At 36.0% G+C, this 72,089-nt stretch overlaps 3 protein-coding genes across 7 annotated transcripts; all 3 read right to left on the bottom strand.

Annotated features, from left to right (window-relative positions):
• Nucleotides 1-4,651: 4,651 nt before the first annotated feature.
• Nucleotides 4,652-27,280, bottom strand: LOC101892045 (syntaxin-4). 3 transcript variants are annotated; one of them, XM_059121707.1, is made up of 9 exons: nucleotides 27,134-27,280; nucleotides 17,570-18,039; nucleotides 17,300-17,416; nucleotides 9,668-9,755; nucleotides 9,363-9,608; nucleotides 9,218-9,291; nucleotides 8,978-9,115; nucleotides 5,013-5,123; nucleotides 4,652-4,936 (listed from the first exon to the last, which is right to left on the bottom strand). In XM_059121707.1, the coding sequence occupies exons 2-9, from the start codon at nucleotides 17,600-17,602 to the stop codon at nucleotides 4,865-4,867; spliced, it is 879 nt and encodes a 292-aa protein (XP_058977690.1). In that variant the 5' UTR covers nucleotides 17,603-18,039; nucleotides 27,134-27,280; the 3' UTR covers nucleotides 4,652-4,864. The 3 variants fall into 3 exon arrangements, with proteins under 3 accessions (XP_058977690.1, XP_058977691.1, XP_058977689.1); XM_059121708.1 differs by lacking the exon at nucleotides 27,134-27,280 and adding an exon at nucleotides 26,785-26,908; XM_059121706.1 differs by lacking the exon at nucleotides 27,134-27,280 and adding an exon at nucleotides 26,663-26,893.
• A 5,946-nt stretch (nucleotides 27,281-33,226) lies between these two features.
• Nucleotides 33,227-46,959, bottom strand: LOC101891751 (transmembrane protein 120 homolog). Of its 3 annotated transcripts, none has more exons than XM_059121704.1 (9): nucleotides 46,861-46,959; nucleotides 45,190-45,554; nucleotides 45,011-45,129; nucleotides 38,237-38,366; nucleotides 38,020-38,159; nucleotides 36,126-36,343; nucleotides 35,835-36,061; nucleotides 35,612-35,764; nucleotides 33,227-34,208 (listed from the first exon to the last, which is right to left on the bottom strand). In XM_059121704.1, exons 2-9 carry the CDS (start codon nucleotides 45,259-45,261, stop codon nucleotides 34,098-34,100), a joined length of 1,170 nt encoding a protein of 389 aa, XP_058977687.1. In that variant the 5' UTR covers nucleotides 45,262-45,554; nucleotides 46,861-46,959; the 3' UTR covers nucleotides 33,227-34,097. The 3 variants fall into 3 exon arrangements, with proteins under 3 accessions (XP_058977687.1, XP_058977688.1, XP_058977686.1); XM_059121705.1 differs by lacking the exon at nucleotides 46,861-46,959 and adding an exon at nucleotides 46,819-46,841; XM_059121703.1 differs by lacking the exon at nucleotides 46,861-46,959 and adding an exon at nucleotides 45,903-46,094.
• Nucleotides 46,960-48,934: 1,975 nt separating this feature from the next.
• LOC101891578 (protein white) lies at nucleotides 48,935-68,168 on the bottom strand. The gene is made up of 7 exons (XM_005181669.4): nucleotides 67,516-68,168; nucleotides 52,348-52,582; nucleotides 51,634-52,288; nucleotides 51,441-51,572; nucleotides 51,188-51,377; nucleotides 49,719-49,850; nucleotides 48,935-49,654 (listed from the first exon to the last, which is right to left on the bottom strand). Exons 1-7 carry the CDS (start codon nucleotides 67,594-67,596, stop codon nucleotides 49,040-49,042), a joined length of 2,040 nt encoding a protein of 679 aa, XP_005181726.1. The 5' UTR covers nucleotides 67,597-68,168; the 3' UTR covers nucleotides 48,935-49,039.
• Between the last annotated feature and the right edge of the window lie 3,921 nt (nucleotides 68,169-72,089).

Here is a 72,089-nt window from a genome sequence, read left to right as displayed (position 1 = left end):
TATTTTTCAGGCAGTACTCGCGATTTTTTTGAAAGAATTTTTAAGGAAAAATTCATGGACTGTTTTATAATATTTTCTAGCAATAGTTTTGGATATTTTCATTTATTTTTAAAAAATCATAATATTTTTTTTTTTAAATTAAGCAATAATCATGTTTTAAAAAAAGTTTCAGAAAGTAATTTTAAATTTTTCAATTAAATTGGGCCAACAATTATGTACCACCTCGAAATATTGGTCCTGCACATAGGATATTCCTATGTCGCCGCGATGAGTTGATCTAGGTATACGGGATGAGATGAAAAAACTGTAACCAATTTCAGACTGCTGTCATTTCTAAGCCACTCATCCGACAGCTGTAAAAATTATTCCAGTGACAGCTCTTTATATTGTTTGCGAGCATAAAAAAGCATTTTGGTGAAAATTTTCAAGAAAAAAAGTTATTCGTGATGGAATTCAAGCGTGATAGTGTGATTTCTTTATATTTGGCTGGAAAACCACAAGTGGCTATCGTTAGAGCACTCCAGCATTTAAATGTGAATAAATCTTTTGTGTCTCGTACCATCGCTCGTTACCGTAATACTGGCAGCGTAGCCCGAAGTCTAGTAAGTAGACGGAAGATAACAGCAACATCAGCTGTAATGATTCGAAAAGTAAGGAAGCGACTTGATCGAAACCCGCGTCGCAGTGGTCGAAAAATGACTCGTGAGCTGAACATATCGCAATATTGCATTCGGCAAATATTGAAAAATGAGCTCGGGGTAAAGCCATTGAAATTCCAAAAAGTGGTAGAACTAACACCGCAACAATGGCCACCAAAATCTCTGGATACCAATCCGTTGGATTATTGTGTATGGAGTATTTTGGAAAGCAAGGTTGGCACTAAAAAATATCAATGTGTCGATCACCTCAAGCAAGCGCTTTGCCGGGAATGGGCCAAAATACCGCAGAGCAACATTCGGGCAGCGTGTGACGGTTTCATTAGCCGTTCGAAGGCAATAATTCGTGCAAAGGTTACCAATTCGAACAAATCTAAACTCATTGTAAAATTTGATGCTATTTCCGACAGTTTTTGCTTAATTAAAAAAATTAAAAAATTAAAGCGTTTGACTTTGTTGCAGTTTTTTATCTCACCCTGTATATCAACATTTTTACAATCTCATATATCAAAGAAGAGGATGTTAGTTAAACCGCTTATAATTAAAATATTTTTTAAAATAACTCATTGAGTTTTTTTTTTTTATTTTACAAAAATATTTTTTTTTTTTTTTGGAAAAATACGTTGTTTTTTTATATCCATCCGACGTACAAATGTTGATCTTTTAAGAATATTTGTATATATGGGACTAATAGTTATTGATTTTTAAGAATATTTTTTATTTTGCTGACAGATTTATACCCTCAGCCATATATGATCTTAATTTAATTAAAACATTTTCGTATGTTTGCAATTTGAAGAGAACAGGATGATTCTCTCGCATTTTAGTTTATTCAAAATTTTAACCCTGTGTGGGGGAGGTACTTTATGGAATGGGCCGATATTGAATATTTTCGTATCTGACCTAGTTTTGATACAAATATTAGGATTTCCAAAGCTTGGATAAAATTGGATAATTCCTTCTTGTTCTATAAGTAAATAACGTTCTGTGAAAATCGTGACCTTTGGTCAATTTCTTAATTTTTCTAGAGGCGGTTTAAATTCAGAATATAGAAAGCATTTAACCGTAACTTATATTGCCTTCCGAACACTGTGTCCATTGTTTGAGCAAATAATGTTGTTAGTATCTAAGTCTTCGTTTGGCAAGGCAGCTCTCTTTAATCGTTGTTGCTGCTACCCTCTGCCGCTATTGTTTACTCAATCAAATTGTCACCGCATCTATTTTTATTTGCAAGATATAATTCTCAAACTATTTAATTATTTTCTTTTTTTCTTGTTTGTTTCGTTTTCTTCTCAAAATGATAAGAGGCAAACAACTTTAGTCGCATCAAACTCGGTTATTTATTCGCCTCCATGTGAGTTTTGTAGTTGATCTCATTGAAAACAGCGAAGGAAGCAACAATGAATGTCGTGATGTGATGAATTCACATAACGTTGAGATAACGATGTAAGGGGATAGCTCGCTTCAGATGCGAATCCGTCGTAATCCGTAATGATACTGATAGACAGGGAGGCCGGCAGGCAAGCTTTTTCTCTAGTTGAGGGTTAGTGGATGTGTGAACTTGAATGGGGCGAAAATGAATTGTTGTTTTTTTTCACTGAGGATTAGTAATTTGTTTTGGGGTAGCAAAAAAAAAAAAAAAAAAACGGGGAATATTTCTGAGATTAGTAATAGACTAAATACGGAGGCCGGTCAATTGAGGCTGAACTTAGTAATGGAAAAACAATAAATAAAAAATGATAAAGTCGGCTGAACGCAGAGTGTAAATATTTAGCTACACAAGTACACGTGCAGTGATAAAGAGCTGGATTACATGAAAAATATAAAAAATACATTAATTTTTACTTTCTTTCTATTCTAATCATAATTAAAGGGATTTTTCCGTATGATATTTTTTAATAGTCGTTAGCATATAGCTAATAATCCTAGCTTTTTCAGAATGTTTTTTAAAGAATCTTTAAATTAAAAATGGAACTTTTCTGGAACATTTTTATTTTTTTTTTTTTTGTTTTTATCAAACACTACCATTTTTTATATCCTCAGCCATATGACTAGAGAGGGTATATATCATTTGAAACGGCCAAAACGTGCCTCACCGATATAAGGTTAGACCCTAGGTCGCCTTGGACCAAATTTGTTTCAAGACATTTGGAGTCAATCTAGTGCGCACGATAACTCTCGAAGGAAGTTTCCGATTTGGTCCAAACTTGATACATCGTATTATTATTATTATCAAACTTAGATTGAGTTCAGATATAGGCGATATCGGTCCATTCCTTCTGATCAAAGAACATTTTTTACTGCACAGAAAGAGATCATCCGATTTTCAAATCCAAATAAATCCGACAACTTTGCAAATCCTAATATTTCCATCACTGCTATGTCATATGAGAAAGTGGACAATGTCGGTCTACTCCATCCAGTACCTCCCCCAAAAAGAGTTAACATTTTGAAAAATGTAACGCTTACAAAATATGATGTAAGAGTCCGATTGTCTTAAAATTTCACATATCACGATGTTTTTATCAACCCACGGTCTGGTGTGAAGATGAAATATATGGGTACACTCCTTCTGGTACCTCTCCCACAAAGGGTCAAAATTGTTTGGTTAACTTTGGCACGAATTTTAGCCCATTTCCGACGAAGCGCTTGCTTGAGGTGATCGACACTTTAGTATTTTTTAGTGCCAACCTTGCTTTCCAAAATACACCCGACACAATAGCACAATGGATTGGCATCCGGAGATTTTGGTGGCCATTGTGCGCTGGAAATGAAGCATCTCATTTTGTAACCATTCCTGGGTGGCGCGTGCTGAATGTGATGGTGCTGAGCCCTGTTGGAAAGTCCAAGGTCTTCGGCCAAAATGTTTGCGTGCCCAAGACTTTAATACACTCTCCAGAATATTTTCGCGATAATATTCGGTATTTAATCTGATGCCACGGTCGATTAATACTAGCGGAGAGTGACCCACAGCTGCTGTTATGGCGGTCCACACCATCACCATGGCCGGCGCTTGAGTTCTGGTGGCCAACCGAAGGTACACATTTTCAGCTGAGCACGATAATTTTATTTGCGTACAAACTGAAAACTAACGTTTTCTCATCGGAGGAAACCAAATTCGGCAGTTCACCACTTTCGGCCAAGCGAAGCAACTCTTTAGCTCTTCTAAGTTCTTGAAGTTTTTGGAATTTCACTGGCTTTACCCCGAGCTCATTTTTTAATATTTGCCGAATGGAATACTGCGATATGTTCAGCTCACGAGCCTTGACGTCGGGCTACGCTGCCAGTATAACGGTAACGAGCGATGGTACGAGACACAAAAGATTTATTCACATTTAAATGCTGCAGTGCTCTAACCATAGCCACTTGTGATTTTCCAGCCAAACATAAATAAATTTCATTATAACGCTTGAATTCCATCACCAATAACTTTTTTTCTGTTAAATTCTCACCTAAATTCTTTTGTACGCTTGTAAACAATATAATGAGCTGTCACTTAAATAATTTTAACAGCTGTCGGACTAGTGCCTAAGAAATGACAGCAGTCTGAAGTTAGTTGCAGTATTTCATATTACTCTGTATTAGATAATTTTAATATTTCAAAATTAGTTTTTGTCAACTATCAGACCAACTCTAAATTATTTTAGGAACACTTCAGAGAACCCTTCAATGATCCAGAATATTTCATACCTTAGATGATTTATTGTGATTTTAAAACTAATTTCTGACAATCACATCACCGACATAGCCAGAAACGCCTTTCGAACTCAAGCAGACAAATGGGAACTTTTTAAAGCAAAATGTTCTGAATAAGTTCAAAAAGTAACATTCCATAGGAGCCTTGGCCGTAGTCAATAAAAAAAATAATTTTCATTTTTTAAATTACCAAAAGACCACTTAGCTGGTATCTTAAATAATATTTCCTCGTATCCATTTCAAATACTTCATTCCATTAATTATCTATTCGATCAAATAAAATCTCATTTCTCCTTGGCCATATTCTTTTTTTGGTAGTATATTCTTTGGATTTTAATACTTATTTTGTTTTTGTTGTTGTTTTTTTTTTCAGTTGTAGCTTAAAATAACTTAAAAACCTTAACAGCAGATGACAGCACACATTTTGTTCTAACTTAAACTTAAACATTAAATTTGGATTCCCGGAATGCGTCCGAAATTGGGGAGAGGTGGGGGAGAGTGACTCGTGTTTATCACAGGAAGACACCAATTAAAATTAGCACCAGTAAAACAATTATTGCTATTAAAATTAGAATAATTTTTTTCTGCAAAATAGGAAGAGAAGAAAGAAAATAAGGGACTTGATCTTACTCCGATATCTAATAAACGACGGAGACATACCTTTCTAGCCTTTTTGTGTAATTTATCAGCCTTATCCAGCTCTTCGGCACCTTTGTCCACATATAAAGTGGCCTGTTGCGCATGGAACTCCACACGTTGTATGACCTCACTCTGTAATGGGAGAATCAAAAAACAAATATTATTATTGGAAGTGTACTATGCAAAGGCGGAGGAGGATAAGGGAGATATTCTCTATATGCAGTAGAAATGTACATTCAACTAGAGATCTTTTATCTTGAACCCCAAATGACACTAATCTCTTATACAAAGAAAAATGGGCCAATAATCATACATTTTTGAAAATAGTTTTAATACCCTCCATCATAGTAAAGAGGGTATATTCAATTTGTCATTCCGTTTTTAACACCTTGAAATAGACATTTTAGACCCCACAAAGTATATATATACTTGATCAGCATAAAAATTCACTCAAATGTGAATTATGTCCGCATGGGCCATGTAGGTCCACGTCTTCGTATAGCCTCCATACAACGGTACCTCCCGATATTCGGTATTTCGATGATTTTAGCGACATTGTTTACCGGAATTGTTTAAAATTCCTCATTTGAAGTTCGTAATGGATATTACAACCTATGACAGAAAATTGTCTGTACAGGTCCATGTCCTCGTATAGCCACCATATAACGGTACCCCCGATATTCGATATTTTGATGATTTTAGCGACATTATTTACTGGAATTATTTCAAATTTTGTATTTGAAGTTCGTAATGGATACTACAGCCTATGGCAGAAAATTTTCTGTGCAGGTCCACATTTTATAACCCCCATGGTACCTCCCTATATTCGTTATTTTTATGATTTTAGCTACATTAAAACATAATTTTTTCAAGTATCGCATTTGAATATTGTAATGGCTTATGACAAAAGTAGCTTATGCAGGTCCACGTCGTCGTATAGACTCTAATATACGGCTACTTTCGGTACTTTTAAGATTTTAACAGAATTTTTAACGGATTTTATTTTTTTGAAAATTGCCAAATTTGTACCAAATGGTGGAGGGTATTCAAAGTTCGGTCCGGCCGAACTTACAGCTTTTTCACTTTTTTAAAGATCCATTCTACCAATAAACGTGAATTTTTTAAAAATATTTTTGAAAGGTCCATTAGACTTGTAAACCTAGATCTGCAAATGATATTTTTCAAAGGTAAATTTGAGGTTCATTATACCTATAAATCTGGATAAATTTACAATATTTTTTGAAGGCCCATTTGACATAAAAGCCTGGATGATGTAAAAATATTTTTCAAAGGTCCATTAGACTTGTAAAAATCAAATTTTTAAGAATATTAATTCAAAAACTGTAAAAATGAATTTTTATAATTATTTTGTAATGGTAAATTAGACTTGTAAACGTGGATTTTTCAAAGGTCCATTAGACATATACACATGCATTTTTAAAAAATAGTTTTTCAATATTAACTTGACTTTTAAACATTTATTTAAGTATATTTATTTATTTAAGTATATTTTTTTTAGTCCCATTCAACCTACAAAGCACATTAGACCAAAACTCATGAGTTTTAATACGAACTCGAATATAGTAGATAGAAAATGGTGGTTCTGAACAAAATGCTTTAAAACAGTAGCTGGGGTTGCCGATTTGTTGGAGTCTGCATTTTCGTGTACCCTTTGGTAGTGAGTACACAAACCCAATGCTGATAGTTGTGGTGGCGGATTGGTCATTCAACACCATATCATAAAAGTTTGAAAGATGTTGAAGGGAAGGAATTTAGATTTTAGGCTATGTTCGTCAGTGCTGCCAATGCTCACAAACCTAATTTTAAATAATTAACCACGCGAAAAAATGATGGTGGCGGATTGGTTCTTCAACACCGTATGATAAATGTTTAAAGGGAAAGAATTTCGATTTTAGCCTATGTTCGTCAGTGTCAACTTGTTTCGTCAGTGAAAACTTGTTTCGTGAAATTGATTATCGTCAAAATCTCTAAAATTGGAAGGGGCATTAAATGTGAAATTGCTATATGGAAATTAAAACTCAATACTTTGAATATTTTTGCGAGGAGTTAAACTACCTTCTAAACTAAAAAAAGTAGGTATAAAATGATGGTTCTGACAAAAATTTTTTAAACGCGTTGCCGAACCTTTTATTGCAAGTGTTGCAAAACGTTGGTAGTGTATACACAAACCGGATGCGAATATTGATGGTGGCGGATTTAAAATTTAACACCCTGTTATTAAGGACACATAACTAGTACAGTGAGTGTTCCTAAACCTTACTTTTTTGCGCCTGACTTATGGTGAAATCGGCTAACCTTAACCTCTGTAAGTTACATTATTTGGATGCTATACCTATATCGATTTTTTTTATTGAGAATCAAGATCCCGTAATACCGAAAATTGTTATATCAAAAAATAAACCAAAGTAAATAACGGAAACAAAATATAAAATTGAAGTTGAAATTGGGTCCAAAAATTTAAAAATACCAAATCAGAACATATCAAATGGGCTTATACCTAAACACGAGAATTATACCTACAATAGGAAGAAAATGGTGGCTCATATATCAGCCTATGTTCGTTATTACAAACACAAACCTAGTGCTGCCAATATCCCTGAAACCAGCGAAACCTGAAATTACAGTTGATCGGAAATTAGATCCGAAACATTGGAAAACTTAATAGGGTCTACTGTCAATAGATGTCCTCCAGAAGGTTTTCACTTTATAGAATCCCCTCAGGTGTCTCCTGCCAATAGAAGACTGTTAAGAGGTCTTGTATCTATAAAATAATTTTGAAGGACTTCTTCTGTCAATAGAATCTTAAAGAAGGTCTCCAAGACTCTTCAGCCTGTTTAAAGAATTCGATCCCTATGTAAGAATTAGACAATTTTCAAAAAAAAAAAAAAAAATAGTACCTCCCTATATTGATGATTTTAGCTACATTATGCACCGTTTTTTCAAGTTTCGCATTGGAATATTGTAATGGCTTATGACAAAAGTTGCTATGCAGGTCCCCTTCGTCTTTTAGACTCTACAATGACGGCTAAATTTGGTATTTATAAGATTTTAACAGAATTTTTAACGGATTTTTTTTTTTGAAAATTGCCAAATTCTATATGGGAGCTATACCAAAATGTGGACCTGCACAGACACTTTTCTGTCATAGGCTGTAGTATCCATTACGAACCTCAAATACCAAATTTGAAACAATTCCGGTGAATAATGTCGCTAAAATCATCAAAATACTGAATATCGGGAGGTACCGTTATATGGGGCCTATACCAAAACATGGACCTACATGGCCTATTTTCAATACCAAAAGTCCTGCAGACATAATATACATTTGAGTAAAATTTTATCATTCTACTTCATTTTGTTCGGAAGCTAGAGTGAGTTCCACAGACGGATAGACGAACGGACATCGCTAAACCGACATAGACTTTTATGCTGATCAAGAATATATATGCTTTGTGGGGTCTAAAATGTATATTTGGAGGTGTTACAAACGGAATGACAAACTCAATATACCCTCCATACTGTGGTGGACAGTATAAAAAAAGATTGCTAGACTTGGATTTCCTGGAGTTACGACGTTTTTATTGTCTTTGTTTGACTTTTATACTATTTTCTTTGTCTACACATGTTAAATTCTTTGTTTCACCGGCTGCTGTTCTTAAGTACCCGGTTTCCAAAGTCTATTAATCCCCTATATTCCCTCCTTACGCTTCCCTACGTTATAAGAAGACGGGAAAATGAGACGTTGGGAACTAATGAAGTTTTCTGCCTTAAGAAGACATTCTAATATCATCTATCTCAAAAAGGCCCCTAAGGGTATTCTGTCTAAAGAACACCTTTAGGGTTTCATAAGTCTATAGAAGATATTAAGGGGGCATTGTGCAACCCTAGACTTCTAATAGTGTTCATCCTTAAAACCACTTTTAATTACAAATGGGAATTCCAAACAATATACGTGACCCACTTACCTGTTCTAGGACCAAATACTGTATTCGCAGAAAAAGCGCGTGAACTTCCTCGATTGACTTTTCCAGTTTCTTCAGTTCACTAAAACGATCTATCAGATCTCTCAGCTTTTTACGCTCCTTTTCAGTTTCTTCCAGAATCTAGAGGTAAAACACACAACGATAAAAGACAAGAACTAAATTAAAAGCAAATAGCCAATAGTTGCTGCAATAGCGTACAATTAAATCAATTCAGACGCTTACATTGCCCACAAATAGACTCGTTGTTTTATTGCTAATCAGCTCTTCGATTTCCTCCTCTGTGGCATTGCAATTGACTGGAAAATAGAATCAATAAATTTCGTATCATCATCGTAACGTGTGTTGGTCAAAGACCAGCACCACTCACTTATTTTCGATTGCAGCTGCAAATGCTGCTTCAGCTTAGTCTCATAGTTGTGTAGGAATTGTTCATTCTTTCGCCAGATGTCGATGTAGTTCTGATGCAGGCCATAGAACAGGGTACGCTTCATGCGCGACTCCAGGCTATAGTCGTTCTCGGGCGGTAGATTGGCACGAAATTCTTGGAATTTGGTCATCAGAATGTTACCCAGGCGGATGTTTTGTTTGCGCAGCTCTTCCATTTCATTGTCAGCTGAAAGGGGAGAATAGAAGTTGAAAGGCGGATTTATTTGACTGTTGACTTATACATACCATTTTTAATGGCCGTAGGTTGTACCATACGCGTCATCGTCTCTAAATTCGCTGCTAATTGAGCCAGAAGTGTGCGTATCTCTCCATACTGAAAATATAACGAATATATATATATTTAGAACAAGGGAAATTCAATTAACACATTTTATTTATTAATTCAGTTTTTTTTTGTGAAGATTAGTAAAAATGAATAAGAAAGGCAATCTCTTAGAAAAAATCAAGATTGACAATAAGAGGAAATTTGGCAATGTGAGTTTAAAATGTTGGATGTTACACTAAAGTAGGTAGTATATGGGGGTTCAGACAAAAAAATATTAAAAGAGTTCATTGAATTGTTGTCGATGTTTGAACTTTGTGTATTCCTGCAACTTAGACATATACTTAACGTTCTGCGTTCTCTGAATGTCTGAAATCTCAAAGGGTGAACTCTCTGACCAACTTATTTCATGGGCAAAAAATTAAAATAGTAGGGATTTAATACCGCACGTTTATAGTATTTAAAATACAGAGTCCATATCTTTGGCGATATACGAAATTGAAAAGTTATATCCACAGTAGTTAGGATATGGTGTTTCAGACTTACCAGTAGGTTCAAGTCTGTAGCTAATGTGCAGTGTTGCCAACCTGCTTAGTGTGTGCACAAACCTAATATTGTCTGTTGTAAAGGCACATAACGCAATAAGATGTAACATTTTTGATTCAATAGAGGGCGTTAGTAGTGAAAACGTATGTTACATCAGCATATCATGACATAGCATTATGTTATAATCTAACAGAGCTGACACTTTTATGTTGGTTTTTGCCGATTTTTATCGATTCAATGTACAAGGGCCTTTTTCGCGGGTTTCCATTATTTGTTGGGTATTTCGGAATAAAATATTTCTGTAACCTTTCTTTATGCTAGGAACACAATTGGAGCGAACGACGAATTTCGCCCTACGCGGCGACAAAATGAGCCGCGAAAATTCGTCGTATGGAACACAATACCGACCAAATTATAAAACAACTGATGAAGTTGTTTACTTTTTGCTCATTTGTTGACTACAATGAATTATACAAGAACACATAATTCTTTACGTTCTCTATTATAATTTCACTTATGTCCATCTTCACTCAGGCGCAAGTACACAAATAAATAAACAAATTAATTATGTTTTTTTTATACGAGTAACAGATAGTAGAGTGACCAAAACAAATTTTAAAGTAAAAAGTAACTTTATTTACTAAAACACATAAAATTCGTACAAGTATGGCCACCTTGTACTGTTTTGTTCGCCGGTCGCCGGCGTATGAAATAGAAATAAAGCTAATTGAGTTCGCGGCGACCGACGAAATTTTCGCCGGTGCCGTGATTGTGTGCACTTCCATATACACATATGTGTTTTATTTTTGACGACGAACATACGCCGCGAAAAAATTCGTCGTTCGCTCCAATTGTGTTCCTAGCATTACGCATTTTGTCAAGTCGACGCCCTAATCGAAACATTAAACAGCAATATGCATTTTGTCCAACCTTTAAAGATATGCAAAGACATATAATATCATAAGATGGGACATTTCATTGTTGCTTTGATTCAATAGGTGGCATTAGTAGTGGATGATTCTATGCTACCATAACAAGGTGACATTTTTGAATACATATCTTTCATTTCTTATGTTTTTTTGTGGGTTTCAGTTTTTTTGCGACTTTAGAATAACATATTTCTGCAATTTTTCTAATACATTTTGCAAACTGAACGAAATAATTTTAAAATGAAAAGTTAAGATGAATAGTTTCTATAGTAGGTACAATATGGGGGTTCAAAAAAAACTGAGTAAAATAGTTCCAGAAATCGGCGCTTGGTGGAAGTATCTGTATTGTCTAGATTCATACCTAATGTGTGGTATTGACAACATACTATTTTTCCAACGTAGCCTATTAAGTAGAATTTTTTGAGATCATAGTTAAAAAATATTATCATATTGGCTGGAACTGATAGCTCTGTTATAACTTCCTTGATAGGTTTGAACAATATAATGAAACTTTTGAATATTTACAAATACAAGCTTTTATATATTTGATTTCGATTCTCTCCTTTCCACGCTAAACCAAGATCCCTTTACAAAATAAGTGGGATGTCAAGCAAGAAGGCATGAATATACACAACGGTGGCAATGCAGAAACACTTTTAGTGAAACCCCATATCCTACCTACTACCATCCGACTAGAAACAATCGAAATTCTTGGCAATTGAATTTTATCTGATTTGGAAGATAACGAACATAATTAAAAGATGCATTCAGTTATTGAAAAGAGATGAATTCTTTTTATATACCCCTTTTTTGTATACCCTCCACCTTGAACAGGAGGGTAAACCTTCGTCTTGACACTATGTACTTTATTCATAATAAATAAAGCATATATTCATAATCAGCATAAAATTGATCGATTGATCGATTTAACGAAGTCCGTCTGTCTGTTGAAATCACGATACAGCCAACATTATTTGAGCTTCAAAATTTGGCAGAACAATTTGTATTGTGTCTAGGATGTTTGGTATTGAAAATGAGATATATCGTTCAATGTTTTAGCATAGCTGTAGCCATATGACTGTACCTCCCGATATTCGGTCATTTGATGATTTTTAAAACTTTTTTCACGAATTCGTCTAAAAATTTGTATTTTTAGTTCGCAATGGGTTTTAGCTCTAGTGGGGAAACTTTGTATGTACAAGTTCAAGTTTTTGTATAGCCCCCATATAACGGTACCTCCCGATATTCGGTATTTTGATGATTTTTGACACAATTTTCAACTGATGTGTCCAAAAATTAGTATTTATAGTTCGCAATGTGTTTCTGCTCTGGTGGCGGAACATATACCACGGAACGTTACCACATTTTTCCACGGATTTGTCCAAAAATTATTATTTGTAGTTCATAATGGGTTCTAGCTCAGGCGGCAGGACACTGAATATTTATTGAGGTCCACGTTTTTCTATAGTGCACATATAATGATACGCACCGATATTTGGTATTTGGATAATCCTAGTCACATTTACCCATGATATTGTTTCAAATTTGGTATATAAGAAGATTTGATAGATGACAACACTTGAAGTATAAAATTATCCATTGAGGTTCCCGTTTTGATATGCCCACAATACAACGGCATCATCCACTTTATGATTTTTTGAAAAGTTTAACAACATTATCCCAACGGACTTACTGGTATTTGTAATTTAAAATGGAACGTTTGAATTCAGATAATTTTATATAAAAATGCTTTCTTCACCCAAAGGACCGACCGAACTTAATGTTTTTACTTGTTAAATCTTTCTTTATTAGACAATAGGTATATTCGTTTTTTTAATTTTATTTTTCATTTTCTACTCTTTGAAGTTTGATGGAGATCCCTAAAAATATATATATTTTCTTGAAGTTCTTAATTTCAGTACATACAACCAGAATTTACATGGAATATTCTTATCCCCTAATGGATTGACCCGTCTAGAACGTAGGGCATTTTTTAAAAATGTTGTGCAATGGTCATAAATATTTGTCAAGGCCGTCCTTGTTTTAGTGATTAATTTTCGTTAATGAACTGTCATAATACGATTGAATACCATTTCGTTTTTTTTAATTAATTTATAACCGCTGACATATGATGCAATAGCGATTATAATACAACTTGTTAGCATTTTCATTATAAATGAAATAAATATAATTTTTCTTTGTTTTAGATGGGCGAACACATTTGAACAAGCACGTGGTAAGTTATGTTGTTATTCATATCTATTTTTAAACGTTTGTTGTATTTTAATTATCAAATTGACAGGCTTATGATAACTAATCTTCTTTTCTTTTTAAATGTCTTTTGTTTATAAAGTTATTGGTCAAGTTCAGTCACATTACATAGATAAGTTCGAAGGTTTTTTTAGAAGGAGCAAAACAGTTTTTAAATTCGATATTCGCTTGGTTGAGGTGGAATAGTTTGATCTTCAATTACTTATTATACAACTTTTAAAATATTGGGAGTAAAACAAACTTAAAATAAAACAAGTAAAAAAACATTAAGTTCGGCCGGGCCAAACTTTTAATACCCTCCACCTTAGGGTAAAGAAACAGTAGAGTCCATTATGACCCACATATACCAACTTTTAGAAAAATTCATTGAAAAATGTGCCAAAAATCATTAAAATACCGAATATCGGGAAACACGGCTATAGCGGGCTATAAAAAACGTGGACCTATACATACAGTGTATCGCCAAAGGAGCTAGAACCCATTATGACCTGCAACTACCAATTTTCAGAGAATTCGTAAAAAATGTGTCAAAAATCATCAAAATACCGAATATTGTGGGGTACCGTTATATGGGGACTATACCAAAGCCTGGACCAATACATACAATGTTTTGCCACACGAACTAGGGCCCATTATGACCTACAAATATCAATTTTTAGACAAATTAGTGAAAAAATATGCAAAAAACCATCAAAATACCGAATATCGGGAGGTACCGTTATATGGGGGCTATACCAAATAGTGGCACCTATACATGCAAAGTTTCGCCACCGGAGCTGGAACCCATTGTGACAAACAAATACCATTTTTTTAGACAAATCCGTCAAAAAATGTGGCAAAAATAATCAAAATACCGAATATCGGGAGGTACCTTTATATGGGGACTATACCAAAGCGTGGACCTATACATACAATGTCTCGCCACACGAACTGGGACCCGTTATGAACTACAAATACCAATTTTCAGACAAATCAGTGAAAAAATGTGGCATAAATCATCAAAATACCGAATATCGGGAGGTACCGTTATATGGACTCTATACCAAAACGTGGACCGATATATGTCAATTTCCATACAAACCATCCTAGACACAATACACATTGCTCTACTAAATTTTGGCGCTCTACGTCAAATAATGTAATAATCAATCAAATAAAAGACGGACATCGTTAAATCGACTTAGAATTTTATGACCAAGTTAATATACCCTCCTTTCCAATGTGGAGGGTATAAAAAAACAAGTAAAATAGTAGGAGTCGGTTTTGCCGACAGATGTATACGCCAGCCTTGAGCTACGATTATTCAAACTGATCCCATTTATGGGGAGTTCGAAGCCGTTGCCGTTGAGATATATGAACATTTTTGGAAAATGTGGAAATATGCGTGAGGTAAGACATATATAGCGGATCGAAGTATTGCATTTTCATACTTCATCTAATACAAACAGAAATATTGGTATGTGCAAAGAAATCGAACATTTATATGCAATTTTATGCGAAATCATAAATTCCCATAAATTACATATTTACCTCAGATTTCTGGTTAAGAGAAACATTTACAAAACATTTTTGTCTGTGGGAAATTTGAGGAGATGGATGGATTTGAATGATAATTTCGCTTTCTTTGAGCGTTTTGTTTTTTTCAAAATCTTGAACCCTATTTGAGGCAGGTACCAGAAGAAATGGTCCGATCTCTACCATCTTTATAAGAGATCTTGTGTTGATGGAAATATTGAGATGTATCAAGTCTGTCTGGAATCGAATGTTAATTTCACGTTTCATGATCTTCATGGAAATACAGAATGTTGACCCTTTTTGGAGGAGGTACCAGAAGGAGTGAAACGACATACCTCATCTTCACAGCATATCTTGAGTTAGTAGAAGTAATGGGATGTGTGAAATATAAAGAGAATCTGATGCTTATTCCATATTTTATAAACGTTTTGGTTATTCAAAACTTTGACCCTTTGTGTGGGAGATATCAGAAGGAAGAGTCTGATCTCTACTATCTTTATAACAGATTCTGTGTTGAAAGAAATATTGAAATGTACCAAGTCTGAATGAAATAGGATGTTAATTTCGTGTTTTATGAGCTTCATGAATATTCAAAATTTTAAAAATTTGTGGGGGAGGTACCTGAAGCAGTAAACCGATATATTCCATCTTAACAGCAAACCTTGGGTTAATTTATTATGTGTGAAATTTGAAGACAATCGGACTATTACGTGATGGAGTGGACTGATATTGTCCATTTTCACACCTGACCTTGCACTGACATAAATATTAGGATTTGCAAAGTTTAAGCAAAGTCAGATTATCGTTTTTCTTTCTGTGCAGAAAATATATTTTTTTGAAAATTTCGACCTTTTGGACTGTACCGTTATATTCCATCTTAACACCAGACCTTGGGTTAATAAAAATATTGTGATGTGCGTAATCAATCAGACTCTTACATCACATTTTATATGAGTTATAATTATTCAAAATGTTGACTCTTTGTGGGGAGGTACTTGATGGAGTGGACCGACCTGGTCTATTTTCGCACCCGACCTAGCACTGATGTAAATATTAGGATTTGCAAAGCTGGAGGAAAATCGGATTTTCTTAGAAAATTTTGACATTTTGTGGGGGAGGTACCAGAAGGAGTGCACCCATATTGGCCATCTCCGAACTCGATCTAAGTTTGATAATTATGTTACGATGTACCAAGTTTGGACTAAATCGGATACTCCCTGCGAAAGTTATCTTGCGCACCAGCCAGACGAACGAAGGACGGACGGACATCGCTATATCGCCTCCAAATATCCTGAAACGGGTTTGGTCCAACGAGACCTGGGGTCTAAAACCGTTATTTCGATCAGGCAAGTTTTTGGCGTATCAAATTAAATATACACTCTCTAGCCATATATCTGAGGATATAAAAATCGGCGAAAAACACCGTTTAAATGAAAACGGTTAAGGTATAGCCCCCATATACGAAGGCGAGGACCTGCATAAGTTACTTCATACGCTGTAATACCGATTCCGAACTTCAAATACGAAATATTAAACAATTCAAAATGTTTAGCTTCTTCCCACTTTGTTCGAAAGATAGCATTATTATGTCGACAGAAGGACATCGCTAAATCAACTTAGAAATTTACACTGATCGCGAATATATACACTTTTTTGGATCAGACATGAATAGTTCGTGGAGGGTACAAAAATGGTGCCCAAATGTTACCTTGAAACTAGCAAATTGTTTCATTTAGAAAAAAAATAGTACCTCTGAATGCCCCAAATTTCTCTACCATCTTTTTAATTGACGCATTGTTTTCGTCACGTGACGAACAACGGAAAGCGCCCCTTAAAATGTTGCAGCTCCCGCTTGCCTCAGCCAGGTCTCAGAGTAGAACATTAAGTGTTTGCCACTCTCAAAGATCACTTGTAGTGGCTACCCTGTGTCGTTGTTTACCAACATTGTGATATGGCTAATTGTGTGTGTGTCAGTTTTTTCTTCTAAAGTTTAAAATAACAACAAATAAAATAATTTTTAATTGTTTTGTTTTTTTTTTTTTTCTTGTTCGCAGAGAAATAAAAAACTGGAATTTTTTAGCTGTAAAAAAATGCACGTCTGTATTTCGAGTGCGAAGCTGTGTGTCTCCGTACACGATTTAGCTTAGCGCGGAGCGGGGTGGTGGTGTGACAGGTTATTTTGGAGCAAAGAAATGTGAAATCTGGTCTTTTATTATAACTTTTATTAAAGTGCTCCAAATGCCATTAAACCAAATGCTCAAGAATGAGGCTAATTTAATTTCGTGTTCTGTTCGTCTGTCCAACTGTCTGTCTGTCAGAAGGTTAATAACTTACCGGATTCAAGATGTCATCGACGTGTGTATTCTGTTGCATTGTTATGGCAGCTTCCAGGCTTTTGCTCTGTTGTTCCGAGGCACCATTGGATTGATTACTGTTGCAGCTTTTGGAACGCTGTGGCAGTGAGCGATCAGCAGGAGCGTGTGCGAGAAGAAAAAAGATGAAAAGAACGAAATTTAACGGAATTTCAATTTCGGAACTAGGCTGTGCATTCGTTGTTTGTGCGCCGTCTGCTGGGCCAGCACTCTTCTATGACTCTAAGCTCACCTGTATTAATTCTGGCAATCGATCTCTTGCCATTTTTCGGCCGTATGTGTGTGTGTCTGTTCAGTTCATGCGGGAGGGAGTATTTTGCTGTTGTTGCTGTTGTTCTTGCTTTCCGAGTGTTTGTTGGGAGCAGAAGGCCCCTTTTACGCTGGCGTTGGCAGCAGCAATTCCACTACACCCAACCACCAATGATTTGCTGTTGTTAATTATTTTTGTTGCTATTTCTGCTCCAGTATTAATTATTATTATTTTTCGTTTTGTTTGTTTTGCTACGATGAACGAAGGTGTTTGTGTTTTTGAGTTGGTTGTTGGCCGTTGCGATTGCGGCCGCTCACATGAAATACGTGAAAATAAGTTTCTTAAAATCAACTAATTACTGTTCGTTTTTTTTTCTCCCGTTCTTTACATTTGTTTTGCCTTGACGGCTGGGTATTTGTTGTTAGTTATATATGTTATCAGCAGGTTGGGGGCTGGAAAACACAGAACAATTGATAAGAATTCGCTTTTTTTTGGATACTTATTTGGCAGATTCTGTCTGGCGTTTCCGTTTGTCCGCTTTAAATCTCCACGGCTTTAGATACCCGCTTTTGTCTGTCTGTGTACCTACTACGTTAACGCAAAGGAAAAATGAAAATGAATCAAAGAAGATTGTTTATTCAGAGGGTCCGAAGACGTTACACTCTAAGTGTAGCCGGAGCAGTGTCACCACACAAAAAATGAAAACATTACTCGCGAGAGTATCTGAAACTGGCGACATTCATTTGCTGTTACATGTGTGTGTGAGTATATTGCCGTGTATCTTTCCTTTCAATGAATGTAGAACGCTTAAATTTACACTAGTTATCGCCTCAGCTACCCGTATTCTTTTCTAGTGTTTGAACAGTCAGCGTCTCCACAGCTCTGCGTCTGGCTGTCTGCCCAGTCATCGCACCACCTAATTGCAAATTTTTTCGTACACATTTGTTTGGCTTTTCATATGAAAAAGTTTACTAGACAAAACCCTTTTGACATCATCATTGCCATTGTCGTCAGAGATACAGGATGTTCTCGATACAAAGAATAGAAGCCAAAAAATCATAAATCAAAAGATATTTGGTTACATTCCTAAATTTGAAGAAGTTTCCATTTGAAATCGGATGGAACTAATGTATGGGAAATACATCTCAATCTTAACCAACTACTTTGCAGGATGTATTTTATACTGACTTTCAGCACAAACTATGATTTCTTTAGAATGCATAACAGGGTCACCACGTCCCACGTTTGTCAAAATCTCTGTATTTAAGGGATATCCATATAAAAGTAAAAAAGCAGCTGAGTTCGGTCGGGCCGAACTTTTAATACCCTCCACCATTTGGAAAGAACTTGAAAATTAAAAAAAAAAAAAAATCCGAAAACTACCACTTAAATGAAAACCGTTATATGGGGACTATACGAAGACGTGGACCCGTTAAGATCTTCCCATACGAAATTTGAAACGATTCCGGCGAATAATGTTGCTGGAATCACCAAAATACCGAATATCGGGATGTACCGTTATATGGTACCTACATACAGGGAAAATATGCATGTATGCAAAATGTTAGCCTTCTACAGCAGAAAGACGGATGGGCAGATAGACAGAATGACATCGCTAAATCGTCATACAATTTTACGCTGATCCAGGGTATATATACCTTGTAGGGCTTGCCATGAATATGAGTTACAAACGGAATGACAAAGCTAATATACCCCCCATAGAATGATGGAGGGTATAAAAACAATTGGCAAGGAGATCCCTATGTCTAAGAATGCAAATGCCGAATTTTAGTAGAAAAATAATAATAATATAAGGCGATACAAAAGTACGGGGACCATACCGAAACATAGATCGTACATCTCCCTCATTACAGCTATTTTTTAAACTTCTGTTAAAATCCTCAAAATACGGAATAAGGGATGGTTATATGGGGACCATTGCAAGCAAATCGAGTGGAAATATGGCTAAAACCTGCAGGATATCCGAAATTGTGAAGTACCGTTATATAGAGTGCGATGCGTTAACCGTGTAACTTGACCTACAAACCACACTGTGATTCTCGAAATCAAGAACGGATATAAGTACATCTTCCGGACAATATGTATACTATCTATGATCAAATTCGGAGGAAACAAGTTAAATAGAATCAGTCGGTGTTGTCGACAGCTGCATATCCTGTGCGCAATCACTGTTCGGTTATTTAAATATATTCACACCAGAAATATATTGAGATTTGCTAAATTTGAAAGTACTTGTATGCTCATTTCGCGTTTTATGAGCTTAACGTTTATAAGAGAATAGAATGCTGCATTCGCATTTTCTGATCGTTGTGATTATTGGGGGAGATACCACAAGGAATCGTCCGATATTTACCATCCTCACAACAGATCTTGCATTGATAGGAACATAAGGGTATGATAAGCTTTCAAGTAATCAGATGCTCATTTCGCTTTTTATTGGCGTCATGTCTATTCAAAGTTTTGACCCGTTGTCGGGGTGGTACTAGAAGAAGTAGACCAATGTAGCCCATCTTCACACTACATCTTGTGCTGGTAAAAATCGGACACATTTCTCATTTTATAAGAGTTATAATTATTCAAATATTGACCCTTTGTGAGAGAGCTATTTGATGGAGTTGGTCGATATTTTCCATTTTCGCAATTGATCTAGAACAGATGAAAATATTAGGACTTGCATATTTTGAAAAATGAATCGGGAAAATCTTTCTAACAAGCAAGATATTTTATTTGAAAATTTTGACCTCTTGTAGAAAGGTACCAGAAGGAGTGGACCGATATTGCCCATCTCCGAACTTGATCTAAATATTACGATGTACCAAGTTTGGACCAAATCGTGTACTCCCATCGAGAGTTATCGTGCGCAGCAACCAACCAGCCAGACAGACAGACGGATACCCTTAAATCGACTACAAATGTCCTAAAACGGTTTAGGTCCAAAGAGGTTTAGGTTTAGGTCCAAGTTTTGGCCGTATCAAATGATAAATACCCTCTGTTACCTTATGGCTGAGGTAGGTAGTTATACACTACAACACTATGTGTTGAAGGGTTTATAAGATTAATAGTTACAAAAAGTGTATAACACATCCATATATTGTTTCTAGACCCGCCATGTAGTGCATCGATCTTCTTACCTCGCCGGCTTAGGTTAGGGTTAAGGTCAGAATAGAAGCCTATTGTTTTTGGAGATGTTCGTAAAATATGTTGGGGATGAAATGGACAAGAAATTATACTGATTTTGATGTCGCTCTACAGGTCCCAGTTATATACGAAATTTTGTGTAGGTTTAGAGTTTATGACAGGGCAGGGGAGAAGCTTGCACATTTGGATGGTTATCTAATAATATTTAGAGGGTGAAATTAACTAGAAATTTTATATCAAAAATACTAAAGATACCGCTCACAACCATTGAGTTTTTGATTCTGAAAGTCACTTCCCGCCAAAACACAAACACTTGAAAATGACACTTCTGAAATTTAAACAATTAAAGACGGAACCGGGCCAAATGTTGATACCCTCCACCATCAGGTTAAGATACCTTAAAAAATAATCAAAATTGTCCACAAAGGAATACGTCTATTACAAAAGGAAGGGAGTAAACGTTGCAGTATGAATTGAACACATTGACTCAATACTTTAGCTACCAATACCACAAATGCTGAAATATTAAAATAATTGTGATTATTTTATTAAACAAAGGCAAATTCGCCTCAGTGGGATCTAGTGTGAGGGTTGTCTGCATTGATTTACACCAACCAGTATCTCCCTTCCCTATCAATAACTTTAGAAAAAAACAAGTAAGCAAAGGCTACAGTCGAGCGGGGCCGACCGTTAAATACCCTACAACACTATAATAAATGATGTAGTTTATATAGGCGAGATACTCGAAAGAATTCCACAAGATATTGTGACAAATAATAAAAGAAAACCATCAGGTTTCGTTCTCTAATTTTCGAATAATAGCAACTTAAACGAATTTGCTTATTTCCAATTTATTGGTAGATCTCGTAAATGGTCTTCCTAGATCTGGAACCAATATTTCCCAAAGACCTATAATCTCTCAGAAGTGGCAAAAGATTAACATTTATTATTGGTTTTTGACTGAAACGCATCTATATGAGATACAGACATTTGACTATATGCGTGCAGAAGTGCGTCTTTCCTGTATTTGTGAATTCTCCAAAAAGTCACATTTTCGTATTTTGTCTACAAAAGTTGGCAAACTATTTCACACATTGAATATTTTTGGATGGCCATCCAAAACTGCTTGGCTTTTGCAATGTCCGGTAACCCCCTTTCAAATTTGCGTGAGGATCGGGCGATAATTACGACTGCCGACAATTTTGCAGTTTTTTGGTCCATTTCAACCCCTAAATATATGGCGATCATCTCCAGAAGAGTAGGCTTCTATTCTGACCCTCATCTTATCCCCATACAAAATTTCGTATGGATCGGGCCATAAATGCGATCTGTATATGATCTTCTGATGTCATAACTACTTAGTTTTGTTAGCTGTAGAAATATTACCAAATGTTTAATTCAAAATGAAAATATGCCAAAGATATGACAAAATTGAAAAAATATGAGAAAATTTTACAAAATCAATATTTTCATCTTTCGAGAGATATTTTTATGCGATTTTTTAGACGTTGTTTCTTTCCTGCCAAGAGGCCATTCTGAATTAATGAGAACTGTCGAAATCAGTTCAGCCGTTCTCGACATATAAGAGATCTTTCAAGCATATCTTCTTCGATAAACATATATATCGCACATATTTTGCTATATATCCGATTTGTTGGATGTTAACATCAATGTAAAGGTCAGAAGTAACCTTGTCATGGCTTTGTGATTTCGCCGGGATTTAAAATATTTGCGGTTTCATGAAAAATTTTGAATTTTTTCAACACAAAATATATGGTCTATTTTACCCGCTAATTATCCGATATTATCCGATGACCACCCAAATTGGTAGGCTTCTTCCCCGTCCTAAACTCTAGCTACATGCGAAATTCCGCGTCGATTGGTCTATAATTGCGACCTGTATAGCTACTGCAAAATCCGACATTTTTTCAGTATTTGGTCCATTTCAACCCCTAAACATTTGGCGATCATCTCAAAAATAAATAGGGTTCTATTCTGGACCAACCCCGACCTCCATTCCAAATTTCGTGAAGATCGGGCCATAATTGCGACCTGTAGAGTGATTACAAATTAACATGGACAGACGGACAGACGGACGGACGGACATACATAGCTAGATCGACTCAGCTCGGCGAGCTAGGATGATCCATATATACTTTCCTATGTGGGAAACCAATATTTCGTGGTGTTACATAATTTTTGGCCCAATCAAACTTATAATACCCCCAACACATAGTGTTGTAAGGTATAATAATGTTTCATTGAATTGTCGTCTTTCGTCTCAATACTTGTTGTGCTTCCAAACAAAGATTGCTATGAAATGTCCAAAATGGGCACGATGATGAGATTGTGCATTTGTGGGAAAACCAGTTGATACTCTTTTATACTTTTGAACGTTCCATAGTCTAGACAAATATTTTAAATGCAAATTTTAGGTCATCAAATATTAGCAATCTCCCTCTTTCCCTGATAGACCGAACACAGGTGCCTTCATGGTTTATAATGGATATTGTATAAACTTTTTCAGATTTCGAAACGAAATCATAAATGTTTTTTTTTTTTAAAAAAGCTGGAGTATTTTCACCATACTTTAAAAAATTAAAAAAGTGACAATCTCCACCATATTACTATTAGTCAGTTCATATACCAAGAGTTTAACATTAAATGCTTTTATTTCATTAGCGTCTTTTATTTATTTTTTTTATATTTACTTAACTAATATTCATGTGGCTTGATCTAAACTAGCATGATTTGAAATGCCGGCTCAGAAATATCCGTAACTGTACATTAATCATCTATACTTCCATTTTATTATAAGACTTGCGAGTGCCTGCTTTTTCGTTAATGAAATATGAGTCATTTATGTATATATGTCTAAATATATGACTAATATACAAAATTAATAGAAAATATGACGATTCTAGCTCTTTTTTCCTACATTCCAAATTTATATTTCTTTCTCGTACACTATTTAGCACGCATTTTCGAAACCCCTACATAATGCTACACTCCATCAGTGACCCTTCATCCCAATTTAAAAAAAAAAACATGTTCCTCAAAAAAAAAAAATGGCACAATATTAAGTACTTTTCGTACTTTTTTAAATCAAATTTCCATAAAACCTAGCCATGTCTCAGAAGTCCGCCCAGAGGTTGATACTACCTAAAAATTTTGAAGATTTTTGGTTAAGCAATTTCGTTTGGGCATTGATGAAACATCAATGAGTCTATCAGTGAATTAGTGTGGTTTAAATCAATCCAATTCCTGTTACATAGTATGGAGGGTATATCAGGTTTGTCATTCAATTTTTAATTCATCGAATTAATCATTTAAGAACCAACAAAGTGTACATATTCTTGATCAGTGTAAAATTTTACGCCGATTTAGCAATGGCCGTCCGTCGGTCTTTCCGTGTGTTGTAATCACCCTAGAGTCCAAACGACATGCGATAGGAAGCTCAGATTTAGCATAGTTGTCTTTTGTCTCCAGGCGAGTCAAGTTTGAAGACAAGCTATATCGGTAAATGTCGATTTAGAGATGTCCGTCAGTACGTCGGTTGTGCACATATGTTTTTGTCAGTAGGCAGGTTAAGTTCGTATGTAGGTCCAATTTTTCACCAAGCTTTCAAGTACAGGTTTTTTTTAATTTGCTCCTTAGAGTTCGTAACGGATTGTACCACTTGTGGCAAATAATTGTCTTGATAGGTCCATGTTTTTCTAAAGCCTCCTTGTAACGGTACCTCTTTATACTCGGTATTCTGAGGATTTAAGGCACATTTTGTGGCGGAATTGTTAAAAATTCACTATTTAGCAGGTTTTTTAATTTGCTCCTTAGAGTTCGTAACGGATTCTACCACTTGTGGCAAATAATTTCCTTGATAAGTCCATGTTTTTCTAAAGCTTCCTTGTAACGGTACCTCCTTATACTCGGTATCCTGATAATTTAAGGCACATTTTTTGGCGGAATTGTTAAAAATTCTCTATTTTGCGTTCGTCATGGGTTCTATCTCTTGTGGCCCATAGTTGTTTATATAGGTCCACTATGACCTATAGCTCCCATATGTTGGTACTACTCGACATTGGGTATTTTTATGATTTTAAACACATTTTTAGGGGAATCGTTTAATGTTCGGTATGTAGAGTAATGGCTCATATTTCTTATATCACCTATAAAGCGACATTTCCCTGAAAAATGTGTCTAAAATCATCAGAATACCGAATATCGGGAAGTACCATAATGTGGGGGCCATACGACAACGTGGACCTATATAAACAACTATGGGTGACAAGAGATAGAACCCATTACGAACTCTAAATAGCAAATTTTAAACGATTCACTACAATAAGTGTCTTAAATCATCAGAATACCGAATATCGGGAGGCAACGTTACACGGAGGCTATAAAAAAACGTGGACCTATCAAGGCAAGTGGTAGAATCCGTTACAAACTCTAATGAGGGAATTTAAAAAAAACCTCCACTTGAAAGCGTGGCTTAAATCGTGGGGACTATAAGTGGACCCACATGACCCAAATACTAACTTAACCTGCCCACTAACAAAATACACACTTGTGCAAAATTTTAGACTTCTATCTCAATATTTTAGACTTCAGAATAAAATTATAAGGTGATTTAGCGATGTCCGTCTATCTGTATGTTCAAATTAGGATAGAGTCCACTTTATCTAGTCTTGGAAGGTATAGTCCCCATATAACGGTATTTCCAGATTTTCGGTATTTTGAAGGTTTCTTCCACAATTTCCAAACAAATTTGATGTTCTCTCCTTACAAAAAATGTTCGAATTAGGTCCACTAATTGGTATAACCCCCCATGTAACGGTACCTTCCGATTTAAGCCACATTTATCTAACGGATTTGTCTTCTATTTTGTATTTGCAGTTCGAAATGGGCTTTAGCTAGGGGGAAAAAAATTGGATATATAGGTTCAACTTTTCCCCGAACCCCCATATGACTGTAACTCCCGATATTCGATATTTTTCCACATTTGTTCACGATTTTTTTAGCGAATGATGGAGGTATTGTATACTCGGCCCGGACGATCTTAATGTTGTTTACTTGACATTTAAAAAACGCAATAAATGACAACCACTGTAGCAGGAAAATTTTATCATCAACTTGACGGTATTTTAAAGATTTTTAAGCAACCGATTTCTCTGAACAGGACCCAATATTCAATAACGATACTTTTATTTTTAACGGGTTTGTTTACCTCATGGTGGAAGGTATTCAAAGTTTGACCAGCCGTTAAGTTCGGCTTTTTACTTGTTTTTTATTAGAATGGGTATTTATTAATTGTGTAATGATTTTTTTCATATTTATTAATTTAGTTTTATAGTATATTTATTTGTTGAGTTATAAATTATTTAATTTTAAATGGCCTCACTTATTTCCCAACGATTCATTGAATTGTAGAACATATATAGACCTTCTATAAAATACATCAATTTCATTTCAATCTTTTGCATTTCAATTTCCACAGATTCGAAACCATGTTACCCTTTCGCAAGGTGTTAGGTATTACTTATTATAATGCCTTCGACGTATTTGAATGCTTATCAACGTTTCGTCCATATGTTTGGGAATATCATTACTTTTTTGCCGCATAGCTCCGGTCTTATCAATTACTCATTTATTTGATTGATATGATTCACACACACAAACACATAGATAGACATATGTCAATATTCACTTTCAAATATTTAAAAAAAAATTCCACATTTTTCCCATATTTAAAGCAAAAAAACTGCTCATCTCATCAATTTGGGCGCCATTTCACTAAAGCTGGATACCACTGTAGCTAGACTTGCACACCATTATGTATTGATTGATTGATTTTTACTTTGCTTTTTCTTCTTTTTCAATTTTCTTATTCACTTTCTTTTTTCACGGTCATTATACCTTAATTCTCGCTGTGGGTTTGTCAGCTGACACTAAGCGCGTTACGCTTCTCAAATCTCGCCGTGAGGTATTACGGATTTCAGTGTTGCTTGAGACGAGGTTCGGTTTTGATTTACACTCACGCTTCTTTCAATCGTGCTCGCATCGTACTTTTTCGCGACACAATTGTATCTTCAAGTACAGACGAGTGTCTGTGAACTTTAGTCCGACTAACTCTCACTACTCACACTGACTAACCGAATGAAAATCAAATTTGTTCTTCCAATTTTTTTTTTTTTGATATGCGGTGATGGTGATGGTGGTGTTGTTTCTTGTTCTTACTCTGCTACGTTTTGTTTTCAAACTAAGTTCGAAGCTTGCGTATTTTAGTTAGTGGCGTAGCAGAGCGAGCAAATTAACACTTGGCTGTTATGATTTGCTTTCCGCTGATCACGATTAGTAAATACTCTACTTAAAGAGTGATAAGTACACCTTTTTCGCCACCAACCAAATTAGCCATTCCCATTTGGCTAAGTAATTGCAGCTGGCGCTGTTGTTGCTGTCTGGAGCTTTAGAAAATGTTTAATTCTCTATTGGATTGCCGGAGAACTTCTCCAGACTGAGACTTGGGAGTAAAATGAACTCAAGTGTGGCAAACTAAAAGTGAATTTGCTGTTATATGATTTTTTTTTTTCATTTATTATTTACTCTCGTGTAAATAGAGTAGAAGTTTCGTATTGCTTTGAAGATTATTACAGGCATGACTCAGTGGATGCGGTTTAAGTGGAAATAGTTGATATTAGTCAATGTTGATGCTAGTTGGTTATGATTTCTTATAATAGATACATTCTATCACTTGAGAAATATCTTGCAATGGAAAGACTTACTCTGAGCAAAAATTAAAAAAGAAAAAATATGAATATCGGGGTTTTGAAGGGTAAGTAACTTAAATAGAAAGGACAAATTTTTGTCACAGAGGAACATAGAACGCCAGGACCTCTTAAAAATGCTCTTAAAAATGCAGAATCTTCACCAGGATGTCCTTGGGCGTCCAAAATTTGGGTCTTTCGTGTATAGAATTTTTAATTTTTTTTCTGAGGCAAAGTAGTAATTCAAGGTCAAAACAGTCGAGGTAATTTTTTTATTATTTTCTATAGGCACGAAATCGTTAAAAATGTAAACGTATGCATATGAACTTTCTATGAAGGGTACTAAAAGGTCGAAATATAATATTCGTACACATTGTAAGACAATCATGATTTTTTTCACAAAGTCTGGCTTGTTACTTGTTATTTTATGAAAGCATGACTTAAAATTTGATAGAAACATTGTGATATTTGAAGCTTAAATAATCTCGGGATATTGGATAGAGAGAGTTATATAGATATCCAAAATTTACACTTGATCTTTAAGAGAAGAAAATTATTATTATTAATTTCATACATTTTAGGTGGTATTATCTATCATCATTTTAACTTTTACTAAAGACCAACCTAAATGAGTGGACCATTTTTGTGCCTGCTCGAAGTTTGATCAAAAATATTATGATTTATATATTATGGAGAAATGTGAACGCGGTTAGTTTTATGTGAGACTGGAGATTTTTTAAAAATGAATTAAAAATGTGGGAGAACTACCTGAAAAATTGAATCCATATGGCCAGTCCTGAACCAAATTTTCATGGTATGAGGCAAGATTTCAACTCGTCAACAATTAAACTTAAACTCGTCAAACAATTAAATTATCATGTATTAACGACGCCATCAATATAACATTTTTTTATATTATAAAATATTTTATGTGTCGTTGTTAAAGTTCGACCTTAATTGATATGATAATGGAATTCTCTCCTAAGAATCGCAAGTGATAGATAAGATAGGAATTTTTTTTTAATTGGTCTTTTAAGATTTTTAAATTACCATGATGTGCTAACGCCACCTACATTCCAAATTTGGTGCAGGTTGAGAATAAAATGCTTTTGAATGCTGAAATTGCAAAATGTTGGATTAAACATTAGAAAATTTATTATTTTCCTGATAGAGATAAGAATTAAAAAAAATCCTTTTAATATACTTAAGTATATAGTTTAGCGTACGCCATCTCTACTTCATATTTGATGGGATCAGTTGAGAAAAATTAACTGAAAATACAATTGAATATTGAAGAAGTAAAAAAGCAGCTAAGTTCTGCCGAGCCGAACTTTTAATACCCTCCACCATTTGGAAGTAACTTGAAAAATTGCAAAAAAATCCGAAAAAGGCTATACATAGACGTGCACCTGCATAAGTAGTTTTTTGTCATAGCCTGTAGTAGCCATTAAGATTTTCCAATACGAAATTTGAAACAATTCCGGTGAATAATGTCGCTAAAATCATAAAAATACCGAATATCGGCAGGTACCGTTATATGGGGGTTATACGATATCGTGGACCTATATAGATAATTCTCTTCCAGGGGATAAAGTACACACAAGGAACTCCTTGTGTGGAATTTCAGACAATTGCATTGAAAAATGTAGCTAAAATCATCAAAATAACGAATATCGGGGGTACCGTTATATGGGGGCTATACGATATCGTGGACCGATATAGCCCATCTTCGAACTTGACCTGCCAACAGACAAAAGACTGATCTGTGCAAAATTTTAGCTTTCTATCTTTATTCATTTTGACTCTAGCGTGATTACAACAGATGGACAGACGGACAGGGTTAAATCGTCTTCGAATTTTACGCTGATCAAGAATATATATACTTTCTTGGGTCCAAAATTATTATTTCGATTAGTTACAAACGGAATGACGAACTTAATATACCCTCCATACTATGTATTTCAAAAAAAATCCCTAGAAAAATACCTCTCATATAAAACCCCTTTCATGGGCGGTATACAAGGACGTGTTTCTTTGTAAGTAATTTTTTCATAGGCTGTAGTACCGATTCCGAACTTAAAAAACATCAAACATTCTCTACAACGTATACCCTCAAAATTTTTATTAATTTTTCTCAACTGGCCTTATCAAGTTTGAAGTATAGATGATGTTCGCTTAAACATATAGTTTATCATTCAACTCTTTTCAGCTGTTGGCTTCAAATTTAAGTATAGATGGCGTTCAGTAAAACGTATAGCACACAATGGGAATTTAAGTATTTTAAAAGGACACATTTTTAAAAATCCAATTCTGTCACTCACCACTTGCGCTCCCAGGAAAAAATCAGTTCTATTTATTCTCTATTATCTATTTATACAGATAGATGGTCGACTAAGACAAAAAACACTTCAGAACGAAGATCAGGCTTTAACCACACATGAAACATTTTATTACATTAAATCTGACATGAAGATGGCGTCGCTATAACAAATTATGCTAAGTCAAATCTTATTGTGCACGAGATGAAATCTAGGGCTCTATTTAGCACCTTCTTAAAAACTTTTCTCATTATTTATTTTTTTAAAATGTCAACTTTTTTGTATTAATAGCGATTTTAAATTCCAAAATCTCAAATGACGACTATTGGTTGATCCCATAGGAACTAGTCCTGAAATTCCCACCTCCGATGAGGTTTATCTGTTTGCACTTTTCGAAGAAATCAAATATCATGTCAATTGCTTTGTTCCTCAATTTTATTGATTTACGCTTTCTCATGCGGGTTCAATGAAGCAACAACACAGAGTTCGAACGTCTCAAATTGCAGCACAAAGCGAACAAAACCTACTGGATTCATTTAAAAGCTTTTTTAATGTTCGCCGCAGTCAAAATAAATTTGAGTGGGAAATAAACATTTTTTTATTTATTTTTTTTTTTTTTTGGTTACCAAAAAATTCAATAATTTTTATTTTTGTATACATTCAAATCAAAATAGCTATTACTCAATACTTTAGCATTTCAAAACCCAAAAATCACAGAATTCATATTTGGTATGCTGATTCAAAATGGGATAAATTGAAATGTGACTTGATGCTGGTAATTATTGTTGTTGGTACATTTCCATAAAACAATATTCAAATGCAAAACACCCTGTAACCTCCTCGCTGTTGTGAGCGCCAGTATTTTGCGTTCGTTGCATTTCCATTTGATTGAGTCAATAATATTTTTGTTGTTTTATTGCTGTTTTTAGTTTTTTAATAATTGTTCGTTGTCGTTCTTCATATTCAACTTGAGTTGATGGCTGTGCAAAAAAAAAAAAAATACAAAATAAAATTGGACATAAGTGGAGCAATGTGCTTCTTAGCAAACACTGACGACCGTTTGCAAAAGCGAATGGACAACAGTGTTGGTCAAAAGTGGGGCAAAATATGAAAGAAACTAAATTATTTTTTTGATTAATTAGCGGTGAGAGAATGTCACCGGTTAAACAGAGACGAGTTCAGTTAAATAAAATAATAAAATCATTTTGGAGTCAAAATGTCCGCAGTTAAATGCACGCATGTCATAGCTAAGTGCATAAGTACTAAAATTTCTAAGAAGGTTAGCTTTTGGCGCCCAAAGCGCAAGAGTTTATATATCACTTGTCTGATGAAAAACATCATATTTATTATGAAATAATCATCCGAATAAAATATAAATTTTTTAAAGGATGTTTTCTCATTGGAGGAAACCAAATTCGGCAGTTCGCCACTTTCGGCCAAGCGAAGCATCTCTTTAGCTCTTTTGAGTTTATTTTCTTTCTGTTGCGGTGTAAAGTCTTGCACTTTTTGGAATTTCAATGGCTTTGAGCCGAGCTCATTTTTCAATATTTGCCGAATGGAATATTGCGATATGTCCAGCTCTCGAGTCATTTTTTGGCCACTGCGACGTGGTTTTCTATCAAGTCGCGTCTGTACTTCTCGAACCATGCTGATCTGTCTGAAGTTGGTTGCAGTTTTTTCATCTCACCCTGTATATGGGAGCTAAAGCTATATCTGAACCGATTTTTACCAAATTTGTAGTACTTGTTTCTAGGATGAATTCAGTCGAAATGTCCAAAATTCAGTCCATTTAGGCTTATATTAGCTATTTAGTGCACAATAAACCAAATATCTGAAAAATATATATATGGGAGCTATATCCAAATCTGATTCGATCTCGATAAAATTTGACAGAGGTGTTTCTGGGCTGTATCTGATATCAGGTACCAAATATCATTCTTGCGGAATGCATGTTACGAATGTGAGGGATTTAAACAACATATCGCATAAAATATATATTTGGTAGATATAACTATATCCAAATTTTATGAACCTGCTGCTAGATTGAAGTCGATTGGATTTGCCAAAATTCAGGTTATTTGGACTGATATTGCTCATTTGGTGTTCAATTAACCCGAAATCGGTGGTTGATAGTATATGGGAGCTATATCTAAACTTGAACCGATTCTCGCCAATTTCAATAGACTGCGTCCTTACGTCAAACAAATATTGTTTCAAAAATTTCATTTCCATCAGATAATAAATGCGACCTGCATTTTGTTAGGCTAACTAATTTTAAAGTCGAAGTCGCACTTCACCCAAATTATGTAAAATTCTTCTACAAAATATCATCTTAGAAATATGAAGTTAAGGACAAAAATATTCTTGATCAAATTTCGCTATAAGTCACCAAAGAAAACAAATATCTATTATCATTAAATATAAAGAAATCTATTTCATCAATATTGCCAAAAATCGCGAAAGTATTTCTTAGTTTTTAATACCTTTTTTACAGCTTTTTTCGAGTTGATGCATGAAATTAACAGAAGTGTAGTTTTAGGTAGAGTAGTGTCAAAAAAGAAACTTTCCACACAAAATTGTACTACAAATCTCAGATTAAATCATATATCTAGGTTTAATAGCTTATAAGAAAATATCATTAAAAAATAAGTATTTTTTAGTGTTAATTTAACACGTTTTCCTTCTAAGTCAAAATCTTCCTTAATCCTTCACCTTTTGTAGAAAATGCCAAAGAGACAATAAATCTAGATCAAATTTCATTAAGTGTTTCTATAAAAAAGAGGTACATGAATCAACGGAGGTACATGAATCAACATAGCCCAACTTAACCAGTCTGCTGACAAAATATACATACGAGTAAAAATTTTGCCTGGATCTTAATTCGTGAATCGACTTTTCATTTTTTGCTGATCACGAATATATGTACGTTGTATGGTCTAACATGAGTATTTGAGTATTGTTGGTGATCGTCAGGGCGAACTGAGTTTTTGTGTTAAATGAACTTTATAAGTCCTTAGAACTATGTTCTTATGCAAATTACGGCGTAATGAAGTCTGTGAAATGACCAACTCTACTGTTCGTCCATTTCACTTCAAATAAATAAGCTGTCTCAACCACTCGAATTTTTTCCACCAATTTATTTATTGCGGTCCGAAAAAGTGCTTCAGTGCGAACCACAAATGCTTTAGTTCGGCGAACTTCGACTGCAAATGTTTACCATTTTCGTTGAAACCGAGAAAAATAGTCGAAAATTCTTCCATATTTTTTTCTTCTTCTTTATTCCATTTTATGTCTTATTGAGTTTTTATTTTCCTTTTTTAATCACATAGAAATATTTATAATTATTTTTAAAATTTTGTATCAACTCTTAAGGATATATATTTTTTCCAAAAATCTGGTTTTGCTTTTTTTCTTGATCTTTAAAGAATCCAAAAGACAAAAGAGATGGAAATACAAATGCATCGTACAAACAGAATACTCATTTATTATTCTAAGGGGTTTACATTGTTACTTGTAAGAAGGGGGGAGTGTGTGGGGATGACATTTGGTTTCAAAACTTGTTTTTTATAATCATAAAAAAAATAACCTTAACAAATGAAAAAATTAATTTAATTAAATGCTAACAGTTGTTGTTGCTGTAATGAAAAAAATAATACAAACAATACAAATTACATGTAAATGGTAGTTTAAACTCTAATACAAATCATGCTAACTAATCCAAAGCGAAAGAAAGAAGAGGAAAAACGGAAAGAAAATTCCATATAGAATTGCCCAACAAAAAAATGCATTCAAAAACAATTCATGTTTGTGTGTTTGGAATGGGCTGTTCCTGAGCCAACATAAAGCAAAAAATAACAAATTTCTCTATATGTATTTAAAACTTAGTAATGTAGAAAAAATAATAATAATAAATTAACACGTTAGGTAGAAGGAACATTTATGTAGAGCTTCCATTTGTCCATATAATAATCCATTCAACCTGTAAGCTAATTATCCTCTCGGCTTTCTTGGTTTGATGTGTGTGGTAGATGTTTATGAATTTGAGTTTGGTTTTGGTTTTGTTTTTGCCCTGAAATTGTTGTTGCTAGTTTTGTTTCGGTAGGTTAGTTTCTATACTAGAAATTCATATTCAATATTTCCTCGGTCATTGAAAATTAATTCCGTTCAAGTGGATCGCCCAATAAAGTTCATGGAAAGGTTTTCTATTTTGTTTTTTGTTGTTGTGTTTTGTTGAGTAGGGTGTTTCCTTTAGAGCCTCCAGTGGTATGACTAGTCGTCTTTCTTGTCTCCTTGAGAGTTTACAGTTTTAGAGGAGTTTTCAGCTACCGGTGATGATGCGGGACTGGGTTGTGCTGACACATCGGATTCGCTCATACTATTCTGTAATGGAGAAAAATAAAAATAAATTAAAATAAAACAACAACGGTTTTGCCGAGAGATGTATACCCCAGCCTTGAGTTATGATTATTCAAACTGTTGACTCTTTCGTAAGTTATGACAGATAAAAGTATTGAAAATTGTGACCCTTTGTGGATGAGGTACCAGAAGGGATTCGCAGCTATGTATCATCCTCACTACAGATCTGGTGAAAGCAAAAATGTGTGTGTGAAATTTGAAGAAAGTAGAATGCTTTTTTGAATCACTTTGAGCGTTTGGTTTCTCAAAATCTTGAACCCTATGTGGGGAAGGTACCAGAAGAAATGGTCCTATCTCTACCATCTTTATAACAGATTTTGTGTTGATGGAAATATTGAGATGTGCCAAATCTGAATGGAATCGGATGTTAAATTCGCGTTTTATGAGCTCCAGGGATATTCAAAATTTTGACCCTTTGTGGCGGAGGTACCAGAAGGAGTGGACCGATATATCCCATCTTCACAAAACAGATCTTTTGTTAGTAGAAATATAGGAATGTGTGAAATATAAAGAGATCCTGAAGCATATTTCAGATTTTATAAACGTTTGGTTATTCAAAACTTTGAAAGTTTGTAGGAGAGATACCAGAAGGAATGGTCCGATCTCTAACGTTTTTATAACAGATCCTGTGATGATGGAAATATTCAGATGTGCCAAGTTTAAATGAAATCGGATGTTAATTTCGCGTTTTATGAGCTTAATGGGTATTCAAAATGTCGACCTCTATTGGGGGAGGTACTAGAAGTAGTGGACCAATATATTCCATTTTTAGACTAGACCTTGGATTAATAAAAATAATGTGATGTGTCTAATTTGGAGACAATTGAGCACTTAAATTACCTTTTATATGAGTTATAATTATTCAAAATTTTGACACTGGATCGATATTGTAGATTTTCGCACCTGACCTAGCACTGATGCAAATATTAGGATTTGCAAAGTTGGTGTTAAATCGGATCTCCGAACTTGATCTAAGTTTGACAATAATATTCCGATGTACCAAGTTTGGATCAAATCGGATAGACCCTTCGAGAGTTATCGTGCGCACCAGCCAGACAGACAGACGGACGGACATCGCTAGATCGACTCAAAATGTCCTGAAACGGATTTGGAGAGAGACCTAGAGTCCAAAACCGTTATTTCGATGAGGCACGTTTTGGCCTGTCTGAAGGTATAATGAGTTAATGTCAATTCGATTGGAAAACATTGACCTTATTTTACCCTTACAATTAGTCTAATCAGGAGTATCTTTATATAAGGTTTATACCGAAACGTGCCCCCTTTTGATAATTTTTCAGTTTTTGTGATTCACAGTGTAATTTAGACTATGCATCAGTTTGCGAAAACTATGCTCCTCGAGAACTTACCTTCATTTGTTTTCTCAACTTCATTGATTTGCCCATGCTCAGTAGACGATAACGTTCCTTGGCACGTTCGCGAATCTTTTCGGGTACCACCAACAACGTTGTGGTAATGTTACCAATAAACAGCAAGGTGAATAAGCCGCTCATAACCGAAACCTGGAAAACACAATAAAAAACAATCATTAATAATACACCCAAAATTGGAAAAAATCTCTTTCCAACTTACATGCCATGGTGCATCTGGAGGATTGAAGGACAATTTATACAATGTCCAGGCATTGTAGGCCTGGAAGGCATAACCAATAAAGAGGAAGGGCAATAAAAAGCTCAAGCCGCGCCACATCCACGAATGGAAACCTTCAATGGTAATATCCATATTGTGGCGTTCACCCAATGCCTTCAGACGATATAATAGACCCTTTTGATAACCGAATTGTAGATATTGGACAATACCTAAAGCAAATAAGATGACAAATTAGATTATACAAAATAATTAATAAATATTCGTTTTACTCACTGATATATGCATTAAAGTACATAAATTGATTGCGGAATAGCTGCCAATGTTCTCCCTGGGGCCAAACCAATAGCACGCCAGCTGCCACTGTCGAAATAAAGTGATGGGCCCGCCACCAACCCTTGATACGTGAGCCATTTACCTTCAATATCGATTCGCGAATTGTGAGTGTGCAATAATACCAGACCAAGAGGAAAATATATGACAATTCCAAAGCCCTGTAAGGAAAGAAAGGAAGAGATATTGTGTTGTCAGGTTCGCGTTTGGGACATTAAATGATGAAAGTTTGGAGGCAGGGATTGAAATTTGTGTGAGCAAGGGATATAAAAAGTAGATTTTTTACGTCTACCAAGGATGAAAGCATTGGTCATGCAACAATGCGAAAGACCATGAACAAATCCAAATTAAAAGAAACTGCAGTTATGAAACTTTCTGCAGGACAAGAAAACTAAAATATGCAAGGATGCGTTCCGATTGAAAAACATCTCACAACTTGACAATTTGTATGATTTGACTGAATTGGCTACTAAGCCGTCCGTCCGTTCTTCGTGGAAATCACTCTAGCTTCCGAACAAAATGATGTAGGTTGATAAAATATTACTCAAATGTATATTATGTCTGCAGGACTTTTAGTATTGAAAATGGGCCATGTAGATCCATGTTTTGGTATAGCCCCCATATAACAGTACCTCCCGATATTCTGTATTTTGATGATTTTAGCGACATTTTTAACCGGAATTGTTTCAAATTTGGTATTTGAAGTTCGTAATGGTTATTACAGCCTATGACAGAAAGTTGTCTGTGCAGATCCATGTCTTCGTATAGCTCCCATATAATGGTACCTCTCGTATTTGAATATTGTAATGGCTTATGACAAAAGTTGCCAATGCAGGTCCACATCGTCGCATAGACCCTAATATATCGGCTACATTCGGCATTTTTAAGATTTTAACAGAATTTTAAACGGATTTTTTAATCAATTTGTTCTTAATGGTGGATGGTATTCAAGTTCGGCCCGGCCGAACCCACTGCTTTTTTATTTGTTTATGTTGCAATAGAAATGGAAATTCAGAGGTCAACTTTCTAAAATGCTTACTTTCTACTCGAATACTCCCCTCGAGAGTTATCATGCGCACCACCCGACAGACAGACGGACATCGCTACAATGATTCCAAATGTCCTGAAAAGGATTTGGTCCAAAGAGACCTAGTATCTAAAACCCTTATTTCGATGAGGCACGTCTCTAGTCATATGGCTGAGGGTATAAAAATGAAGCTGGCAAAACATTTATGTTTTTCGTCGTAACTACTGGGTGTACATGCCTTGGGAAAATGAATAATATTAATTTATTTATTATAATATTATTGTAGACCGATAAATACTCAATTGCAATCGCTTGGAGGTAGATTGGTATGGATTGGTGTTGCTTCGGTTGGAAATTATAAATGTTTGATTCGGAAGGCTACAAAATTAGTCATTAGTTTGTTGCTGATTAACTAATCCATGCTGCGAACGGGGAATGCAAGGATAGACCTCATGTCATCATGACATGACATGAGTGAGATATATACGACTTTTCAGGCATATTTTGAGGTACCTGGTTCGCAACTTTACAATTCCTGTCGCAAAGGTTCTTTTGATCAAAGGTTATGGTAGGACTTGTTTCACCTATCCTCCAATTTCTTCCAGGATAATATGTAAATATTAATACACTTTGATAATTGTTTCAAATGTAAATATGCTAAATTTGGATAATCGCTAAACACACTTGAATTCATGTAACAAAAAAGCGAGTGGTGGATTAAAGGTCCGAACACAAATTGTTTTCTTTTCTTTGGAATTCAGCTTAATGATCGAAATGTACCAAAATTGTTTGATTTTATTTTTCACTCACCTGTAATTAAATATTAAATTTAAAAATGCCAACAGCAATCCAATGACATTGAGTATCAATTTGAATTTTTCATATTCATCTTTGTAACGGACTTTGTCATTTCTGTTCAATATCGAAACATTAACATCGCCGAGTATTATCTAGAAAAACAAAAAAATAACCAAATTAATTACTTAGAAATTTTATTTCTTAATATTTTTGATTAATTATCGCTTACCCTTAGATAACGTCCTGATTTTGTGGGTAATGACTGTTCGATTTCGTGTAGTTGTGCTTTACGTTTTAGAGTATTTTTCTGAAGTTCTGCTACCTTTTGTTTTTCTTCCTCCGATTGGGTATTTCTAAATCTGATATCGGAAAACAGAGAATAAACACAAAACAGAAATGAAAATGGAATTAGTAATGTACTTCATGGGAATTTTGAATTAAGAATATTAAATGTTATTAGTCAGCGATTAAAAAAATAAAGTGTGAAAATATTTGTCGAGGTGTGTGGTATTGAATAATCGGCTACAAGAACAACAAAAACACACACACGAATAAGTATGTATGCCCACATATATGCATGGTACAAAATGCATTATCGACGTGACTTTTTGAATGTTTGGCATCGTTGATTATACAATAAATGAAATTTTATCAATATAATTATATATTTTCAAGCAAATAATTAATAACTGCCTTGAAAATGTATGTCACTCACCAGACATATCTAGTTCAATAGCGGTCTATGTTATGTGGAAAGGTTTGGAAAACATACGCAAAAAAGGTATATTTATACCGGAATATGAGGGTTGGCCAGAGTGTGGATGACCTTTTTAGTCACTCCCATAATGTTACTTTATTTATGTTGATATTAGAATTTACAATGGATAGGGAAAAGTATTGGGGATTAACCTGCAGTATCATTTTGTACTACATATACATATATTTCAGGGTTGATTCATTTCGAGAAGCATAAAAATACATTTTCAGTCGTAGAGAAGCTGCAAAGGAGAACAATTGGCCAGTAAATAATTTTGAAATCATTATCGGATTGGGGGTAAACCCAAATAAGACAGACTTGGAAACTTCCCCACTAAACATACTCAATGGATATACATTAAATATTTTCTGACCTCATATCTGATAAGATCTCCATGCGAAACATTGGGACTTCAGTGAAATATGAAGGTAAGATTTTTTGTTTTTGGAGCAATATGAAGCACACAGAAACCGGCTTTAATGTAAAGTTGTGGTGAATTTTTTAGGCGACATGAAATGCATTCAGTGCCAATGAATCAGGTCCGTAAAATTCTTAACAAATCGAACATGCCAGAATCAAAGAAGATTCAGTGAGCCAAAATATAGAAGAGTCGATGACTAAGTTGGTGATTACATCCCAACATTATTATATTTCAATATCTTACAGAGAACACGTAAGTTGTTTGATCATTAAGCACGAATCGAAAGAGAAGTATCTCCTCTAGACGGCTCTAATATGGCGGGAGGCCACACCTACTCAGTACATTTTTGATAGCATTCCTGGGAGCCAAGGTCAGTCTAGACATTGAAGAGCATAAATGTCAGCACAACGGGATCCGTTACAATACAGGTCGTTAGTCAAACCACCCTTAAAGTTTTCAGTCCTATATGATAAATGCGGATATGTAAAGATATGTTGGTTACCTGAGCATACAAACAGTTTGAGAAATCAAATGTTTGGTTAACTCGCGAAGGATCGCAATCTACCGTTCTACGGACAGTAAATGCGACGCTGAGTGATTGAGTGGATACAGATACCGAATATCAGGGGGTACAGTTATGTGGGGGCTATACGAATATGTGGACTTACATGGCCCATTTTCAATACCAACAGTCCTGCAGACGTAATACACATTTGAGTAAATTTTTATCAACTTACTTCATTTTGTTCGGAAGCTAGAGTGATTTCCACAGACGAACAGACGGATAGACGGACGGACATTATTAAGTCGACATAGAATTTTATGATGATCAAGAATATATATACTTTGTGAGGTCTAAAATGTATATTCCGAGGTGCTACAAACGGAATGACAAACTTAATATAACCTCCATACTATGGTGGAGGGTATAAAAATGGTATTTCTCTTAATCTGCCCGAGTATAGTTTCGCTGAATAAGTTAGAGTGTGATGACTGGGCACTGCAGGGTTATATCCACCATATTTGGATGAGTCAAGGAACTATTGATGGATAAACATCAGACCTGTAGGTTCCCCATGCTAAAGAGAAGCAGGCATACAAATATTTGACCACAACCTTCTTATCGGCCGTAGATATTCTTATTCTAAAATTTGTCGCTGGCTTTGGAATCAAATCAAATATTTCAAATTTCGCTTCTGGAAAAGGTTTGAAAAGCGAAGAAGCGACTTGATCGAAACCCGCCAAAGGTGAACAATTCGATCTAAACTTATTCTAAAATTTGATCCTATTTCCGACATTTTTCGCTTTCATTCATTAATTTTTTTTAAATGTAAAAATTGTGGCGTTTGACTTTGTTGCAGTTTTTTATCTCACCCTGTATTTATAAAAAATATACTTCTTATGTTGGTAGTTAAATTTAGATGTTGTATTTAAAACAACGCCGGCAATAATTGTGTTGCATATGAATATATTGTTATATAGTGATTGTTGTTACAAATTAACGTTTGCAGAGGACTATAGACGGTTTGCCTAAAAATGTCAATACTTTTTCGTTTTTTATTTAGACAAACATTTTGAAATTTGAACATTGGATTTGTTGTGTTTTTTTTTTTCGAGTTAATGGACTACTATTGTTGTTTTATGTTCCAAGATAAGGTTTGTACTTTTTGCTATTTTCTTATGTTATTGGTATCGACGTTGGAAGTGTCCAAGCAATAAAAATTCAACCAACTGCCAATTAAAAAATAAAATTTTCTTTGAAGAAACAAAAATATATTGCTTGGTATCCATTGGCCATAATGAGCGGTAAAAGAAAACATTTGTTATCCATAAAAGAAACATACAATTTTCGTTCATCCACAAGAAATTGATAAGGAATCGGGTGATATAATGTATTAATTATTTATCAAAGTGTCAACATTCAATTTCAAAAATAACAAAAAAAATTGGTAATGTTCCAAAGTTCTTCGAGGTATTTATGGCAACAAGCATGTTACCAATAGCAACAACATAACTGGTGATAAAAATATTTTTAAAATATTAGCAATGTTTTGGACGTTATTTTGGGGAATATATATGAAATAGGGAAGCCGTATAGAAGAAGGAATTTTATTTAATAAATAGGGTCTAAACTACTGTTACATCAGATGTGCTATCAAGCTTTGTAGAGGGTGAGATGAAAAAACTGCAACCAACTTCAGACTGCTGTAATTTCTAAGCCACTCGTCCGACAGCTGTTAAAATTATTCCAGTGACAGCTCATTATATTGTTAACAAGCGTCAGAATTTTTCAGAAAACAAGTTACTCGTGAAAAAAGTTATTCGTGATGGAATTTAATCGTGAAAAACAAAAGTGGCTATCGTTAGAGCACTTCAACATTTAAATGTGAATAAATCGTTTGTGTCTTGTACCATCACTCGTTGTCGTGATGCTGGTAGCGTAGCCCGACGTCAAGGTGGAAGTGGACGGAAGAAAACAGCAACATCAGCAGAAATGGTTCGAAAAGTAGAGATCGAAAAATGGCTTGTGAGCTGCCATATTCCATTCGGCAAATATTGAAAAATGAGCTCGGGGTAAAGCCATTGAAATTCCAAACCTGCAAGAACTTTCAGAAAAAATATAGACTCAAAAGAGCTAAGAAGTTGCTTCTCTTGTTCGAAAGTGGTAAACTGCCACTATTGTGTCGGGAATGGACTATTGTGTCGGGAATGGGCCAAAATTCCACAGAGCAACATTCGGGGCGTGTGACGGTTTCCTTGGTCGTTTGAAGGCCATAATTCGTGCCAAAGGTGACCAATTCAATCAAATCTAAACTTATTCTAAAATTTGATTTTATTTCCGACATTTTTTGCTTTCATTCAATAAAATTAATAAAAAAAATTAGAAATTATGGCGTTTGACTTTGTTGCAGTTTTGTCATCTCACGCTGTAGTAATCCGAAATACAATTTTTCATTTAATATCCGCAAGTTCCGTAGTGTAGCCATCCGACACAATCAATATTCAACATTGTTTCACCCAAATTAATAATACACTCAAAATAGTTTTCTGCTCAATATCAAATTCAATTATATGCATCCTCTACTCTTGTGATTCACTTTAGCATTAACCACAAAACATTTGTATTTTATTTTCCCGAAAATCACTTGAAATCAGCATCAGTGTTGTCATTAACATATAGAAAGATTTCAAGCATAACATAGAAATTGCTTGTGTTGCCAGATTTATGTGAAAACGTGATAATTTCGAAATTTTCTCAGGTTCAAGGTTAAAAATATTCCGTCATCCCAAAATCGCACATGTGTGTTGCGCAGTCTAAAAATAATACACGCTTTTTCTTTCCGCTACGATTAATAGTTATAGATTTTTGTTTTGAAATGACTTGGTATTTGCAGTCACATTAGAAAGTGAATTTTTTTTGTAACTTTTATGACTTGGAAACAAATTGCATTGATACTGATAAGATGCTGTTATGGTTCGAGACTTTGGTGGACTGATATTTGATTTTTTATACTGCTAGATTGTGAATAATCAAGTGCGTTAAAAAGCACGGAAGACCCAAAGAAAAGTGCTATAATAATAAGAGAACAGCTTTCTAGAAAGATGTTGAAATTGAATTTGTTAAAACTTATACAGAAAATATATGAAAAAAAGTGAGAATGGCCACAAAGTTAATATTTTTGGCCCAGCGTATATCTCGAAATGCAGTTAATTCCGGAGGATATATTTATAGAACTTATAGGGTGAATTGCAGAACAACTAAAACAATATGGCGTGGTAGATGAAAAAACTGCAACCAACTTCAACCTGCTGTCATTTCCAAGCCACTTGTCCGACAGCTTTTAAAATTATTCCAATGACAGCTCATTATGTTGTTTAAAAGCGTACAAAAGAATTTTGGAAAAATTATTTGGATGGAATTCAAGCGTGAAAGTGTGATATCTTTATATTTGGCGGGAAAACCATAAGTGGGTATGTTAGAGCACTCCAGCATTTAAATGTGAATAAATCGTTTGTGTCTCGTACCATCGCTCGTTACCTTGATAATGGTAGCGTAGCCCGACTTCAAAGAAGTGGACGGAAGAAAACAGCAATATCAGCAGAAATGTTTTGAAAAGTAAAGAAGTCGCTTGATCGAAACTTGCGTCGCAGTGGCCGAAAAATGGCTCGTGAGCTGAAGATATCGTGATATTCCCTTCGGCCATTGCAATTGCAAAAAGTGCAAGAACTTACACCGTAACAGAAAGAAAATGGACTCAAAAGAGCTAAAGAGTTGATTCGCTGGGCCGAAAGTGGTGAACTGCCGAATTTGGTTTTCTCCGATGAAGAAAAAATTCGTCGTTCAGCAGTTTGTTAACAAACATAATGATCGTGTTTACTTGCCAAAGAGGTCAGCTGAAAATATGCACCTTCGGTTGGCCACCAGAACTCAAGCGCCGGCCATGGTGATGGTGTGGGCCGCCATAACAGCCGATAATCGCTCTCCGCTCGTATTAATCGACCGTAGCATCAGAATAAATGCCGAATATTGTTTTGAAAATATTTTGGAGGGTGTATTTAAGGCTTGGGCATGCAAATATCTTGGGCGCAGACCTTGGACATTCCAACAGGACTCAGCACCATCGTACTCAGCACGCGCTACCCTAGAATGGTTACATAATGAGGTTCGTCGTTTCATTTCCAGCACACAATGGCCACAAAAATCTCCGGATACCAATCCGTTGGACTATTGTGTCTGGAGTATTTTGAAAAGCAAGGTTGGCACTAAAAAATAACAAAGTGTCGATCACCTCAAACAAGCGCTTCGCCGGGAATGGGCCAAAATACCTCAGAGCAACATTCGGGCAGTGTGTGAGGGTTTCATTGGCTTTTTAAAGGCCATAATTCGTGCCAAAGGTGACCAATTCGAACAAATCTAAGCCTATTCTAGAATTTGATGCTATTTCTGACATTTTTTGCTTTCATTCAATAAAATTTAAAAAGAAATTAAAATGTAAAGATTATGGCGATTAACTTTGTTGCAGTTTTTTTTTATCTCATCCTGTGCTACTGAGGGTATGTTTATGGAAGTCAAACGAGCATTTTTGTCAAAAATAAATTACATAAATTCTGTATAAGACTTTTTGAAAAAAAAAAGAATAATATATCTACGTTAATATATCTATATATCCACATTGATTTTCTATAGACATAAACAATTAAATGTGTCTCTTTCGGTAGATTTTTAATTCACGTAACACATTCTTTTCGTTTCAGAGTTTGAAAATCAATTGCTTTGCCGTATATTTTGCCCAGGATGAATAATAAATTTCTTTACAACTATTTGGATTTTTACCGTTCGATAGACCTAGACAACCCAGTAATTGACATATTTTTTTGTGTATGGCATGTTTACTCTTGGGAAGTACTACATATTCGTACTGTAATTCCTTACTTTTGTCATCCTTGCCCCAATCCATAATTATTGGCCAAATGCCAGTACCCACATTCCACCATACGCGTAAATATTTGCATTTGTTTAATTATTGCTTTTTTGTAAACGATGTCATCAACCAACCATCTAATCAGCTCAGCAAACCTTAACGAACTTTAAATCCTATGTTTATTTTGCATTTACAACAACACACGCTGTTCGCTACTAACCGAACATTAACCGCTTTTGAAAACGTTTAGTACTGCTGTTTTCGCATATCTTTATGATAGCCCAACACATAGCCCGCCACTTATCTTAATTGGAAGTCCAAATTTCAATACCTTACAAATACGGTAAGATAGGTATTTTTAAACATTTCAATTTTCGGGGGTATGTTCACAACACTACTTACTGTCTTAGCGATGTGCTGATTTGATTCATGCGATAACGCTGATGTTTGATTTCATTGAAGCATTTGTGTTGATGGGAATGTAGCTGTTCCAATAGTTCAATATATTTTCGATTGCATTCCTAAAAGAAGATGAAAGCAATTAGAGTTGGTCATTGAAATTTGTGAAACCTTAGACTTACCTCCAAATCTTGAAACTCACGACTGAGTTCGTCCCATTCACTGACTAATGTGTCAATATTGTTTTTGGCCATTTTGCTGTTGCTTTTGTTTGGGGGAAGTGTATTACTTTGCTATGACTGGTCTAACACACAAACACTATTCCAAATTTTTTGGTCAATGCAGATTTTACAATGCCAAATACCACACAAACGAATCAAATCCACATTGATGGCTTTGTTGAGTTCGTCGATGTTTTGGTGTCAAAATAAAGAGGTTCTTGAACTTTCCTCGTTCAAGGTTTTCGGCAAAGCTTTCTTCAACAAATTGTGTTCAAGTTAAAACGTAATATCACCTGCTGCCTTTTTCTAAATTATCCTTTTGTTGTCTAGATTCCAAAAATTGAACAAGTGTTGTTGTCGGTGTGGTATATTTAATCGTTTTTGTTTTTATCCAATGTTTCATCATGTGTCGCAGATGAATATGTGGCGCGGCGCATCGTTGAAGGGCAGCAACATGGAAAGAGAAGAAAGCCAAATATATAATATTAGACATCTGATTTGGAAACTAGAAAATCTCATGTCAACAATGTCCATAAAATAAAACGTGAATATATTTATTGTTTAAATATAGCAACAACAACCAAACTAAAACCATTTGTCATTGCTCTGAGGGTCAACTACTAGACAAGTTGGTGGTGCTCGCTTGTCTACCTTCCGATGCTCCAACTGCATACCTTATAATTTAACAAGATAATCTGTAACACTTCTCTAGTCCATGCCAATATCCAACAATGCGCGGGCAATGGATTCTCCTATTAGCTCTGTGCTGTGCTGCTATTCTCCAGCAAAATACTTTAACAAACTAAATGCTTGCTTTGCTGACTGCCTGCCTGGCTGGCCGATGATTGGGGTTACGTTTTTACGAATGTCAAAAGAGGGTACCTTCTACGTTGTTGCTGTTTGCCGTTGCTGCTATTACTTCTGCTGACGGCTGATTCGTTTGGCGACGACGACGACGATTTGCAAAAACACACAACACAGCCAGCCAGCTCGCATACAAAGTGTATGCATACGACGACGACGACAAATGGACAGACGAACAAACGGACGGACGTACGAGAGAACAACAAGCAATTTTGTTTTAAAATTTCTATTGTTTTATTTTGCTATGGTTGCTTGATTAGATTAAAAACACACAAAAAATTCCTAGTAGAGATGATTGATAAAACAAAAACATCTCGCCTCCCGCCCCTCTGTAGGTGAACGACGACGACAACGACGATGAAGGCACCACACTATCTCTCCTACCTACACTCACGGTAGGTAATTTTTAAGTGGACAGCGGTAATCGACAAAATAACATAACAACAACAATGCGTCAATATGAAAAAAGCTTCGTCTTGAGAACATACGATAATGCGATAGAGCAATAACAACAACAACACCACACATCAACAGAAAACAACGTCAACAAAGTTTCAGAGCAGACAACGTCACGTCATTTTCGACCCGGCACAACATGGTTTCTATTGTTTTTGTTGCAATTTCAACAGCGTCATTCCTGCACGGAAATAACAGTGCACAGGAATTGTGCAAGATTTTTAATCTTTAATCACACACACACACACTCCCACTCTTGTTTATTATAACAATTTTATTTTGAGCTGCAATTAAATTATTAACGCAATGCACCTTTTTCATTTATTAGAATTTTTTATTCTCTTTCAGACGAACTCTCACCGGCATTGTTTTTGCTTTGACAGTTTATGGTTAGGGATATGTAGGTCGACTATCGAACTAGTCGTGTAAAGAGATATATCGATTAAAATAACAATCAACTGCAAAAGCTGAGTCTATATACGAGTAATTTCATGAAACTTGAATGAATTCGCAGATCCATTTTACGCGTTAAATGTAATTGATAAAACAAAAGCATAGTAATCAATATTGGTAAATCTGTCTTCCCATAAAGGTTGATTTTTAAAAACTATAGGAAAGTTTTCAAAAAAAAAGCTCAGAATTCAGACAAATGACAACATCTTCGTTTGGATTGCTATTATGGCCCAGATCGTAGGTACGGTACGGTGCGGTTTAGACCCTACGTCTCTTTGAACCAAATCCGTTTTAGGACATTTGTAGTCGATCTAGCTATGTCCATCAGTCTGTCTGGTTGGCTGATGCGCACGATAACTATCGAAGGGAGTATCCGATTTCATCCTCCCACACAAAGGGTCAGAATTTTGAATACTCATGAAGCTCACAAAACACGAAATTAATATCCGATTCCATTCATACTTAGCACATCTCAATGTTTCCATAAACATAAGATCTGTTATAAAGATGGTAGATATCGGACAATTCCTTCTGGTACCTCCCTCACAAAGAGTCACATTTTTGCATAACCAAAACTATCCTATATCCGAAATGAGCATCCGGTTCTCTTCAAATTACACACATCACAATATTTTTATTGACCGAAAGTCTGATGTGAATATATCGGTCCACGTCTTCTTGTACCTCCCCCCAAAGGGTCAACATTTTGAGTAACCATGAAACTTGAAGTTAACATCAGATGCCATTCAGACTTGGTACATCTCAATATTTCCATCAACACTCTGTTATAAAAACCTCCCCCACAAAGAGTAAAATTTTGAATAACCAAATCTACTACAAAATCCGAAATAAGCTTCCAGTTCTTCTCAATGATGAAAAATGATATCGTGCACCCCTTCTGGTACTTTCCCCCAAAGGGTTCAAATTTTTGAAAAACAAAACGCAATTTCCATTACTTATATCTGTTATAACTTGCGAAACACGTCGGCGATTCTATAGAACTTGCTATATCTAAATATTTCCCTAAGTCAGAAATTTGATATGTACATGTAATAAATCGGAATTTATTATTTCGTATGAAATTTGATATAATGTTCGATTTCCTTGAAATTTTGCACGTATCAATATTTTAATCTGCATTCGCTCAAATGGAATATTTCGGTCCGCTATATCTGGTGCCTCACGCATATTTCCACATTTTGCAAAATGTTTGCACATATATCTCATATAAAGTATAGGAAGTAGACGATATAGTTCAAATATAGCACGTTGTAATATTTATATCAGAAATTTATAATGTTGTCTAACTGCTTCGAAACTTCCTCCATAAAGGGTCAACAGTTTTTTTATTTGAATAAATTCTGGTGTTATTGCCATATTATCAAAAAAATGCGGCACCATGGATTCAGCAACCTTTACGTTAAGAAGTAGAAATATTAATAAAAGTCAAAAAGCGACCTATATGTCCCTACTATCGATGCTATAAAACATCCATAACAGCTGATATAATAGGTACCTTTCTGTGTTCAGTGAATAGGGTTGCCAACTGTAACAACACCACACAGTTGTGCAAAATGGCACTAGATTTGAATTTATACCAAATGGAGGGTTGGTAATGTGGACGTTACAAATTTGAATATATTTTTGAGAAGTGGAATTCTGTAACTCATATTTTGAGCCAACGAAAAAATCGGTGAAATTCAAATGCTTGTAAATTCGGTAATTAAGGAAAATTGTTAGTAAATTAGTGACAAAATGAATGTAGTCGCCAAGACCTAGTGACAGATACCAACGTTGTCAACTTTTATTTATTTTTTCATATCAAAATTTTACGTTTGAAAGCTACCGTGATATAGAATAAAATGTTTTATATTTAATAGTTACCATAACCCCAAAAACCATGCATACCCCCAGATTTTAATATTCCAAATAATACACAAAAACACTTGATTACTTTATTTAAACTTGCAAAAATTAAAGTTATATACAACAATTACTATTATTATAGCCCAATCCAATAACTGCCAACCAGCCTACATTATTCCTTACGACTGGCACGCCATCTCAATGCCATATATGCGGAGATTCTAAAAATCAATATCAGTGCTATTAGGCCCAAATAATCGAATGGTAAATTATTTTCGGAAAAGTTCAAAGTTTCCAAAATAACCTTGCCCGAACTGGGACATGTGGTATTCGTCGAGGTGCAGGTGATTTCACCCGGCTGTACATCGGCCCATTGATTGATGAGCAACCCCTCGTTGGCATAACGGAACCACGAGAAATACGATAACCATTTAAAATAGACCGGCACTGAACCGGAATTCAAGAAGAAACCGCCAAACAGCAGAAAGGGTATGGTCACTGGTGGGCCGACAGATAAAGCCATTGATGTCGATGAGGAGGCACACGATATTAAATAGCCAAATGATGTCGAGACATTGGCAACCAGCGTAACCAAAGCCATGGCAACAAAGAAATGTATGAGACCGGGACGCAGACCAATCATGGGATAGGCGATGGCTGTGAAAACAAAGGGTACCACCAAAAACAACGGCAGTTCGGCTATTGTTTTGCCAAGGAAATAGGTGTCACAGCGATACAGGCGACTTCGTGTCTCGCGCATAAATACCGGCAGTTCCGAAGTGAAAACCTAAGTGGGGGAGAGGAGAAAGGGAGTTAGATGAAATGAGGGCTTAATTCTGAAAGATGCTCACATTGATAACAGCAAAAACATTCTGGAAAGTCATATTGGTGAGAAACAGAAATATGGCGCCATTGATGTTCATAACTCCCACCTGGGTTAGGGGCTGATTTAAAAAGATTAGGCCAATCAAAATTGCAACCATCTGAAAAAATTGAAAATAAATAATTTAATTTCAGTTAAAAAATAGGGTCATGAGAAGATTTGAGATGAAAAAACTGCAACCAACTTCAGACTGTTGACCAAAGAGGTCAGCTGAAAATGTGCACCTTCGGTTGGCCACCAGAACTCAAGAGTCGGTCATGGTGATGGTGTGGGCCGCCATAACAGCCGATGTTCGCTCTCCGCTCGTATTAATCGACCGTGGCATCAGAATAAGTGCCGAATATTATCGCGAAAATATTCTGGAGGGTGTATCAAAGCCTTGGGCTCGCAAACATTTTGGCCGCAGACCTTAAACATTCCAACAGGACTCAGCATCGTCGCATTCAGCACGCGCCACCTAAGTATGGTTACAAAATGAGGTTCATCGCTTCATTTCCAGCGCACAATGGCCACCAAAATATCCGGATACCAATCCATTGGACTATTGTGTCTGGAGTATTTTGGAAAGCAGGGTTGGCACTCAAAAAACTGGGGGAGGTATTAGAAGAAATTGTGCGATCTTTACCATCTTTATAGCAGATCTTGTGTTGAGGGAAATATTGAGATGCATCACGCCTGAATGGAATCGGACGTTATTTTCGTGTTTTATGGGCTCCGTGAATATTCAAAATTTTGACCCTTTGTGGGGGAGGCACCAGAAGGAGTGGACCGATATATTCCATCTTCATAGCATATCTTGTGTTGGTAGAAATAATGGGATGTGTGAAATATGAAGAGAACCGGATGCTTATTTCGGATTTTATAAAGGTTGGGGTCATTCAAAACTTTGGTTTTTCGTGGTGGAGGTACCAGAAGGAATGGTCCGATCTCTACCATCATTATAACAAATCTTGTGTTGATGGTAATATTGAGATGTGCCAAGTCCAAATGGAATCGGATGTTAATTTCATGTTTTATGAACTCCGTGAATATTCAACATTTTGATCCTTTGTGGGGGAGGTACTGGATGGAGTGGACTGATATTGTCCATTTTCGCACCTGACGTAGCGCTGATGGAAATATTAGGATTTCCAAAATCGGATTATGCCTTCTCTTTCTGTGCAGTAAAATGTTTTTTTTTTGAAAATTTTTACATTTTGTGGGGGAGGTACCAGAGGGAGTGGACCGATATTGCCCATCTCCGAACTAGACTTAAGTTTGACAATAATATTACGATGTACGAAGTTTGGATCAAATCGGATACTCCCTTCGAGAGTTATCGTGCGCTCCAGCCAGACAGACAAACGGACGGACGGACATCGCTAGATCGAACTTTCCAGCTCCATCCATTGTACCAAACTTAGTACCATTAAGAATATAGATTCTCTTGCTCCTTACCGTTGTTTGTATCAGTCGGACTTTAACCAGCAACGGCTCCTTCAATGTGGATATCCATGAACGCCAGATAATGGCACGGAATTGAGTAAACCAAGAGGCCTTGTAGGTGAAACCATTTTCCTCATCTTTGGTGACAGCTTCTGATTTGGCAGCAATTTTCTGGACACTCTGTTCCATTTCACGAGCAACTCTGTAGAGGATGAAAACGATTATTACCCAAGGACAATTTTCTATATTTTTTTGTCAGTCTCACTTTCCCACGGCAAAATTGTCACAAATTTTCGAAATACGATCCCGCGACTCAACTTCACGACCGGGAACAACGGCCAATACCTGGACATAGAAATCAGCTGGATTGTAATTGTTGGGACATTGGGCGCCAATACTGAAAACCAATAAAAACTCAAAATATTTTCAATTATTAAATTTCCAATTCCAAAACTTACAATGAAAAGAAATCCACTGCTTCGGTGGGAGTGCCCAGGAAGGCCACTCTCCCCTCCGCCATGAGTAGAATTTTATCGAACAACTCAAACAACTCCGAGGAGGGTTGATGTATGGTAAGGATGACGGTCTTGCCGCGCTGCGAAAGTTTCTTCAGAACCTGGACCACACTGTGTGCCATAAATGAATCCAACCCTGAAGTGGGTTCATCGCATATCAGCAATGGGGGATCCGTTAGGGCTTCCGAGGCAAAAGCCAAACGCTTGCGTTCACCACCTGACAAACCCTTAACACGGCCAGGCACACCAATAATGGTATTTTGACATTTACCCAATGACAAATCCTGTATAACCTGATCGACTCTTTGGATCTTTTGTTTCTGACTCATCGAGCGGGGCATGCGAACGGTGGCTTGGAATATCAAATGTTCTCGTGTCGTCAGTGAGCCAATGAATAGATCATCCTGTTGGACATAGGCACAGCGGGCCTGCATTTCCTTGGCATCAACGGGTAGACCATTTAGCATACGCATACTGGACGGGGAGATGGTTACACCACGTGCCGAACGAAAAGCCAAGGCATTTAGTAGAGTTGTCTTACCCGCTCCTGAACTGCCCATAACCGCTAGTAGTTCTCCCGGATAGGCAATGCCACAGACTGGAAGGGAACATGTGAAATGAAATTTATTTCTTGAATGGGTTGGAAATCATGTTTACCATTTTTAATTAAATGCTTCCTTGGCTTGGGTATATGCCGCTCATTGCAGAACACTCCCCTCACTCGATTCATCAGCTGCTTCCAATTCGACCCCGGCTGATGTACTTCTCCGAAAACATCCAAATTATACCAGGAGTAAGTGAGTTTTTCCGACACCGATTCATTCGAAGCCAAGGAGCCATAGCTTTTATTGAAACCCGCATTTATGGACGATTGTTCCAAGGTTCGAGCAGGCTGAAATGAGGAAATATAAATATTCGAAAATTATTTTTTTATAATTTAAATGTATATATGTATATATATATATATATATATATATATATATATATATATATATATATATATATATATATATATATATATATATATATTTTTTTTTTTTTTTTTTTAATATAAATATAATTAATAAATTAAATATTTATAGGGGACAAAAATAATAAATTGTATAGTTACTTAGGCGTTCAAAAGATCAGACGTTATTCTTACTGAAAAAACTTCAAAAATAATTTACAGCGAAAGGTTTTTAGAAGGTCTTCTTTAACACTGTGCAACACAAAGAGCTTGTGAAACAAGACACGTGTATCAGCGTTTACATCGTAAAGAAACCTAAATAAATGGGGCTATCACCCCCCACCTGTAAATATTTTTTAAAATTTTGGGATCAAGATTTCTTAATATTCTGGAGTCTTCTGCAATATAACGGATGGCATTAGGAGGATTAATTTGGTAAAATATTTGAACTCACGCGAGTCTTTTTGGTTCCTTTTTATACCCTCAGTCATATGGTTGTAGAGGGTATAAACTTTCCTATCGAAATAACGGTTATAGACCCTAGATCTCCTTGGCCCAAACCGTTTTAGGACATTTGCAGTTGATCTAGCCATGTCCGTCCGTTCGTCTGTCTGTCTGGGTGGTGCACACGATAACTCTCGAAGGGAGTATCCGATTTTGTCTATACTTGGTATATCGTAATATTATTGTCAAAATTAGATTGAGTTCGGAGATGGGCAATATCGGTTCACTCCTTCGAGCACATCCCCACAAAAGGTGGACATTTTCAAAAAAACAAAAGATCTGATGTCAAGATGAAATATATTGGCCCACTCCTTCTTGTACCAGTCAAGAGTCAAAATTTTTAATATCCATGAATTAATTTCCGATTTCATTCAGACTTGGCACATCTCAATATTTCCATCAACACAAGATCTGTTATAAAGGTGATAGAGATCGGACCATGATATCACCCCCACAAAAGGTCAAAGTTTTTAATAACCAAAACGATTATAAAATCCGAAATAAGCATCCTGTTCTCTTCATATTTCACACATCCCATTATTTCTACTAATACAGGGTGAGATAAAAAACTGCAAAGTCATAAGGCAGAATTTTTATATTTTATTTAAGTTTTATTGAATGAGAGCAAAAAATGTCGGAAATAGCCTCAAATTTTAGAATTTGTCTAGATTTGTTCGAATTGGTCACCTTTGGCACGAATTATGGCCTGGTCTGCGGTATTTTGGCCCATTCCCGGCGAAGCGCTTGCTTGAGGTGATCGACACTTTGGTATTTTTTAGTGCCAACCTGCCTTTCGAAAATACTCCAGACACAATAGTCCAACGTATTGGTATCCGGAGATTTTAGTGGCCATTGTGCGCTAGAAATGAAGCGAGGAACCTCATTTTGCAACTATTCTTGGCTGGCGCGTGTGAGAGCGATGGTGCTGAGTACTGTTGGAATGTCCAAGGTCTGCGGTCAAACTGTTTGCGTGTCCAAGGCTTTAATACACCCTCCAGAATATTTTCGCGATAATATTCGACATTTATTCTGATTCCACGGTCGATTAATACGAGCGGAGAGTGACCATCGGCTGTTGTGGCGGCCCACACCATGTCCGGCGCTTGATTTCTGGTGGGCAACCGAAGGTTTACATTTTCAGCTGACTTCTTTGGGAAGTAAACACGATCATTTGATTTGTTTACAAACTGCTGGACAACGAATGTTTTCTTATCGGAGAAAACCAAGTTCGGCAGTTCACCACTTTCGGCCAAGCGAAGCAACTCTTTAGCTCTTTTTAGTATATTTTCTTTCTGTTGCGGTGTAAGTTCTTGCACTTTTTACAGTTTCAATGGCTTTACTCTGAGCTCATTTTTTAATATTTGCCGAATGGAATATTGTGATATGTTTAGCTCAGGAGCCATATTTCGGTCACAGCGACGCGGGTTTCGATCAAGTCGCTTCTTTACTATTCGAACCATTTCTGCTGATGTTGCTGTTTTCTTCCGTCCACTTCCTTGACGTCGGGCTACGCTACCAGTATCACAGTAACAAGCGATGGTACGAGACACAAACGATTTATTCACATTTAAATGCTGGAGTGCTCTTACGATAGTCAGGTGTGGTTTTTCAGCCAAATATAAAGAAATCACACTATCCCGTTTGAATTCAATCACGAATAACATTTTTCCGGAAAATTCTCACCAAAATGCTTTTGTACACTTGTAAACAATATAATGAGCTGTCACTGTAATAATTTGGAACAGCTGTCGGATGAGTGGCTTAGAAATGACAGTAGTCTAAAGTTGGTTGTATTTTTTTCATCTCACCCTGTATGTGTGAAAAGAAAGAATTTTGGTCCAAAAACACAGTTTTTAGTACTATTTAGAACGAATTAATACCGATCAACACGCTTGAAGATTTTAGTTTTTTTTTATGCCAAAAACACAATCTTTAATATATCTTACGAATTTCAAAAAATCCGCTTTTATGGCCCCATACCGTCAATGGGTAGAAATTGGTGCTACATTTTAAGATTCTAGTCTTATAAAAGAATTTTAGAAAGTTTTCTGCCTTAAACAGACCTATAAAAGTTATTTTGTCCCCAAGCGAACTATCTGAAACTTTATTATACTCATAGATTGTATTATATTTAGAAGAGAACAATTTATAATATCAGCTGCCACAATTGTCCACTTTTCCATCAACATTCCCTTCATTTGCTTTTTTTCATGACAATTTTCATTCATAACAAATTGTTATTGTAAAAAAAAATATTTAATATTCAAAAGTGCAATTGTATAAAAATTTCAGTTCGTTTCTAATACTAACGAAAAAATCAAAAGCATACACACCCACACACACCTAGAAAAATATGTGCACCACATATAGCAAAACATTGGAAGCACGGCAGCGACGGCACCTCACTTATTGAGGGGAAAAATAGAGGTTATTTTGTGGTCGGTAAATAATGTTTTTGTTATGTATTGCGAAATTGTGAACAACATGTGAGTGTGTGTAGGTGTAATTGTATAAAGTTGTGGCTACATACATCCATATGCATGCATGAATGCATGAAGATTCACGTTTATTTTTTTTTTTCACATTTTCTAACACATGTCGCAGCAAATATATAGAACAGAGCTCACCATAAATATGCATACAGTTGTATGTATGTATATCACTCACATAGATCTGCCTCTACAGCCAATGACCATGGAATTGGCACACTTGTAATGCATGACTTGCAGCAGTAATGGCAATCACTTGTGTGGCAATGTCATAATTACTAGCAGAGCCAAAGATGGAATTGCTTGCATTCATCAGAGAATGGTTTATTTAATACAAGCAAGTGCAAGCAATTTCGTCAGCGAAAAGTCCTCATTAAAATTTTAGATTCAATCCAATGGTTCGCGCTAAGCCTCTTTGTACCTTACAACGTATAGTGGTAAGGTTATTATGTCTTTCTGCATATGTTTGTTACATGGAGAAGGAAGCGAGATATTTACTTTTGAGGATATTTACAGAATCACACATCATTCGTCCGTCTGTCAATAGACTGTCAATATGAGAAAACTGCAACCAACTTCAGACTGCTGTCATTTCTAAGCCACTCCTCCGACAGCTGTTAAAATTATTCCACTGACAGCTCATTATATTGTTTACAGGTGTACAAAAGCATTTTGCTCAGAATTTTCTAAAAAAACTGTTATTCGTAATGGAATTCAAGCGCGATAGTGTGATTTCTTTATATTTGGCTGGAAAACCACAAGTGGCTATCCTTCGAGCACTCCAGTATTTAAATGTGAATAAATCTTTTGTGTCTCGTACCATCGCTCGTTACCGGGATACTAGTAGCGAAGGCCGACGTCAAGGAAGTGGACGGAAGAAAACAGCAACATCAGCAGAAATGGTTCGAAAAGTAAAGAAGCGGCTTGATCGAAACACGCGTCGCAGTGGCCGAAAAATGACTCGTGAGCTGAACATATCGCAATTTTCCATTCGGCAAATATTGAAAAATGCCATTGAAATTCCAAAAAGTGCAAGAACTTACACCGCAACAGCAAAAAAATAGACTCAAAAGAGCTAAAGAGTTGCTTCGCTTGGCCGAAAGTGGAGAGCTGCCGAATTTGGTTTTCTCCGATGAGGAAACATTCGTTGTCCAGCAGTTTGTAGACAAACAAAATGATCGTACTTACTTGCCAAAGAGGTCAGCTGAAAATGTGCACCTTCGGTAGGCCACCTTAACTCAAGCGGCGGCCATGGTAATGGTGTGGGCCGTTATAACAACCGATGGTCGCTCTCCGCTCGTATTAATCGACCGTGGCATTAGAATAAATTCCGAATAAGATCGCGAAAATATTCTGGAGAGTGTAACAAAGCCTTGGTTAAGCAAACATTTTGGCCGCAGACCTTGGACATTCCAACAGGACTAATCACCATCGCACTCAGCGCGAGCAACCCAAGAATGGTAACAAAATTAGGTTCCTCGCTTTATTTCCAGCGCACAAAAATCCACCTCCAAAATCTCCGAATACCAATCCGTTGGACTATTGTGTCTGAGTCGATCACCTCAAGCAAGCGCTTCGTCGGGAATGGTCCAAAATACCGCAGAGCAACATCGGGCAGCGTGTGACGGTGGCCGTTTGAAGGCCATAATTCGTGTGAAAGGTGACCAATTCGAACAAATCTAAAATTTGATGCTATTTCTGACATTTTGCTTTCATTCAATAAAAGTAAAAAAAATGTAAAAATGGCGTTTGACTTTGTTGCAGTTTTTTTTATCTCACTCTGTATTATACAAAGTATTCAATTTTTTGTTCATTTTAGTACTTTTCGTTTCCTTTTATCACAAATTTCCAAAAATCCAGCCATATCACACGCCTAGAATTTGTAATTTACTTGCTTTAATATCCTATATATCTCATCATTTTTAATATATGAATTAAATTGCGATAAAAGAAAAAATCTTTCCAATTCATCATCGCATGCTGTTAAGATAAAAAAATCACTTGATTTTTTATCTCCACCGAAATTTTGTTATTCATGTTGATTATACGGTTTTTTGTGTCGCCGCTGCCTCTCTACTATTCTTCCCACTTCAATTTGCAATAGAATATAACAATCAGAGAATTTTGCTCTCACTTTTTTCTTCTGCATTTCAAAATGCTCATCACAATGGTCAAAAAAAATGGGGATTGTCCAGAACAATGATGAGGACAACTACGACGTTGATGATGGCGACTGAGAGCTAGCATGGCCAGGCAAACAAACAATCGAATGAGCATCATTATAGCAAATACACTTCAATGCATTCACATAAAAATACATACACACACATATATACATACACTTACCAAAAAAGATACACAAAAGTATTACCTTTGTTGCACATATCAGTGTCTTTTTCAGAGTAATCCACCTGTTTTGCCTGAAGTCAAAATCGAGCTCTTGTGCCAGTACTTAATTTTAATGGACCAATATGTAGCGGAGAGGGAGAGAGAGAGAGTGTGGAAAGAGAGGAAACAGCAAATGCGTTTTACTTTTTTTTTGAGTGCAAGAAAAATAAATGAAAGAAGCATGGCGCCAATATTCAAATGACGTTTGGCCACAGGCACATCATTTCACCTTCTTCAATTACCATTTCGAATTAACAGTTGTTTATCGCATCTCAATTTTTTTGGTTTCTTTCACACATCATCAGATGTCAATCTTTGTGGAAATATAAAATATATTAATACGTTTGTTATGACCGCTTTTTGGTGGAAAAATTCAATCTAGATAAAAAAATAGTCCCCTCTGCTTATATATAAGAATGTGCCAATTTCTTCAAGAAAATCCTATTGAAATTTTTCTCAAAAAAAAAAAAAAAAAAAAAAAAAAATTGTGTCCTTAGGTCTTTGGGGACAATAACCTTTTTTTCTAAAGGATACGAAAACTTGAAAGATATTTCACATGATATTGATATTACGCTATCAAAATGAGAACTTAACATTCTTATATCCCACATCACACTGTGGTATACGTATTTATGTTTTTAACATGCAGGAGGACACGAAATAGACCCAGAGATCCTTTTGATGATCTGCATAGAATCACATTCTGAATTGATTTATGCATGTCGGTCCGTCTGTCAATGTATTTTTGTAAACAAAGCACACATTGGATATTTTTACCCGATTGGGACGAAATCAAAGGACGAATCCTATTGGTCCAAATTTAGTTATAGGTTCCATAAACAGGGTCTGTCCTTTGTATACCTCCAGCTGTATGGATACAGAGATTATATATTATTTCATTCGGCCAAAACGTCCCTCATACAAATAACGGGTTTGGACCCTAGGTCTCTGCACCAAATTCGTTTCAGGACATTTGGAGTCGATCTGGCTGATTCCCACGATAACTCTCGAAGGGAGTATTCGATTTGATCCAAACTTGGTACATCGTAATATTATTGTCAAACTTAGATCGAGTTGGGAGATGAGCAATATCGGTGCACTCCTTCTGGTACCTCCCACACAAAATGTGAACATTTTCAAAGAACATAATTTGCTGCTCAGAAAGAGAAAGGATAATCCGATCCAACTTTGTAAATCTTAATATTTGCATCAGTACTAGGTCCGGTGTGGAAATGAACCATATCGGTCCGCTACATCAAGTACCTTCCCCACAAAGGGTCTAAATTTTGAATAATTATAAATCTTATAAAATGTGATATAACTGTCCGATTGTCTTCAAATTACAAACACAACAATATTTTTATTAACCCAAGGTCTGGTGCAAAGATGGAATACCTTCTGGTACCTCCCCCACCGAGAGTTCCGAATATTTATAAAGCTCATAAAATATAAAATTAACATTAGATTTCACTCAGACCAGGCACATATCAATATTTCCATCAACACAAGACCTGTTATAAAGATGGTAGAGATCGGGCCATTCCTGCTGGTGCCTCCCCTACAAAGGGTCAACGTTTTGAATCAGAAAAACAATCTTAAAATCCGAAATAAGCATCCTGCTCTCTTCTAATTACGCAAATCACCATTTTTTTTTTGTTAACCCAAGGTCTTGTGTGAAGATGGGATATGTCTGTACTCTCCTTCTGGCACCTCCCCCACAAAATAGTCAATATTTTGAATAACCATGATGCTCATAAAACGCGAAATTAACATCAAATCCGATTCCGACTTGGTACATCTCAATATTTCTATCAGCACAGGATCTGTTATAAAGATGATATGGATCGGACCATTTCTTCTGGTACCTCCCCCACAAAGGTAAACAGTTTTGAATAACAAAAGCAATCATAAAATCCGAAATAAGCATCCTGTTCTCTTCTAATTACGCACATCAGAATATTTTTATTAACCCAAGGTCTAGTGTAAAGATGGGATATATTGGCCCGTTCCTTCTTGTACCGCCCCGTAAAGGGTCACAATTTTAAGTATCCATGATGCTCATAGACCATTCAGACTTGGTACATTTCAATATTTCCATTAACACAAGATATGTTATAATGATGGTAGAGATCGGTCCATTTCCTATTGTGCCACCCCCACCTAGGGTTCAAGATTTTTAAAAACAAAACGCTCAAAGAAAGCGAAATAAGCATCCGACTCTCTTCAAATTTCACACATCCAAATATGTTTGCTAACGCAGGATCTGTTGTGAAGATGACATATATCTGCGAACCCCTTCAGGTACCTCACCCTCATAGGGTTGCAATTTCCAATTTTCCATATTTTCCCACATATTGCAAAAATTTGCACATATCTCATATAAAGCATAGAAAGTAGTCGATATAGTCCAAATCTGAAACGTTGTAATATTTATATCAGCCTTAGGAAAGATACGAATTGGTCAATATTGGCCAAGTGCTTCGGAACCTTTCCCATAAAGGGTTGACAGATTGAATAATCATAACTCAAGGCTGGGGGTATACATCTGTCGGCAAAACCGACTGATACTATTTTGCTCGTTTGAGTACACATTGTTGTAGATACACTATTGTTTGATTTTAAAGTACCATCTCAGCAGACAGGCGAAGAAGCTAAGTTGATTTAGAATATGGCGCAGATCACGAATATTGAGCTGATGTTGTCCCAAGCGAATATTTCGAGAAGTTGCAAACTGAATCAAAAATGTGAAAAAAAAGTTTATAAAAAATATATTCATATGCAAGATTATACCAAGGTTTACCTGGAATGACAAATTTATTTCTGTAGAATTTCAGTAGGCAGAAGATCTTATGGAGAACCTTACACACGTTTCCTCAATTTTGAAGGATTTCTTTTATTTTGGAATATAATTTAATCCTCTTTTAAATCCCTTAAATTTTCGATAGAAAATATCCTATCAGTAATTGGAAGGGGTAACATCGACAAAGTTGGTTCTTCTCGATTTATTCTTTTGTGCCAATTTTTTTTTGCGGGACACAATTTAGTTGTTATTGTTGAGGATAGGTTTTGTGTTTTTTTGTCGTTGTTTTTCTTTCATATGTCTTATTCAATTGCATCCTTGTCGTATTTGTTATGCTGCCATAGAGGCATACGAATATTTAGCAGGACAAAAAAAAGCTGACACTCACACAAACATAGTGAAATGCAAGAATAATAAAAAATTGGCTGGTGGGGAGCGTGACTAGGGTATTTGGGCACTAATGCCATAAAATTCAAATCATATCACTTAACTAAAAACTAGCGACTATATTAAATCAGCTTATGTGAAGAAAATAAAATAATAATAAAATTAGTTAAAGATATTAAGGGAGTGGAGATTTACTGTACAAAACTCTTATTTGTGTTGTCGAAATTTAGGATAGATACTTAAAATTGAGTCCCGAAGTTGGGTAAAAGAGTTTCTAATTATTTTTATTGTTTGCCGAATCCCCGTCTTAAACTTACAACTTTCGGTATTTAGTCAGACGCTCACACTCTATGCCAACATTACTCATTACATGGTAATGATGAATGTAAGTTATTATAGCCTCAGCCACATGGCTACAGAGGGTATACAGGCTGAGATAAAAACAAAACTGTAACAAAGGCAAGCGCCATAATTTTTATTTCTTTTTAATTTTATTGAATAAAATCATAAAATGTCGGAAATAGCATAAAATTTTAGAATAAGTTTTGATTTGTTCGAATTGGTCAGCTTTGGCACGAATTATGGCCTTCAAATGGCCGATGGAAACGTCACACGCTGCCCGAATGTTGCTCTGCGGTATTTTGGCCCATTCCCGGCGAAGCGCTTGCTTGAGGTGATCGACACTTTGGTATTTTTTGGTGCCAACCTTGCTTTCCAAAAAACTCCAGACACAATAGTCGACCGGATTGATATCCGGAGATTTTGGTGGCAATTGTGCGCTGGAAATGAAACGAGGAACCTCATTTTGGTAACCATTCTTGGGTGGCGCGTGCTGAGTGCGATGATGCGGAGTCCTGTTGGAATGTCCAAGGACTGCGGCCAAAATGTTTGCGTGCCCAAGGCTTGAATACACCCTCCAGAATATTTTCACGATAATGTTTGGCATTTATTCTGATGCCACGGTCGATTAATACGAGCGGAGAGCGACCACCGGCTACTATGGCGACCCACACCATCACGATGGCAGGCGCTTGAGTTCTGGCGGCCAACTGCAGATGCACATTTTCAGCTGACCTCTTCGGCATGTACACGCGATCATTTTGTTTGTTTACCATGGTTCACCACTTTCGGCCAAGTGAAGCAACTCTTTACCTCTTTTGAGTCTATTTTCTTTTCGTTGCGGTGTAAGTTCCTACACTTTTTGGAATTTCAATGGCTTAACCCCGAGCTCATTTTTCAATATTTGCCGAATGGAATATTGCGATATGCTCACGAGCCATTTTTCGGCCACAGTGAAGCGGGTTTCGATCAAGTCGCTTCTTTACTTTTCGAACCTTTTCTGCTGATGTTGCTGTTTTCTTTCGTCCACTTCCTTGAAGTCAGGCTACACCAACAGTATCAGGGTAACGAGCGATGGTACAAGACACAAAAGATTTATCCGCATTTAAATGCTGGAGTGTTCTAACGAAGCCACTTGTTGTTTTCCAGTCAAATATACTAACACGCTTGAATTCCATCACGAATAACTTTTTTATGGAAAATTCTGACCAAAATGCTTTTGTACGCTTGTAAGCAATATAATGAGCTGTCACTGGTATAATTTTAACAGCTGTCGGACGAGTGGCTTAGAAATGACAGCAACCTGAAGTTGGTTGCACCCAAAACGGGTCAAGATTTTGAAAAAATCATAACTCAAATCAAAATATATTTGAGACTCGGGCATTGGCTGAAGGTGTACATCTGTCCGCAAAACCGACTGATACTTTTTAACTTGCTTTTTTCTTTCCGTGGCCATAACCTACTCTCGAACTCACGACCTTCAGTAGGTGTTACTAATTACTTGGTAATGAGGAAAATAAGCATTGCTCTGCGTTTTATAAAGGAATGAATAATCAATTGCTTTAAAACTTCTAATAATGCAGAAGGTGGTTTGTTTGCATTACCTTGTAAGGGATTATTCGGCTCATACCACTGTCAAGGTTTCACTGGTACATAATTCGTCATAAGTTAACATTTTTATATATTTATTTCATCCCTGTCCACTAGTTCCAAACACCCAGTGGCCACCACAACTCATTGCCAGATAACATTGTAGTTTGACCAGACATGGACACTGGATAATACTTGTATTCCATTTTGAAGACCATACTCATTCGTTCATTCATGCATAGTTGCCTTCATTCGGCCAACCAACCATCCATTCATTCATTCATTTGTACGTTCATTCAACCGCTCGCTCCCGTATTCATATTCAATCCGGTGTGGGAGCGGGTGAGGGAGGTAGGGTAGGGTAGGTAGGATACAAGTGCCACTACAAACATACACGCTTTGTTAGGCACATTGGACAATTGCACACAAGCCCAGCTAAACCGACCTCCTAACATGTGTATTCTTCCTATCTATCTTTCTATCTCGCCGAACTGGACAACAGATGATGGTGTCATTGGTCCTTCTTGGACATATTGTTGGGTAACAAATGATTGCGGCACTCCGGGTTGTTGCACCAAGAAATGACCAAAAAAAGTGAAAAAAAAAAGAAATTTATGAAACAATTGCAACGAACGAAAAAAACATGCACATAGATTTGTGTCTATTTTTCTCTCATTCGGTGCAAGCATCTCCTCACCCGCTCCAGTCCCCCTCCCCTCAATTTGACATATAAAAAATATCTTCGGCCAGTCCTCCGCATGGAATAATGTAATACAATTGTTAGACATTTTTGTGGCCAAATTGAAATGCTCACAACGACAGCCGAACACGAGACGAGACTCATCAGACGAGTCATTGTTGTTGGTGTCGGTGTTGAATTCCAGCCGGACAACCGTTGCAATTGTCCGTTTGGTTTTGCACCCCCCCTTTCTCCCCTCTAAAGAAATTTCCGCCAAAACTGACAATAGTTTCATAATAAAGTTGAACAAAAGAATGTCGGTCGACTGCTCCACTTGAAACTTCTCATCGGCCATTCATGGCTAAGGGAATAAGGAGGCACAAAATGTGCCACTAAAATTATCAGCAATTTGTTGGTTGCAATCTACTCTCTAGGTAGGTGGAAATTGTTAAAATTCTTTGTAGAATAGTCAATTTTGTTGGATAATAAATATATAGTGGAGGCCCAAAGCTCTTCAAGAAGTTTAACGGAAGAGAATCAGAAGCATATATAGGTATTTTGAGAAGCCATGTTTATAAGGAAATTCGGTTTGATGAACAATTGATATATCAATAGACCGGGTTATTGTCCCATAGGACCATTAATCATTAATTGGACGTTGGTGGTTCTATATTTGTTGGCAATTAGTTAGTATTGGGGAGGAATAGGAATTTAGGGGCTGCTCCTGTATGATGATACGAATATAAATATGAGAGAAAAACTCAAATCCGTATATATTTTTTATATTAAAAAATTCAAAATTTGCAAAAACACATTTCGAAAAGGATCTTTCGTTCGCAATCGACATACAAAAGCGGGCGCTTACAACGTAATAGGTAGAGATGGATTTTTCGAAATTTTTGTGGGGGAAATACAGGGTGAGATAAATTACTGCAACTAACTTCAGACTGATGTCATTTCTAAGCCACTCGTCCGACAGCTGTTCAAAATTATTCCGATGACAGTTCATTATATTGTTTACAAGCGTAGAAAAGCATTTTGGTGAGAATTTTCCAGAAAAAAGCTATTCGTGATGGAAATCAAGCGTGATTGTGAGATTTCTTTATGTTTGGCTGGAAAATCACAGTTGACTATCGTTAGAGCACTCCAGCATTTAAATGCGAATAAATCTTTTGTGTCTCGTACCTTCGCTCGTTACCGTGATACTGGCAGCGTAGGCCGACGTCAAGGAAATGGACGGAAGAAAACAGCAACCTCAGCAGAAATGGTTCGAAAAGTAAAGACTTGATCGAAACCCCCGTCGCAGTGGCCGAAAAATGGCTCCTGAGATGAACATATCACATATTCCATTCGGCAAATATTGAAAAATGAGCTCGGGGAAATTTAAAAAAATGCAAGAACTTACACCGCACCCGAAGGAAAATAGGCTCAAAAGAGCTAAAGAGTTGCTTCGCTTGGCCGAAAGTGGTGAACTGCCGAATTTGGTTTTCTCCGATGAGAAAACATTCGTTGTCCAGCAGTTTGTAAAGAAACAAAATTATCGTGTTTACTTGCCAAAGAGGTCAGCTGAAAATGTGCACCTTCGATTGGCCACCATAACTCAAGCACCGGCCATGGTGATGGTGTGGACCGCAATAGCAGCCGATGATCGCTCTCCGCTCGAATTAATCGACCGCGGCATCAGAATAAATACCGAATATTATCGCGGAAATATTCTGAAGGTTGTATTAAAGCCTTATACTATTCTGGAGGTTGTATTAAAGCCTTGGGCACGCAAACATTTTGGCCGCAGACCAAGAGGACTCAGTACCATCGCACTCAGCACCCAAGAATGGTTACAAAATGAGGTTCCTCGTTTCATTTCCAGCGCACCACCACCAAATTCTCCGGATACCATTCCGTTGGACTATTGTGTATGGATTATTTTGGAGAGCAAGGTTGGCACTAAAAAAATATCAAAGTGTCGATCGCATCTAGCAAGCGCTTCGCCGGGAATGGACCAAAATACCGCAGAGCGGCATTCGGGCAGCGTGCATTCGGCTTTCATTGGCCGTTTCGAGGGCATAATTCGTGCCAAAGGTGACCAATTCGAACAAATCTAAACTTATTCTAAAATGTGATGCTATTTCCGACATTTTTTGCTTTTATTCAATGAAAATTAAAAAAAAAAAAAAATAAAAATTATGGAGTTTGACTTTGATGCAGTTTTTTTATCTCACCCTTTATAGTTATTTAAATTGTTGTCTCTTTGTGGAGTAGGTTCCGAAGGAACCATTTCGTATCGGACATAAATAAGTATGACAAATACAAATATTGCGAAATATTAGGTTTCGAGCATATCGACTACTTCCTTCAGTTTATATCAGATATGCGATAATTTCTAAAAAATAATGAAAATGTGCGTTAGGTACCAGATATAGTCGACCGAAATATTCCATTTTCATACTTCATGTAATACAGATAAAAATATTAGTTTGGGAAAAATTACAGGAAAATCGAAAATGTTTATCCAATCATAAATTTCATATTCATTTCAGGTTTCTGGTTGAGAGAAATTTTTAGATATAGCAAGTTGTAAAGAATCGCTGACTTGCTTCGCAAGTTATCACCCTTTGTGGGTGATGTACCAAGAAGGGGTTGGCAGATATATATCATCTTCACAACATATCTTGTGTTAGCATAAATGTTTGTATGTGTGAAATTTGAAGGGAGTTGGAAGCTAACGTCACTTTTTGAGCGTTTTGTTTTTCAAAATTTTAAACACTATTTGGGGGGGCATCAGAAAAACTGGTCAAAAAAATATTGAGATGTACTAAGTCTGAATGGAATCAAATGATAGTTTCACGATTTATGAGCTTCATGGTTATTCCAAATTCTGACCCTTTGTGGGGAAGGTGCCAGAAGGAGTGGATCGATTTATCCCATCTACATAGCATATCTTGTGTTAGTAGAAATAATAGGATGTGTGAAATATGAATAGAACCGGAAGCTTATTACGGAGTTTATGATCGTTTTGGTTTTTCAAAACATTAACCCTTTGTGGGGGAGGTACCAGAAGGAATGATCTGATCTCTACCATCTTTATAACAGATATAGAGTTGATGGAAATATTGAGTTGTGACAAGTCTGAATGGAATCGAATGTTAATTTCTAGTTATATGAGCTTCATGGATATTCAAAATTTAGACCCTTTGTGGGGGAGGTACCAGAAGGAGTGGACCGATATATTCCATCTTTACACCAGCCAGACCTTGGGTTAATAAAAATATTGTGATGTGTGTAATTTGAAGACAATCGGATAATTGCATCACATTTTGTAAGAGTTACAATTTTTCAAAATGTTGACACCTTGTGGGGAGGGTACTTGATGGAGTGAGGTATTTTATTTTATTACGGAACGTCTATGTTTGTATGTAAATTATTTTTCTTTTTTCAGCTAATTAAAAAAAGATACATATTTTTGTAACTTGGTCTATAGGTGTTCGATGCTGTAACTCGATACCGCAAACCACAATTGAGAATAAGGGCGCCATCGATTGTATTAGCCGCTTACATTTCAAAGAAGGCAACGGAGTAAAGGGCGTTTCAAAAATTCTATTTAAACACTTTTTTTCTTCATTCACTTATTTCTAAAGATAAGAATTATCGCTCAAGCAAATCCGAAAACGTCTGGGCAGATAATTTCACAATTTTTACTCACATTGTTGATATTTTCGACAGATGCTGCTGTGCGCTTTCGAGTCGTTTCGTCGATAAGCAAGTCTTGATCTTCTTGACCCATTTTAAGTGGTTATTAATTGGTTCTGTGATTTTGATTTTTCAAACACTCCGACACTCACACGTTGGTTAAAGGAAAATATTTGTTATTATTATTTTTTTTAATTTTTTTAAAAATAATAATTTTTTTTATAGATTTTTAATTTTCCCGTCCAGTTCCGCCTTTAAACTGGCTTTGTTCGCAGGGCTGTCATTACTAACTGATTAACTGAGAAGAAAATACCGCTGCAAGTAACTAAGTGAGAAGAGGAATACAGTTAGCTACTGTCGCCTGGCATACTGCTGCTGCTACTCCTCCTCCCCGCTCCTTATGTTTTTTAGTTAGTTAGCCCTGTTAGACAGACGTTTTGTTGGCTGCAGCAAGCTAGCAGTCAGTCAACCACCCAGCCAGTCAGTCAGCAGCATAGAGAACTTTTATGGGTGCACTGCATCGACTTTATAGACAGAAAGATTTGTTGTCACTCATCTGGAGCAAATGTTTGGATGTTGACGGGGAGGAGCGGAGAAGTGCTGTGCAATGCATAATGTACACAATGGAGACAATTGTAGTTGGTATTAGATATGTAGATGAGATTGTGGAATGGTATGAGATTAGATGTCGCGTTTCATGTAGTACTAGTGGGACTCGTGGTCAGGTTGTTTGCGGGGGGAATAGTGTTATCAGTAGATATGAAATTACCATCCAAGGCACCTAAAGAAATTTTTTTTTTTGGAGTAAAATCAACAAGGCTTTGTTTTTTTTTTTAGATAAAATAAAAAAATTAAAGATAAAAAGAACAATAAACTTCAAATGTTTGTATTCTAATGAACTTTGTATAAACGCACTGTGTAACACAAAAAAAAAAAAAATAAATAAATAAATGTAATGTAATTTAATGTAAATAGTACCACACGACATACTTTTAGAGAGATATTGGGTAGTCCATATATCCCATTTGGCCCAAAACTAAATTATACAAAAATTAGTTCCGTTTTTTACACACATTACACATTAGTACACATTTCCACAACAACCTCCTTATATCACCCTACTTTCCAAACTAAATCTTAAAATTTCACATAATTTCAAATGGTAGCAAATTTAGAGCATTTTTGTACTTTTTATTACAAATTTCTGATTTCGAGCTCTATTCCCCTTTTAATAAACCAACTTAATACCATTTAGTACTTTTCGTAGGTTTGTAGAATGTATTTTCAAATTAACCTCAATGTATTAAACCCAGGGGCAAAAAGTGATGTTAAGACCAAATTTTAAATGTCCAACTCTTTTTTCTTTTAATTTTTTTGTACGTATTTCGAAAACCAGTTTGAAATCTCAACCCTACTGACAAATGGTGACTCAAAAAAAAAAAAAAAAAAAAAAAATAGCTGATCATTTTGTTTATATTGCTGTTTACGTTTGTTTATAAACAAATAAACCGTGGTCTATACGTTGGACTTAATAAAATTAACGTGGATATATTGCAATTTCTTCGAATTTGAAGTTTTATGCCTAATTGATTTTGGATTAAGATTGCGGAATATTGCTGTGTTGCTGTTGTTGCTTGCTGCTGTAATTGCCGTTGCCTTTCTTACATATTTATTCTATTTACTCGCTGAAGTTGTTATGCCTGTTAACAAAATTGTTAAATGTAAATCTTGTGAGGAATCCATTACAAAGACACGATCCAGCATTTTATGTAAAGCCTGTAAATGTTGGTTTCATATGTCATGTGCTGGTACTGATGAGCAATATCTTGGAGTTCTTAGATCGGTTAAGGCCTTTGCCTACATCTGTGCCTCTTGTGAACCCAATCTTAGTGAAAATTGCAGTACTTCTGGTGTTATTGACAAGATAAATAGTTTGAATGAGAAGTTGGATCGTTTTGTACTCAGTTATGAAAGCCAGCAGAGTGCTCTTAAAACGGTTCTGGAGGATATAAAGAATGAAGTAAGCTCCTGTGTTTCCGAGATGCGATCTTATATCCAAAAGTGTGCTGAAAATGTTCAACGAGTTGAAAGGTCTGCTGCAACCAAATTCGTAGCACTTGAGAATGAGGACAATATTTTACACAAGCGCCTGAACCGATCTGATATTTTGATTGGAGGTTTACCTGAGGGGTTGGAAGACTTGGAAGCACCAGTTATTGCAATTGGCTCTTTCTTTAAGGTGGAAATTACTAGCCTCGACATCAACCAAGTCTGCTATATTAACAGAAAAAAGCAAGTACTAGTTAAGTTTAATAAGGTATCGAAAAGAGGTTGTCTGATGAGGGAGTACTTTAAAACTCGTAACCTTAAAGTTTCTGATGTATTGGATGTTGCTTGCAGTGACTTAAGCAATCGTGTGTATCTCAATGATCATTTTACTCCAGCGGCTCCTCATTTGAATGCCATTTGTAAGAAACTTCGTCAGCGAAAGGTTATAACGAAGTTCAAAGTTCTCAATACTGACAAACTTAGGGCTTGGCTTATGTTCACTGATGGCAAGTGTGTTACCTATGATGCTGTTCAATGTGAGGCCTTGCTTGCTGATGAAAGCAGAGAACATAATTGAATTTTTGCATGTTCACGTATTTTATTTCGTATGTTTTGTTTGTTTTGAATATTATTTTTTCAATAGATCTCAGTGTAATGGTCTCATTTTCTATTTTTTTGATCAGCTGTATTTAAAAAGTTGTGATTTTAATGAATCTTGAATTGTTAAAGCATATTAATGAATTATTTACATATATATGGTTCCCCACTATAACTGCCTTCTTGATTTATGATGTCTTCTAATATAAATATGGGACCAGTGATTAGCAACAATAGATATATAAACTCGGTTTTAGAATCATGCAGTGGAAAGCTTAATGTTGCTCACTTGAATTGCCGAAGTATACGCCCTTCTACTAATTCTACAAAGTTGTTAGAACTTAAGTCTATTTTGTGTGGATCTCGTGTAAATATTCTTGGTGTTTCTGAGACGTGGCTCAAAACGGAAGTTTCAAGTCGAGTTGATAAAATACCTGGGTATGAATTTCTGAGGCATGATCGTAGCAATGCAAGGGGAGGTGGAGTTGGAATATATATTTCGAATGGAATATCACATCGAATTGTGTTTAAATGTATGGAGGCAGGTGTATGTGAGTCGCTATTTGTTGAATTGCTTTCTGGAGATATGAAAATATTATTCGGTGTAGTGTATCTACCCCCTCCTGGTGACTTTGCTGCATTTGAGGAACTTCACTCTGAGTTGTTTTCTAGGTACTTTAAAATAGTTGTTGTTGGTGATTTTAATTGTAATTTATTTGATTTGCAGAAGTCGTCGGCAGTTCGTTCAGTGTGTTTCAGATTGAATTTGTCGGTTTTGCACAATTCTAAACCGACCCACTATAATGTTTCTCATGGTTCGTCTTCTTTGATAGATTTTATGTTAGTCAGTGATTGTTCTATGGTCCATTGTTCTGATCAGGTAATTTGCCCTGCAATCTCGGATCACTCGCTCATTTTTGCTTCGCTTGATATGAGTGTAAGAACATCTTGCCATTATGTTGAATATCATGACTACCGAAATATAGACTGGGAAAATTTTTTTTCATATTTATCTGCGTTTGATTTAAATGAGTTGTATGTCGTTGATGTTGATGTTAAGTGTTCAGTTATATAGTCTCTTATTCTCGATTTATTTCAGTTTGTACCTGTAGTTCGGCGGAAAATTCGTTGTGATGATGATTGGATCAATGCTAATCACATTACTTTTGCTCGGTCTCTTCGGGATTTTGCGTTTAGAACCTACCAGCGAGATAGAACCGCGGATAATTGGAAAGCTTTTTGCAAATATCGAAACAAGGTGAAATCTGTTATTCGACGTGAGAGAAGAAGATATTATTCCAAAAAATTCAATACTATGGGCTCAACTGCTCTTTGGAGGTTTCTGAGAGGATCTGGACTTATGGGTGATGATGACATTGCTTGTGACCTTGATGTTGTGAATATGTCGTTTGCTTGTACTAATTCGCTTTCTAATTATTTTGATTTCAATGCTATAGATGAACCTGAAAATAGTTTTTCTTTTAACTGTGTCTTTGTCAATGATATTTTTATGATCCTAAATCGAATTAAATCGAAGTCTATTGGTGTTGATGGAATAACAATTGATTTTCTTAAACTTATTTTTCCATATATCTCAGACTTTCTTCTGGATTTGATTAATTCTGTGCTCACTTCTTCCGTGTTTCCATCGCAGTGGAAGAGAGCGCGGATAGTTCCATTGCCTAAGCGTAATTTTGTAAATGGTCCTGAAGATCTGAGGCCGATATCTATTCTCCCTGTGTTGTCGAAAATTTGTGAACATGTTATGAAGGACCAAATACTAGCACATGTTAGCCCTCTCATTTATAATGGACAGTTTGCGTTCAGAAAGAATTACAATACAACAGGTTATGCAAATGTAAACATTAACAGTGTAGTTGTGTCATTGGATCTTACGAAAGCATTTAACTCTATTTCTCATGTATATTTGGTACATAAACT

Source organism: Musca domestica, unplaced genomic scaffold (genome assembly GCF_030504385.1).
Source record: "Musca domestica strain aabys unplaced genomic scaffold, Musca_domestica.polishedcontigs.V.1.1 2, whole genome shotgun sequence".
Lineage (NCBI taxonomy): Eukaryota > Metazoa > Arthropoda > Insecta > Diptera > Muscidae > Musca > Musca domestica.
This window is presented reverse-complemented; position numbering and strand designations above follow the sequence as displayed.

Coding starts and splice junctions, on each gene's coding strand:
- LOC101892045 (XM_059121707.1), bottom strand. CDS start 17,602: ATGGCAAGAGATCGATTGCCAGAATTAATACAG. Junction 9,116..9,217: donor CGAGTCTATTTGTGGGCAAT/GTAAGCGTCTGA, acceptor TTTTACCTCTAG/ATTCTGGAAGAAACTGAAAA. Junction 5,124..8,977: donor AGTATTTGGTCCTAGAACAG/GTAAGTGGGTCA, acceptor CTCCCATTACAG/AGTGAGGTCATACAACGTGT.
- LOC101891751 (XM_059121704.1), bottom strand. CDS start 45,261: ATGGCCAAAAACAATATTGACACATTAGTCAGTGAATGGGACGAACTC. Junction 38,367..45,010: donor ATCAGCACATCGCTAAGACA/GTAAGTAGTGTT, acceptor TTCCGATATCAG/ATTTAGAAATACCCAATCGG. Junction 35,765..35,834: donor CTCCAGATGCACCATGGCAT/GTAAGTTGGAAA, acceptor TGTGTTTTCCAG/GTTTCGGTTATGAGCGGCTT.
- LOC101891578 (XM_005181669.4), bottom strand. CDS start 67,596: ATGGGTCAAGAAGATCAAGACTTGCTTATCGACGAAACGACTCGAAAG. Junction 51,573..51,633: donor GCAGTGGATTTCTTTTCATT/GTAAGTTTTGGA, acceptor ATTGGTTTTCAG/TATTGGCGCCCAATGTCCCA. Junction 49,655..49,718: donor ATGTTTTTGCTGTTATCAAT/GTGAGCATCTTT, acceptor TCCCCCACTTAG/GTTTTCACTTCGGAACTGCC.